This window comes from Phyllopteryx taeniolatus, chromosome 15, assembly GCF_024500385.1.
Source record: "Phyllopteryx taeniolatus isolate TA_2022b chromosome 15, UOR_Ptae_1.2, whole genome shotgun sequence".
NCBI lineage: Eukaryota > Metazoa > Chordata > Actinopteri > Syngnathiformes > Syngnathidae > Phyllopteryx > Phyllopteryx taeniolatus.
In genome coordinates this window covers 21,131,814-21,203,902 of record NC_084516.1, presented here as the reverse complement: position 1 = coordinate 21,203,902, position 72,089 = coordinate 21,131,814, and the positions used below count along the sequence as shown (strand labels likewise).

The 72,089-nt window shown below is 45.4% G+C and overlaps 1 protein-coding gene and 1 long non-coding RNA gene across 6 annotated transcripts; one reads left to right on the top strand and one right to left on the bottom strand.

Moving 5' to 3' along the window:
* Positions 1 to 17,198: 17,198 nt before the first annotated feature.
* On the top strand, positions 17,199 to 31,093 carry LOC133490073 (uncharacterized). The gene is made up of 3 exons (XR_009792103.1): positions 17,199 to 17,323; positions 22,627 to 22,798; positions 26,324 to 31,093. It is a non-coding gene; the product is annotated as an uncharacterized LOC133490073 (long non-coding RNA).
* A 4,156-nt stretch (positions 31,094 to 35,249) lies between these two features.
* mbd2 (methyl-CpG binding domain protein 2) lies at positions 35,250 to 70,617 on the bottom strand. 5 transcript variants are annotated; one of them, XM_061799641.1, is made up of 7 exons: positions 68,799 to 69,252; positions 65,473 to 65,632; positions 59,900 to 60,040; positions 50,083 to 50,173; positions 49,832 to 50,009; positions 45,171 to 45,334; positions 35,250 to 35,759 (listed from the first exon to the last, which is right to left on the bottom strand). In XM_061799641.1, the coding sequence occupies exons 1-6, from the start codon at positions 68,906 to 68,908 to the stop codon at positions 45,217 to 45,219; spliced, it is 798 nt and encodes a 265-aa protein (XP_061655625.1). In that variant the 5' UTR covers positions 68,909 to 69,252; the 3' UTR covers positions 35,250 to 35,759; positions 45,171 to 45,216. The 5 variants fall into 5 exon arrangements, with proteins under 5 accessions (XP_061655625.1, XP_061655624.1, XP_061655626.1 ...); XM_061799640.1 differs by having other exon boundaries at positions 45,200 to 45,334; positions 68,799 to 69,250; XM_061799642.1 differs by lacking the exons at positions 45,171 to 45,334; positions 68,799 to 69,252 and adding an exon at positions 70,410 to 70,617.
* Between the last annotated feature and the right edge of the window lie 1,472 nt (positions 70,618 to 72,089).

Genomic DNA, 72,089 nt, shown 5'->3' with positions numbered 1-72,089 from the left:
GACCTATTTGACCAAACCACCTTTTTCTCGTATTTGGGATGGAATATTGTCTCTATAGTGCTTCAGTCAACGTGAAATATGAATCAACCACGCATTCCTGAGTTCTGAGTTTCATGGCGAGAGGCCTGAAAACACGTCATTCGAATTTCTCGAGCTTGACTACGTCACTCGCGAAGATCTCCGCCCAGCTCTCCTCCCCCGGCCAGCGCTGTCAACATAACAAACACGTACGTGTGCTGAGGGACGGGTCGGCTACACGATCAGAGGAAAGGGGGCGGTCTTAGCCAAATATGGCCAAAGCAGTGCTGTTTCTCTCTTTCGAGAGAGACAAACGACTCTATCCATCGCTCCGCTTTCCGAACCGCTTCTCCTCACACGGGTCGCGGGCGTGCTGGAGCCTATCCCAGCTGACCTAGGGTAAAAGGCGGGGTACACCATGGACTGGTTGCCAGCCAATCGCAGGGCACAAACAAACAAACGACCAGTCGCACTCACATTCACACCGACAAACAATTTAGAGTCCTCAATGAATCTATCATGCATGTTTTGGGAATTTGAGAGGCAGTGTTGGGAAAGTTCATTTTTTACACCAATTAGTTCACCGTTCCCAAAATGAGCTAGTAGTAGTTCATCGTTCATAATTCAAAATTTTGAACTCGGTTCACCATTAAAAAAATGAACTAGTTCCTAGTTCATTTTTTCCCCAATATGTTGCTGATGGGCAATTTCCCTGAAAATACTGGCCCATTTTCTAAATCCGCAACAGTACATTTCAGTTGTATTCAACTTTAAGTCCAATACAATTTGCATTTCATCATTTGGAAATATTTGTCTTTAACTTTTATGTGGAATACATTTACATTGAATTATTATTACTTTTTTGTAATCTCCCATATTTAAGCCCATTGTGAATATTTAAACTGCAAAATATAACAGTGACTTACAGTACATTTATTTTACTCTAGGAAGAAAACCTCTGTCTTGTTTTTGATCAACACTTGGGCCAACTACGCTGCTGTAGTATAATGTTGGTCCTGATGGTGGCGCTGGTACTTGAAAAGCGTTATTTTTTCATGTGGTGGCCTACATGGTGTAAAATGTTTTGAGAACCACCGCTATAACTTATCTAGGTGTGGAGTGGAGCGCAATGTATTCGCAGCATGTCTGCAGTTGAATCAGAATCCGAATCTGAATCAGAATCATGTTTATTTGCCGAGCATGTCCAAAAAAACACACAGGGAATTTGTCTCCGGTCGTCGGAGCCGCTCGAGTACGACAACAGACGGTCGATTGACAGAGAACGCTTTGGAGGCAGAAAGACATTGACCGGGAAAAAAAACAGTCACTGAGCAGTAAAGGGTTAATAGTTATCTGGTAATGCCGGTCGGTACATTTTGTATTTATTTTTTTGGACAATTGTGCCAAAGATGCAGAGTCCCTGTAGCACTTAGAGCAGTTCGAATAGTAGTGCACCCAAAATGTGCAAAATGTACATCAATTGGGAACATTTTGATTGCAGCTGAGCTACAAATGAGGACTTTTGTGTGTGTTACAGTCCAATCGCAGTTGGCAGGCAGCGGGCAGAGTCGAGCATCCTGATAGCATGATGATGATCGTCGAGGACCGGCTCGGCGGCTCGGGTACCCCGGCGAGCCTGATCGGAGGTTACCAAACCAAATTGTACTGTGGCAAATCAAACTAGGGTGTAGCCTACTGCCAATTGGACACATGTTTTATTCCCACAAAAGGACTCATTTATTTTTATCCAACCACACTAGTATGAGTCTAAAGCTCTGGTTCATGGATTTGGACAAACCTGTGGTCTCGCAAGTCCATCAGGTTTGCAAGGGTCCAGATTTACAGCATTTGGTAAAGAAGGCTTACTTTCCAAAAGTGAGGAAAATCGAGTTGAAAGAACATCTATGTGACAAATGGAGTGCAAGTGTGTTGTACAGCCACTTCCCGCAATATTGAATCAGGCTAGTTGAAACACGAAGAGGTCCGAAAAAAAGGGCCACCTTGAAGTTCGGAGCGTGGGGTCAAAAGCTGAGCGAGACCAAGTTGAGAAATTCCATGAGGGAAATGCTGTCAAAATAGCCAACTGAAATGCTTAACATTCTATCTGCTTGCTGATTCTAGAGAACACGTGTTCATAAGCTTGTGTCACTGTATAAAGACATAGTCAAGTCATAAGCATCGCATTCATTTGTCTTGATTAATGAGAAACCATGTTTGAGTACAGAATGTGTCGAGTGGCGCGGCTTAGGCGTTGTAAGGCGACCCGTCCATTTTTCGGGAAAATACGCTAATTGGACAATTGTAATAAGAAAGCACGTGAAAAAAGTTCAACTTCATCAGAATCAACAAGTGATTTCAACAAATTAGATACAATGAAATTACATAACTGTATACTCTTTGAGTGCAATACTCTGTTCTGTAAGTCATGTATTACTATATTATATACTTATATACTTATAACGATTATCGCGTTGTTGTTTCACCTAGCAGCATAATGTCGTTGTTATGTATTGTTAAAGCAGAGTTTGATTTCGACTTCATTCAGTGCGACAGTGAGTTCTAATCAATAAAACTGCACTTCCCACATCCTTGTGCGCTAGTCGTATGGTATCATATCGTTCTCCAGATATCTGGCATGGATTTCATGATAGCAAATTTGTTTAGCTCGTCGTCTCCGGGATGCTTTCTTTGCCAAATTGACATCAGGCAGCTCCGCGTTGGGTTGAAGCTCCACGCGGTTGTAGCACTGTAGACCAAAAAGGTCCTATAGCGCCGATAAACACTGCTCGATAAAATATCATGGCCAAAACTCTGCAGCATACGACAGCAAAAGCATGGAGCTGTTGTGAACAGGCTGCCGGTGAAAGTACACACAACAAGCGCTGAGCCAAAGAAAGCCACGGCCAAAAACACTACCAATTGCACAACAACGCACAACAAACATTAAATGACAAGAAAGGGTGGAAAAGTACGAACATAACCTAACCTAACCTAACATAGCTAATATCTAATGAAGCCAGAATAGGATCACCGTGTTCTGGAAAATAAGCTACAGTAGCTCATTTAAAGAAATAACCTATTGGAGTCATCCAGCCCGGATGTGTTGCTCCAATGAAAATATTCCTCATACACTTCAAAGAAAAGAGAATACAATTGAAATAGGGAAAAACAAACTTCATTTCTCTCTGGTGAATTTGATTTGAATTTACTCTTTGTGTACGTGCAGGATTATTGTCCCACTATATAACAGTTTTATTGCGCTTTTTTTTAAAGTATCTCTTCATGTATTGTTAGCCCACTCCCTACAAATGTAGAACTGGCCCAGTAGTTGTGTTGTTGTGTCAAATATGGGTTATATTTGCTACAATGAATCGTTCAGCCAAACAAACCCACCGCCGATTCCAATGTCGAGTCAAAAAACGACGCAGCTTTGCGTGGTTGTGGTTGGAGAGGAAAGTGGGAATTGTTTCCTAACGTGAGTTTTCAACGTCACTTCACTACATTCAGTTGTCAGTCTGAGGCGAGTCATGCTGAAGAAAAGGCTCAGTGTCTTTTCTCAATGAAAGCCACACGCCTTGAGTATAAACATCACAGGCATGTCTCCATTAACGTCGATTGCCTTCAGTGTTGCAACAGGACTGCTCATTGAGCATGATAAGCAACGTCCACAAGAGCTGCAATATAGCAGACGCGTGGAAGGGAAGGCTGATAGACTGTTAGTTGGGGCATATTAATCACTGGAATGCAGTCAGCAGGCAGAATGATGGAAAGTCAACTTCCCTTCCTCTGTGCGTGCGTGTGTGTGCGTGACCCTGAGGTCAAATCTATAATGGAAGATCCTCTCCTCCATCTCACTGCTTTGCCCTTTACTCTGCTACCAACACACACCTGCCCTTCTTTGTGCGCATCACATATGGTGACGGAGAGCATGAGGAAATCAAGCAGGTTTGCTATGGAACAGGAAATACAGAACAGCAACAACAAGCAACACACTCAAGTACTCGCAATGCTTGGACCAAAAAAAGAAAAAAGAAAGGAAAACTTCTGGTGTGTCCAGTCATGCAAAAAGAAAAACAAACTGTCCACACGCCACTGCATAATATTCACAAGGCACACACCCCCCCTGCGTCTAATGTAATCATTGGAACATTTTGATATACTGAAGCCAAAATCTGAAGAGAACCCTATACAAGTAAATCAAATAATCAAGTGAGATTCAAGATTCAAGAGCTGTGTCAAAAAATGCTCCTTTAGTGTACGGAGTTGAATAAAAGGTGACCAAAATATTGAAGAAATCCTTGCGCAGTTCTGCACCAACCCCAATTCCAATGAAGTTGGGACGTTGTGCTAAACATAAATAAAAACAGAATACAATGATTTGCAAATCACGTTCAACCTATATTTCATTAAATACACTACAAAGACAAGATATTTCATGTTCAAACTGATAAACTTGGTTGTTTTTAGCAAATAATCATGAACTTAGAATTTGATGGCTGCAACACGTTCCCAAAAAGCCGGGACAGGTGGCAAAAAAGGCTGAGAAAGTTAAGGAATGTTCATCAAACACGTGTTTGGAACATCCCACAGGTGAACAGGCTCACTGGGAACAGGTGGGTGCCATGATTGGCTAGAAAGGGAGCTTCCCTTCTTCTTTCACAAGCAAAGATGGGGTGAGGTTCACCTCTTTGTCAACAAGTGCGGGAGAAAATAGTCCAACAGTTTAAGGACAATGTTCCTCAACGTAAAATCGCAAGGAATTTAGGGATTTCATCATCTACGGGCCATAATATCATCAAAAGGTTCAGAGAATCTGGAGAAATCACTGCATGGAAGCGGCAAGGCCGAAAACCAACATTGAATGCCCGTGACCTTCGATCCATCAGGCGGCACCGCATCAAAAACCGACATCAATGTGTCAAGGATATCACCACATGGGGCTCAGGAACACTTCAGAAAACCAATGTCGGCTTCTCTGGGCCCGAGCTCATCTAAGATGGACTGATGCAAAGTGGAAAAGTGTTCTGTCCAAATTTCAAATTGTTTTTGGAAATTGTGGACGTCGTGTCCTCCGAGCCAAAGAGGAAAAGAACCATCCGGACTGTTATGGACGCAAAGTTCAAAAGCCAGCATCTGTGATGCTATGGGGGTGTGTTAGTGCCAATGGCATGGGTAACTTACACATCTGTGAAGGCACCATTAATGCTGACAGGTACATACAGGTTTTGGAGAAACATATGCTGCCATCCAAGCAACGTCTTTTTCATGGACGCCCCTGCTTATTTCAGCAAGACAATGCCAAACCACATTCTGCACGTGTTACAACAGCGTGGCTTCGTCGTAAAAGAGTACGGGTACTAGACTGGCCTGCCTGCACTCCAGACCGGTCTCCCATTGAAAATGTGCGGCGCATTATGAAGCGTAAAATACGACAACGGAGACCCCGGACCGTTGAACGGCTGAAGCTGTACATCAAGCAAGAATGGGAAAGAATTCCACCTACGAAGCTTCAACAATGAGTGTCCTCAGTTCCCAAACGTTTATTGAATGTTGTTCAAAGAAAAGGTGATGGAACACAGTGGTAAACATGACCCTGTCCCAGCTTTTTTGGAACGTGTTGCAGCCATCAAATTTTAAATCTTGATGATTATTTGCTAAAAATAATTTAAAAAATTCATTTTGAACATGAAATATTTTGTCTTTGTAGTGTATTCCATTGAATATAGGTTGAACGTGATTTGCAAATCATTGTATTCTGTTTTTAATTATGTTTAACACAATCTCCTAACAGGCGGCACGGTGGCCGACTGGTTAGAGCGTCAGCCTCACAGTTCTGAGGTGCGGGGTTCAATCCCCGTCCCCGCCTGTGTGGAGTTTGCATGTTCTCCCCGTGCCTGCGTGGCTTTTCTCCGGGCACTCCGCTTTCCTCCCACATCCCAAAAACATGCATTCATTGGAGACTCTAAATTGCCCGTAGGCATGGCTGTGAGTACGAATGGTTGTTTGTTCCTATGTGCCCTGCGATTGGCTGGCAACCAGTTGAGGGTGTACCCCGCCTCCTGCCCGATGACAGCTGGGATAGGCTCCAGCACGCCCGCGACCCGCGTGAGGAGAAGCGGCTCAGATAATGGATGGATGGATGGACAATCTCCTAACGTCATTGAAATTGGGGTTGTACAACTACAATGATACAAAATGTATGTTAAATCAATCTTAATCATTGGTAAGGCATACTTTTAGATCCAGTTCTTATACATACAATTTGACATGCCTGCCTAACAAAGGATCCAGGGAGTGTAAAGCACTCATTCAATTAGAAGGAAATGTTGCAATACACATTAAATAAAAAATTCTCTTGTCTGATCAATAATCAATGTGATGGTTTCATTGGCTTTGCTTTACACATAAGGCATTGATGTGGAAGCTATGGACATCAGTATTAATGTACAAACCTTGTTTCATATCCAAATCCAGAAAGCCTTGGGTTTGTGCCTACACAGTTAAGAAACATCAATGGTAAGAAAGTCCTACCTGTGAGTGTGTTATGATGCCAAAGGAATGTTTTCAAATTTTCAAGAAAGAATCATATCTTTTGAAGCTGCTAGAACTGAAGACTGGAGTTACACTGGACTCTTTACTCCTAACTGAGACACCCCCACTATACCACTCACATGGAACAAACAAAGTTTTATCTGTATCAATTAGTGGAACCCTCAATAACCTCATGTGTTTGGCAAAGCGTACAGGCAATATGGAAATGATGCACAGAGTAAAAATATTTTATACAGTATATAATTTGGGTTGTTCAATCCCTCGGCAAAATCCCCGGCCCCGCCTGTGTGGAGTTCGCATGTTCTCCCCGTGCCTGCGTGGCTTTTCTCCGGGCAGTCCGCTTTCCTCCCACATCCCAAAAACATGCATTCATCGGAGACTCTAAATTGCCCGTAGGCGTGACTGTGAGTACGAATGGTTGTTTGTCTGTATGTGCCCTGCGATTGGCTGGCAACCAGGTCAGGGTGTACCCCGCCTCCTGCCCGATGACAGTTGGGATAGGCTCCGGCACGCCTGCGACCCGCGCGAGGAGAAGCGGCTCAGAAAATGGATGGATGGATAATTTGTGTTGCCCTTTTAACTAGTCTCTCACCTCTATTTTCACAGACGGCGAATATGCGGCCGTGCACAGATCCTGGAATATCCTGATTTTTTTTCCACAATTTCGCCAATTTGGTAGACCAGTCTATGCCAAACTGGCCGTCATGGCGAAGCGAAGGTGTGTCCTTTAACATGCGCCAGACGGAGTGACAATTTGGTGATGGAAAGTCAGTCTAAACTTAGGCTTGCTGAGACCACATCTAAATCTCGGCGCAGCTGGTCTAATAAATATGTGAACCCTAGACATCAAACCCTCTGAATCATTGTCGAAATCAATTCATTGAATGTATTATTATTATAATTATTATTAATAACAATAATAATAATAATAATAATAATAATAATAATAGCCGGCACCTGCTATTTGGGGGGGACACGAACGGATAGATACATGAGGTCTGCGGACATCGCCAGGGTTTATCATTCTGCTCATTCTGTATTTAATAAGGGTACCCGCACACGGGGGCGGCGTAGCAACATATTAAATGCCCAGTTGTCCAGTTTACTCTTCCAGGTTCGCCGCAGCCAAATGGCGGCATTGTCAATACACACAGTCCACGTCCACGGTAATGAAATTTTGCACCCTCTAATCCACCTTTACCCTTGACAACATTACTCGCTCCTTTCGATCAGTGCTGATAGTGAAAATTCTCTTCTCTTCATCCTTGGACATGGTCAAAGAAACCAAGGTCAATATCTCATCTCCTCCGCCTTCTGCACGTATGCCTGTTATTCACAGTAACTACAAAAGCAATGTACTGTATCTACATTGTCGCTTGAACTTTGTGCCATTCCAAGATTCAGTTCAGGATAAATTTATGGTCACGGGCAAAGGCATTTTTAGACCCTTTTATCGGTCCTTGCTATTTTTATTATTTTCCAACACTGCCTTCTAATCAATCTTAGAAAAGCCTGAAAAGTAATCTTTTGTATTTATTATTAATCTTCTGGCATGCCATTGAGACAGGACCAAAGTGAGCGTGCAGAAGGCTAGGTGCTTGGCAACATATCCAAAACTGCTGCTAATACGTTCACAGGAAGTGGAGAGAAAAAAGCACACACACTCACAAGCAACGTTGCAATTACTATGTTTATGTTCGCGGATGCTCTCCAGCTTCGTAGTTTTGTTGCATATCACAAATGAGTTCTTTCTTTTCTTCTCTTTAGCATACTGGCTGGCACAGCTTCAAACTTCATGCAGTGGCACGATCATGCTCTAACGCCTATATCCCACACAGGTGAGACATCCCTGCTATCATCATGCATCCATTTTCGGAGCCGCTTCTCCTCACGCGGGTCGCGGGCGTGCTGGAGCCTATCCCAGCTGTCATCGGGCAGGAGGCAGGGTCCACCCTGAACCGGTTGCCAGCCGATCGCAGGGCACATACAAACAAACAACCATTAGCACTCACAGTCACACCTATGGGCAATTTAGAGTCTTCAATGAACCTACCACGCATGTTCTGGGGATGCGGGAGAAAAGCGGAGTGCCCGGAGAAAAGCCACGCAGGCACGGGGAGAACATGCAAACTCCACACAGAACCCCGGTCCCCGGAATTGAACCCCGGTCCTCAGAACTGTGAGGCAGACGCTCTAACCAGTCGCCCACCGTGTCGCGTGTGTGTGTACATTAATGAGGGAAAAAAATGAACTTAAATGATTGTAGCAAATGTCTGCAATATAACAAAAATGTAACAAAAATGTAAGGGGGTCTGAATACTTTTCGTACCCACTGTATATATATATATATATATATATATAAGGTTTATATTATATTATATATTTAACATTTAAATATATTTAACAGAGTTGAGATTTGGGTGTAACATTTAACATTTGGATTGAACTTTTATATGGTCACAAGGTTTGGATTGGGAGCCAACCCGTTCTACCACGTCAGCCATGCCGCCCCAAATGTGTTACGCTCCCAAGTTCATATGGGGGTGTGTGATTATTCTTTCCTCTCGAAATGCATTTTGTGCATGTGTTGCTGGACAAATCCAGTGAGGCAGAAAGCACAGTCTGCTTCTCCCTTAATGCCCCAGTAACCTGGATAATATGCAGCATACTCAAAGAAATGTATGACCGTGTTGACCTTTTGATTGTCCTCCTCCTTTGATTTTGTTGTTTTCATTTGCTTGATGCGATACTGCCCATCACGGTGACTCTCATTGTTGAATGTATACTGTAAAGAGCATGTGGAAATGAGAATCATCTAAATTTCCGCACAAATTGATCATAAAATGCAATTTGATCGTCATCTAGGTCACAAGCATAGACAAACGCTTTGTAAGAAACATCTCTTGGATTCACTGCGACGGGGGTCATTGGTTGTTTATGGTGCGGCAACATCGGACACTCTCGCCCAGGTGACCCAGCCTGGGGCGATCAGGCCCCAACTTGCGTCCCAGTAGTAACCCAGCCCTGCTGTTCCAGTTGTTTTGTGGTACTGATGACAAACATCAAAGACAAACGGAGGCTCATTTACCTCAAAAAAGAAGAATGCTTTGTTGTCAGGAAGAGCACACTAGCATTTTATATAGTTGGTCAAATGCCAGATAACGTGTTAACGTGTTACAATAATCTATTGTAGCAGGAATCAGTTGTTTTCTCATTTCCGACTGTGTGTGAGATTGGTGATTGGATGAGTGAGTCGGGGGGTGGGGCCAGTGGAAGGCGAAAGAGGATTGCGAGCATGTTTCTGCTGCTCTCTGCGGAATAAGGCGGATAGTTGAGAGGAACGCTCGTTCAATGTTTTCTCTGTCGACATTAAGCATTCATTTTTCCAAGAAAGAGATGTTTAATTGACAACTCCAGTTTCAGTGCAGCATCTTTGGTGAATTTGCCGGCGGCTTATTTAAGACTGCTCATCCGCTAAAGCTAGCTTTAGCGGATGCCATTTAGGATGCCATTCGTGCATCCCACTCGTGCTTTTCTTATCTTTGAGGACAGACTTGCATATTTTTCAAGTGACCATGCTACCGCTGTCATTTTTAGCCAAATATTGCCACAGGCGTGAAGCACTGCCGCTCGTTTGCTGCACCTGTTGATTTCAGAAAGGCCTCCCGGTTGTTGCCAAAACACGTGACCGATAATTGACCTCGAGCTATTACCGTCTTTGCGGACTGGTAAAGTTGATGCCTTGATTAGTCCACACCTACTGGAATCTGTAACAACATACAATAGGTCTTAGCAGTATTGGAGGGTCCCCTTTGATCTTTGAATGTATTGAATCATGGCCAGTGGTTAAAACGGAATGATGATGTACTAAAGATTTGTTATTGTCAAGATCATGTTTTCCATCAATGTATGCACTGGTAACAAGTTCAGGGGGAGAAGCAGTTGTGTCGGTGAAGCTTCATCATTTGGTGAAGCTTCATCTAATCCCGTGTGATCTCGGTTCATCTGCGGATCGATGTGGATTCGCCATCACGTATGGCTAGATTAGCTCTCGGTGTCATCTTTAAGAACGCCTGCCTTCGCATCACAGATGCAGCAGATCTTCCGATCGACTGTCATATATCAAACCAGGTCAATGAACGCTTAAGAAAGGAATGTGCTGTTTTCCTACAGTCTTAGACCACTCTGCCTCTCGCTAATGTACAAAAATTGATGGAGGTCCTGGAGCTGCATGTTGTTAAGTGTAAAGCGCACAAAAGAAACACACAAAGTTAAATGATAGTAGAATGACGGAAACTAAATAAACAGCAGCAGGAGACACGGTGTAAGACATCTCATATACTGTAGCTCAAGAAATAGCATGCGAATAGCATTTATCATGTTGGCAACATCAACTGAGGGAACCTGACTTCTTGGCTTTTGAAGGCATTGAACCTTTAATCCAAAAAGCTTCTCCTGTTGGGAGATGCGGTCCCCAAATGCATGTCTCCTGGGGTCGTCGCGACCGGTAATTCCAGACATCCCAAGTGCGGACCATTTTGAAACTGCCTGTAAAAGCCAACATGTTTCCATTCATTTTTGTTTCGCATAAACACCGCCGGCAGGGAATGGGGTACCAAAGCTATCCTGGGATTTTTTTCACCTCCTTGGATAATAGGGTTATCCGCACACCGCCTGTGTGCAAAGATATTTTGCATGTCCCCACGACGGGGTGCAAAGTTAACATTAGTCAACCCCTGACATTGACATTTGTGTTGAAATCGGTTGTCCCAAGTCATTCATGCACTGCATTGCTTGATGCCATGGCCCCGTGTAAAAACACATACAGTTACAGCGATATACTGCTCCCCTGTATAATGTAATGTAGAAAAGGCGCAGACAGATAAATGCCTAATCTGCTGTTACAGGAGAATTTTCCCTTTTGGCTTTGATGCTCCCATTTTGTTTAAACCTGTGTGAAAGAGGCTGACAATATTTGTTGACATTTGAAATGCAATGTAAAGGATGCGTAATCTCAACCATATCAAACTTTATTAGGAGGCAGGGAATACCTTTAAAAGAAAACATTTTTAACATTAAATGTCTTGTCTGCTAAAATTCACATTCTAACAGCCTTTGAATACATAGATTACAATAAACCTTTCTTTTTACAGCAAAAAAGGGGAAAGTAGTAAAATAAACAAAGAACCCAATCTGAACGACGTCACATTCGAGTCTAAAATACGTTGTATGTGCCCCCACTAGTCTAAGCACAGTATTCTGACCAACATCGCTTGGGATAAGAATGAAACAGATGAATTCGGCAATTGTCAGCCATCTCAGGGGGCCGCCATATTGAGCAACATCACCCTCTGCTGGCAACCGAAACGAACGACACAACTGCTCTTGCGTTGGCGGCGCAAACATCATGTGACCAAACCCAGAAAACAAGTAGAGGGCTCCCCGTCCGTCTATGCTCTGATAACAAGCACAACAATGGGTTGATTACATGATTTTTTTTGAATACAATTTTTGCAAGTTTGGATTCAAAGCATCACATCATCATTGTCGTTATAATCAGGTCCTTGAAGGAGGCTCCGCCCGTGCCCATTAACCCATGCGGATGCGAAAACAAAAACACACAAAGACAGAAAACAGGAACAGAACAGAGTGTGCCCTAAAACTGCCAAGGCAGCAATATGTCTCACCTAAATGATGATCCTAATGGTAGAACCTCATTATAGGGCTAAAAATACCACTGATTACCTCATCCACTTGATTAGAAAAAATGTGGAAATGGACTTTTAATGGTGGACTTCTCTTTGGATCTACTGATTAATCCGGGATCATTACATGAAAGAAGTTTATTGTTCGAACCAACGAGCAATACGACGTCACGAGGGAATTATTGCTCATTCAGTTGATGCCACGCTCGGGCCGGCTGTCGGACTCTGCACTTCCCCTCGAGAGAGTTGCAGATTTCTCTGGTAGCATCTTGGAGAAATGTGCACGTGTCTACTATTAGATGAACATTGAATAACCGTGACATTCGTGAGCATCTGCTCTCAAAACAGAACAAATCTATCCTTTTCAACTTTGCCAGAGTACTTGGACAAGGCAGAGGCCTTTTGGAAGTCCTTTGTCTGCGCAGACGAGTCAAAATAGAATGATTTCGTCACAATCCAAACCAAAATGTTTCGAGAAAAGCCAGCACTGCATAGGAAGTAAAGAGCCTCCTCCCAAAGATGAAGCACGCTGACGGAAAGGCGCAAGTCTCCACGCTGCTTTGCACTTCCGGATCTGGCCGTGAATTTCCAGGCGTGTGAAGAAATTCTTGAGCAGAATCTCCTGCCATCATTCAGGCTGTTGAAGCTGGAATGGAAATTCATTGAACAACAACACAATGAAAAGTACAAAGGAATGGCACCAGAGAACGAGGATTTGTATTGTGAATTGGCACTGTCAAAGTCTGGGCCTTCATCCAATTGAAATGTTGCACCGAGACCTGAATAAATTGATGCATACCAGATGTCACTCCAAGCGCTCTCAACTTTGCAAGAACTAGTGGGCAAAAAAAAAGAGGCGAGAGACTGCTTAGCGGTGACAGTTCATGTCTGCTCGAAGTCAGAGTTGCGAAAGGAGGTGCCGCAAGTTACTAATAGGAGGGGTCACATCACATACATTTGCACACATACAATCATCAGCTTTTGTGGGGGGAAAAAACGAAAAGCAAATAGCAGGCGCATCCCCCGGAACATCGACACACGCTGAAGACGGAAAGCAGAATGAAGGCTAGGGACGGCCGACCTGCAAGTCCTGCAGGCCAGTGACGCGGGAAACCCTCGAGAGCTGAAAATGGCCAAACTCCCGCGAAGGCGCTGAAATCAAGCATCCAGTGCATGAAGCAGGCCCGTTGGTTTCTAAATGTACCCCTGTGCTATATGCTGAACTCTGAGCTGCTCCTGATTGCGACACCATCGGTGTGTTCATGAGTTATTAAGTTCCTGTAATGGCAACATATGCCGCTAATGGTGAAATGAAGGTGACATTGTAAAAGTGCTACAGAGACCATTTGCCATTTTATGGTAAAAGGCAAAATTGATATTACCTGACAGTTCAAGTATACATACACAAATTATGATATTTACTGATGAAAGACCTTGAACAAAGCATGATAAAAAAGAGTACTTTTTTTAAAGAGTTTTTTTGGGAAGGCTCGCTTGCATTCAGTCATTTCCTTTTCAAGATATGTACAGTCAATAGATTTAAAGGAAAAAAAACCTACAAGATTAATGACTGGCCATCAGTTTTTCCTTTGGCGGTTTATTGTTTCCTCACATATATCTGGTGAATATGACATCTGTCCCATATGTCCCAACCCTTTATAGAACCAGTTTATTTCGATGCGGTCTCCTTTTTCATGTCTTTATACAATGCAGTGCCCTTTTTCATAACACAACAAGTAGCGGTGCTTTGGAACAGACAATTCAAGACATTTCAATGGGGAAATTTGATTTGACATCAGTAAAATGAGTCACGGAGCAAATTCAACTAGCACCACTGTTATTGGTTCTTTTGGGGACTTTGGTTTCAGTACCTTTTGTTTGCCTTCTCGCAAATATATTTGGCTTGCTTGCATGGCCTGCCCCCCTGCACTCGGGTCCGCCTGCCTTTCTGCCCGCACTCCACCACAACGAATCGTAGTTGCGGTCGCGTCGGTAGCAGTAATATACAATAACATGTAAAAGGGAACAAGACGTCAGCGGGACCGTGGCTAATAATAGTTTGATTGCTCTGTGTGGTTAGCAGTTGGTCTCCGGCGCTCTGGAAGCAGGAGAAGCATCTTCGGGGGGGGGGGGGGGGGGAGGGAGAAAGATTTGTGCGAGATGCATTGAGCATGTGAAGCGGGAGAACCCGAGCTTGGGAAAACAGCGACTTTGCCAGCTCTTGGGATCTTCTGTTCAGCTAGAAAAGGTTTGTTCGCATTCGGAGTGAGTTCTCTGTTTAGTTTCAGTCCTTGAGAGAGTTTATTTTTGTGTCTAATTGCCACTGTTAACTTACTTTCACATTATCAATCGGAAAGGCGAATGTGCTTGGCAAAAATGCTGCCTTTTCTTCATCTCTGTGTAGCGTCTCAGTCGTTCAGGTCATGTTAACCCACCGAGGTTGAATGTCGGCGACTGGACTGTGCTTGTTGGTGTAATTTGTCATGCAACAAGAATACAAGAAATGACTTTGTCGACACAACAGGTGGGAATTAAAGGGTATACAAAGCTTTGATCTCAAACGGATGTCCTGCGATCATGCCGTAACACATATCCAAACCAGTAAGAAGAATGTGCTCGCTCCAGGGGTAGATAACTAATACATGAAAGGAATTTCGATGAAGCATTCCAGGACCAAATGAGGTTGTGTGTCAAAGCGACAAATGAAAGTGTGATAGTGTTGTTGATCTTGCAAGTAAGGGGAGTCTGAAATCCTCCCTGGAGTGTAAACACCGGTGTCATTGGGAGCAATCTGTCTTTCACGCGTGGTCGATCATCCGTGTTGTGTGCATACGTGTGTGTGTGTGTCCTGAATTGCGGATGAGCTTCACAGCCCCACGATAGAATGACTCTGCAGACCCGCCTCAGTTGGAGACCGCACCGGCTTCTCGGCAAATTGGAGGTATAACAGGCGAGTTGGAACGTGGCAGAAGCGTGCCAATACGGACGGCTCCGTACCATTGAGGTAATTGCATGCTCAATGACAATAGCTTTCAACAAAAAAAAAGGGGCGTGAGCAGTGGGTCTCTGTGTTTCTTTATACTCGCGAACGCGCTGACGTCAGCGCGCGCAGTTTGCCTTTATAGTCGAGCGCAACCCACAGGTGCCGTTTTGAAAACGTACTGCAGTTCTCCTCCGTCGCCACGGCCGGTATTGCCTAGGATGCCACAACATTATACAATTGTGTCCGACAAGTAAAACATGCGCCGTCTATTTGAAATCAAAATCCTAAATCTGACGATGCGAAAAGCTTCCACCTTTGCCACTTCCAATTTACACCAACAATTTACAGGCAATTGGTGACGAGGGTCCATTACTTCGGTCATCCACTCGAATCGCGACTTTTCATCTGTTGCGATACAATAAGCAACTGCATTTGGGATATCATATCAGTGTCTGTTTGATGTTTAGCATAAGGCGCGGCGCTGGCCAAAGCAAAGTCTTGCAGGTGGCACTGCTTCAGGTGGTTGTGGTATTCCCTGTCTCTGTAGGAACATACACTTGACAGCATATGCAGCGCACACTACTCTGTTGCCTGTCAAATGACAAAACAACTCAACTGTAGGCCAAACTCACAACCCTTTGTTGTAATGGAGAAGCGCAAAGATAATCCCACTTGTCATAACTTTGTCTTAATAAACCAAGGCATCGCTATATAATGAAAATAAACCATTGTAAGAAAAAGACAATTCGAAGGCCTCCCCTGCGTACCCCAAAAGTCAACCAGGAAGTTGAAATGAAAAGAAAACTGACAATGCCAACACTAAAAGCACTGTCTGCATGTCTGTCTGTATGTGTTATGAGAGAACTACAGCATATTGTAGTGTAGAGGTGCGGAGTTGTTTGAAGATGTTGTTTTGGAAGATAAAGTCTTACTAGTCTGTGTAAATGCAGTGTGTTTGGAAGATTTTTTGTTTTTCTGCCAAGTTTCATTCGTAGCGAAACTCAGCTGGAGGAGGCTTAAGCTCCCCCGTAGAAATGGTATCAAAAAAAAGCTTGGACGGAAAGTGCAAAGAATCTCACAAAATGAGGACACTCCTCACATTTTTGTAAATATTTGATTTGATCTTTTCATGGGACGACACTGCAGAAATGATGTAAAGTAGTCAGTCTACATACAGCTTTGTTCAACAGTATACATTTACTGATCCCTCAAAATAACGACATATAATAATTTATATGCATGCTGGTAGTGAAATCAAGTCACTTCACAATAAGCGGCAGTTTGGCAAATAGTGAACAATTCTTCAAGAATGAGGCTAAAAGGTGTTTAATGCCACCCTCGGTTTACCGTTTACCGTTAACCTAAACACAAAAAATGGAAATGTTGGTAACGAGTGCCACTGATCATTGCCGTTTTATAACGTAACAAGTAACGAGTCCCTGTCAGTGAAAATATGAATTTGCCACACCGTAAGTGTTGTTAACAAGCCTGCCAAATATGAATGAATGAAAAAAAGTATCTGAAATCAGGCTTCAAATTTGACGCTGTGGGCGTGTTTGCTGAATGCGCTGAAAACACGCCCGCTAAACTTTCCACTGTCACTCAAAATTTGTTTTACTCCAAGTCCCACCGAAACAAATACTTAGCAAGTACCGCTATCATGACCATCACTAAAATACATGAGTGTGGTGTGCTTTAATAAGGCAAAAACGCGACGGGGCTTTTTGTTCCTAAAAGGTATGTTGAATGTTATTGTAAGCTGTTGCAACATTATACACTTTGAATATTTGTGTCTTCAAATCAACGTGTGATTCAACCTCAATAATAGAAACATGGCACCAGGATTAAAGACTGAAGTGGATTCATCCACATGCACGTAGGTTTGAAGAAATCTCACTTTGTCTTGATTCGATTGGGGTTTTTTTTGTTTTTTAAATTAGAATATGGAAAGCAAGATCCAGCGGTTTTCGACCACAAATAGAATACACGTCAGCCTCTGATCAATGCTGCAGAAGCCACAACTCAGCTGATGTAGCGCTCAGCGACAGTTGCCATGGAGGGACAGGTGAGATGATGTCATTGCTCTACAGAGGGCATGTAAGACGCATGTAAGGGGGGGAGGATAGGATGTGTGCTTCATCAGCAGCCAGCGAAGCATTTGCTCATGAAATATTGAAGTTGGTCGGCGATTCAAACGCTTCAAAGAAAGGACGACGAGGAAGAGATGAGAAGTCAAGAAAGATAGAATTCAGCTGGAAAAGGGTCATTTTTCAGGGTTCACGTGCATGTTTTGGGGATGTGGGAGGAAAGCGGAGCGCCCGGAGAAAAGCCACGCCGGCACGGGGAGAACATGCAAACTCCACACGGGCGGGGCCGGGGATCGAACCCCGCTCCTCAGAACTGTGAGGCAGACGCTCTAACCGGTCGCCCACCGTGCCGCCTGTTTTTATTTTTTTTTCTTCCTCCCATCATCGCAGGTGTGGCACTAAACTGACAGACCTACGGCCTCAATACACCGCTTTAAAATTCTGACAAGTGTACAAATATTTGATAATAAGTGACAATGTGTACGTTTCATTCGCTGATTTGAATGGAGTCCACTTTCATGGCACCTAACCTCTGGTGTTCTTTTCAGGCCCTCCTGAAACTCCAGTTTGCAGTTCCTTGCATGGGTTTTCCCTGGATATTCCAGCTTCCTATCCCATATTCCTAAAACGTGCATGTTCGGTTAATTGTAGACTCTAAATTCATAGGTTGGAGAGTTCATGCTTTGTATTATGTAACTGCGATTGACTGGCGACCAAGCCAGAGTGCCCCCCGCCCCTCGCACAAAATCAGCTGAGATAGCCACAGCTCACCCGAATGAGGACAAGCAGTATCGAAGATAAATGGACGGAGGGTCCAGTGGAATAGATTTCAGAGTGGCTTAAAAACCAATCAGTCATAAAGGTTTTCTTGGGAGTTCTCCAACTGATGAAACAAAAAAAAAGAGGCATTCCTCAAATCCTGCCAATAAAGTTGCAGACAAACCATTCTTCGTTCGTAGATATCTCTGACAGTTTTCCTCCTCCCACTCAGACCGTCTCTATGTGTCTAGCTCCAAAATGTTGCTGTGGAAATATTGCTTGATTGATTGATTGATTGATTGATTGATTGATTGATGATTACCTTTCCTTTTCCGGGCCCAACAGGGGTGGTGTGCCAGGCGGTTTTAACAGCGTGTGGCAGGTTTTTCTTCTTGTGGTCTTCATTTGCTACCTTTGTTAAGCTCGTGCGCTGACATTTGACGATTCCAGACTATCGACAAGTACGATTGTTATTATGGTTGCTTTTAATGCCATCCGATAATAACCCTCTCATTGTATTTGTAGACCATCATTCTCTTTCTATTTGAAGTGATTTGAAGCAGAAGTCAGCAGCATGGTAACCCCCACGTGAGTAGACTGTGGGCCTGTTCGAAAAATTGCTCAGCAGTGATGAGAAATTCTGATTTCCTCGGGATTTTGTAGACGTAGTCATTTGACAATGGAAACACTTTTTTAGAAATAAAGTGTTGCATTATGATATTTCATTCCTACCTTGTTAAATCATTGATCATTTGAATATACAATCTTCTTCCTTTTATGCGTCTTGGAATCTTTTGTTTTCTCCTACATTTGATCTCGTGTTGTAATCGTCTGCACTCTCTGAGAGCAGCTCATCACGGTAAGAGGCCATTTACAGTGGAGGAAAAACACACCAAGGAAGAGCAATCATCTGCACTTCAAAATCACAGACATGACTAGCTGAATAATTTCAAGAGGTTCATTGAACGCTATATTGCCAAAAGTATTCGCTCACACATCCAAATAACAGAAATCAGTTGTTCCAATAACTTCCATGGGCAAAGTGTCTAACATCAAGCACCTCGGCATGCAGATTGTTTTTACAAACAGTCGTGAAAGAATGGGTCGCTCCAGCGGATTCCAGCGCGGAACTGTGAAAGGTGGCCACCTGTGCAACAAGTTCAGTCATGAAATTTCCTTCCACCTCCTATTATAAGAGCGTAGAAGCGTTTGGGAACAACCGCAACTCAGCCACGAAGCGGTAGGCCGCGTAAACTGAGCGAGCGGGGTCAGCGGCACCTGAGGCGCATAGTGCTGAGAGGTTGCCAACTTTCTGCCGAGTCAACCGCTACAGACCTCCAAACTTCACGTGGCCTTAAGATCGGCTCAAGAAAAGTGTGCAGAGAGCTTCATGGAATGCGTTTCCATGGCCGAGCAGATGCATTCAAGCCATACCTCACCAAGTGCAACGCAAAGCGTCGGATGCAGTGATGTAAAGCACACCGCCACTGGACTCAGCAGTGGAGTCGCGTTGTGTGGAGTGACAAATCACGCTTCTCCATCTGGCCATCTGATGGACGAGTCTGGGTGTGGCGGTTTCTAGGAGAACGGTACTTGTCTGACTGTATTGTGCCAAGTGTAAAGTTCGGTGGAGGACCCGGGACCATGCTCCCAACTTTGTGGGAACAGTTTGGAGCTGGGCTCTTCCTCTTCCAACATGACTGTGCACCAGTGCACAAAGCAAGGTCCATAAAGACATAGATAACAGAGTGTGGTGTGGATGAACTTGACTGGCCTGCACTGAGTCCTGACCTCAACCCAACAAATCACTTTTGGGATGAATTAGAGCGGAGACTGAGAACCAGGCCTTCCTGTCCAACATCAGTGTGTGACCTCACAATTGCGCTTCCCATAAACACATTCCTAAACCTTGTGGACAGCCTTCCCAGAAAAGTTGGCGCTGTTATAGCTGCAACAGGTGGACCGACATCATAGTGAACCTTATGGATTAGAAATGTGATGTCACTTAAGTTTATATGTGAGTCATTTTTTGGCAATATAGTGCATTTTTAAATGATTGATTTTCTTTGTCAAGGCTGTCATGTTGGAAAAGGGCTTTTCATAGGAAGCATTGTTTTCTACCTCCACTGTGCCATTTAAACAGGGGTTCTTGCTCCCCTACGTAAAAATGTAGTAGACCTGGTTTTATATTTTCACTATGAAGGGAATTTGTTTTTATGCAATCCCAGATCACAAAACTGAAATGAGAACTGACAAGTATTGTCGATCTTGACAGAAATGTTGTAGCAAATGGACAGAAATGTTCAGACATAGGCGGCACGGCAGCACATCCGCCTCACAGTTCTGAGGACCGGGGTTCAATCCCCGGCCCCGCCTGTGTGGAGTTTGCATGTTCTCCCCGTGCCTGCGTGGCTTTTCTCCGGGCGGGCACTCCGCTTTCCCTCCCACATCCCCAAAACATGCGTGCTAGGTTCATTGAAGACTCTAAATTGCCCGTAGGTGTGAATGTGAGTGCCAATGGTTGTTTGTTTATATGAGCCCTGGCAATTGGCTGGCGGCCAGCTTAGGGTGTACCCCGCCTTTTACCCAAGGTCAGCTGGGATGGGCTCCAGCGCGCCCGCGTCCCTTGTGAGGTATGCGGCTCAGAAAATGGATGGACGGATGGACGGATGTTCAGACATAAAAAATAATAAATAAATCAACCAAAACAAGATTGAGCAATGGAGTAATCTTTTTTTTTGTTTTTTAGTCACCTTAATTGCACTATTTCTTCCTAATATCCTGTCAAAACAATTAACAACTTAATAGTTGGTTTGACTGACTTGTGCGCACGCACGTGTCTGTCTGCGTGAATGTCGCTGACCTCGGTTAGCTCAAGCTTCACACTCATGCCGGCAATAATTCTATTTCTAATTTCCCCAGAACTGCTACACACCCTCACACGCGGGTCCCCCTGGGAGCAATGTTCAAGCTGCTAAGCTACTCCGAATCATTTTAACTCTAACTCTTAACTCTACAATAGTTAAGAACCACAATTATAATGCAGAGAAGATTATGTTCTTTATGTTGTTAACACCAGCTCACCTCCTCCAGGGAGGATTAGGGAGCAAGGAGTTGAGCAAGAATAAGTGGTGTACTTTTAAAACTACAAGAAAAAAGAATAATAATACATTAAAAAATGATTTGGGGGGGGGGGGGGGGGGGTCTTACCCACCACAAACAACATTGGGGGGGGGGGGGGGGGGGGGCTAGCGATGCCACTGCTGATAATAGTCACAAAAAAAGCAGACACAAAGTAAAGCTTTTCGTCTGCTCACAAGAGGCACAGTTGAAGAGTGTTGAATATTGTTTGTTATAGTTTAACAGTCATGGAGAAACAAAATATAGATGTATTATTTTCCCTTGATTTGGCATTCAGTAAGGAAGGAAGATATAAAACTTGTTTTGTGTTAAGGTACACCTGCTTGACACACAGATTTGCACAGTCAGCATGTGACAGTTTCATCCATGCATTTTCTATAGCACCGTTTCATTTTCTATTTTAAATTGGGTGACATGTTATCATAGAAATTCAAGTCAATGATTCAAACAATACTATTCATTTTCTTTTGTCGGTGTATGTAAATCAGCAACGGAGGGGGCGCCAATAGTAAAAAAATCTCGCCTTGGGCGCCACGTTGGGGAGCGCTGCCTCAAGTCATCATCGACAAGCAGAAAGAGAAGTTTTTGCCCCCCTCTCTTATGTTGTAGGAGTTATCTTAACTTTAGGGTATGCCAATTCGTAGTGTCGATCATTTTCTCCAATGTTTCAATTACCTGTTGTGAAAAAAAGTATACATTGTTAACGTTTGATTTGAATTGAACAACTTTAGTTCCAGCAAAATACTGCAGGTGGTTTCCATTTTCATCTGAGCTATGACCACCTTTAAGGTTCAGTTCAGTTCAGTTTGTGACAATGCATTTCACATTGGTAAGCCCTGCATGTGATCAAATCTACCCATCGTAATCCATGTTATCATGGAATGGCAATTTTTTTAAACCAAGGCTTTAGAAGGAGATTCCAGATACATTTATGCTAATGTATGTTGACGTGCCTCAGGCGTGCTGCCGCATACCGAGGCGAAGCCTCCCAAACTTCGGTGGATCTCTTGCATTGGGATTCAGCAACGTCTCGCATTCGGCATTGTTTATTCGGTGGAGAGCCTGAGAAAGGTTTTCCCCCACATATGTCACCTTTGCGAGTTATGGAGATTTTCAACATTGTTTTTCAGTAAGTAATAAGTCCATGTAATGGGAAAAAGAAAAAAAAAACTATTTCCATGAGATGAATCTATAAAACTACAATTTGGTTCCAATCCAAATTACGATTGTTCACCCTCGGCTGGACTGACATTTATGCCAATAGAGTTTTAGAAATGTGTCTCGGTTTTAGTGCACAACATCGTTTTCCTTTTGTGCAAACAGTATGTACACGTTTTGCAATCCAATGTCGAAGTCAATAAGAGTCCTGTTTTCTTTCAAGTCTTGTGTCCAGTCAGTGAAACAGCCTTTGAAGACAGGATGGAAAGAGAGCTGCCTACAGATGACAGCTGCCTGTTCAGAACTTGCACCGTGGGCACCGACTGAGCATTTCAGCCCAACCTGCGCGCAATCTCAGCACCGCTGTTTGTCGTCTTTCAATTCAGGCGATTCAGGTGAGAATGCGATCTTACTAGGGTTTCATCATGATCCTATGGAGCTTAATACGAGCAAAACAAACACACAAAACAGAAAGCCAGCGGCCCACGATATGTGGAATCATATACTAATAAACTTGAGCAGTTTAAACTTCAAACTTTTTCCAAAATATTTTCTCGCAAGAATCATTTTCACAGCCATCTTGAAATCAACAAATGGATTTATCATGCAAAAAAAATGTCTGCGTTATTTAGAGGTTGGGCGGCACGATGGACTACTGGTTAGCACATCCGCCTCACAGTTCTGAGGACCGGGGTTCAATGCCCGGCCCCACCTGTGTGGAGTTTCTCCGGGCACTCCGGTTTCCTCCCACATCCCCAGAAGAAAAGAAACATTGCACCGTGGTAGGTTGATTGAAGACTCTAAATTGCCCGTAGGTGCGATTGCTTGTTTGTTTTTATGTGCCCTGCGATTGGCTGGCGACCAGTTCGCCCGCAGTTAGCTGGGATGGCCTCCAGCAAGCCCGCGACCCGCGTGAGGAGAAGCGCTGTGGGAAACGGATGGATGGGTAACCGGGTAAAAGACCCGTTCAAACACGACATCTCTTTTGCAACGGTGACCTGGCCAACAAGGCAGCAAGCCAAATGTCAAGTCCAAGTCACATTCACGTTCACGTTTATTTCAGCTCTTTGTTTTCACCTCCCATCTCAAAAAGATACAAAAAGAAATCCGTTGAGTTGTACAAACTCGAGGTCACATTAATGGTTTGAAAATGATTTATCTTGGTCAAAATTCTTTCACAACACAAAAACCTGGCATTTGAACAGGGGGGGGGGGGGGGGGGGGGGGGGGTGTATCATTTTTATATTGACTGCTGAATTTGCCCTAATTTTTTATTTTACAAAGATTGTATTTCCTATGTTTTAGTGTACGTGATACTGTGATACTGCAATATCTGAATTTGCGCAGCCATGTTTTATTGATGCGTCCGTGCGTTTTCCATAGCGCTTCTCCTCACCAGGGTGGACGCCTATCCCAGCTGCGTCTGGGCGACAGCCGAGTTACCCCTGAAACAGCCAATTTCAATGAACTCTACCAAATCTGTGCAGAAAACTGATCAAATAACCAACCAGACAGAATTACGCCAGAAGTTTATCGATGGCTACAAAAAGCATTTGGTCAAGGTCAAATTTGCAAAAGGACATTTATTCAAATATGAGTGGTTGCGTATGCATATGCAGTATTTGAGCAAACTATTGTAATGTCGACCTATGTGGATTAGACTGCTTTTGTTGTTATTACCATTAAATTCTGAGAAAATGAAAACAAATTCCCAGCTGTTTGGAGAAGCATTGGAAGTAAAGGCCTCTTTATACTCCCGCACTCCGCCTGTGTGGAGTTTGCATGTTCTCTCCGGGCACTCCGCTTTCCTCCCACATCCCAAAAACATGCATGCTAGGTTCATTGACAACTCTGAATTGCCCGTAGGCGTGACTGTGAGTGCGAATGGTTGTTTGTTTCTGTGTGCCCTGCGATTGGCTGGCAACCGGTTCAGGGTTGCCCGATGACAGCTGGGAGAGGCTCCGGCACGCCCGCGACCCGCGTGAGGACAAGCGGCTCAGAAAACGGATGGATGGATGGTATTCGAGTTTGGTAGTCGTTAAGTTCATGCAAAAATGTGTATGTGACGTTCAAACACACAGGCATTCAACGATTCAAGTGTAACAGATTTAGGGCTTCAAAGATTGGTCAACTAGTCACGACTACGTCAACGATCAAAATTGTTGCCAATTAATTTAATAGTTTACGTCATCATTTTTTTCTTTTTTGGTCTTCTCTCAAAAGTGCCTGAATCCTCCATCTCGTTCCCCTGTTGTCTGCCTTAATGCCGTGAGTCGTAGCGGTCATCTGGGTTATGGCATGTGACGTCCCCGGAAAACCGACAGCTAACCGGCGTTAGCAACGGAGCCAGGAAGCTTGAGCATTTCACCAGAAAATACTACATAGGTCAAACCTGCGTGACACAAGGTGCGTTTCACAGCAGCACGACAGTGCATCGAAAAAGGAAGCACGTTGTGGTTGATTCCATTTCTGACGAAGTGGGACAGTCATCTCAGTAGGCTATTTGGCTAGTTAGCTGCTAATATTAGCCTCAATGACAGTGAGCTACTTGCCGAAAGCTGTAAATGTTCAAATTAGCTTAAGCGTGATGATGACGATTTCAGCCTTAGCACGCAGGTCATGTGTTTGACGTAACGTTATGATCACATAAATGAATAGACGATGCGTATGCTGTAGCGGGCCGTCTTAGCGATGCGTAGCGATGCGGCCACATTGGCGGGGGCATTGCTCTCATCGCTGGCAATGCGTGGAAGTACATTTACTTTGAAAGGAAATCGGAACTTACTCATTTCTAAACTGACTTTCATGAGATTTCCATTTTTATCTCAAAGCATGTGTTATTAATCCAAAATTTTTTTTTTTTTTTAAAAAGAGCTCCCCAAAAATCTTGCCTAGGAAAGGTTATTCCCAGTTACCTTGTGATCGCACATTGTTGTGCATAGTTTTTGGTTCCGTTTTCAAGTACACGAAACATTTAGAGCTAAACATGTCAAAAGTATCGCTTTCATTTTTAATTCATACATCCACAGTATACTGTACAACCATGTCAAGAATGCTGGCACAAGCAGCAAAGTTGATTAAAAGTTGAACGTACTGTTACCAGATCAACATTGTAAGTAAGAAACTGTTGCGAATGTTCTACGTGGATAAATAAAGGTTAGCTGGACGCTACTGATGTTTGCATAAGAGCAGCTGCTCGGCGACGCAATAAACTGCAATTTACATGTCGCTGGTGTCGGGCGGAATCCAACGACCTCCAAAACGATCACTTTTCGGGAAAGCAAGAACATGGCATGTACTGCACGTTGAGCCGTTAACAAAGACAGCAAGCCATTTGCGACGCTTGAAAACATCTGGGATTGATTGGAATTGAATTTGGATTGTTCCGAAGTCTGATGGCATGTGGGCAGAAGCTGTTTCTTTTTTCCAAGTCTTGTTCTGTCTGTGATGCTCCAGTTGAAAGAATTGTGAAAACCGGGCGGTGTGGGTAAGCGCCATCTTTGTGGCACGGCTGTCATAAATGTGGCGTATCGGCGCAAAGGCTACGCCACAGATGCGCTGTGCAGTTTTAATGACACGCTAGAGAGCCTTCCTGTCCTGTACGGTTCAGTTCCCATACCGTAGTGTAACGGAGTCTGTCAGGATGCTCGCCACTGTGTATCTGCAGAGGCTGATGAGCGGTTTGAGGGGAATTTGGAGTTTTCTCAGCTTCCTTAAGAAGTACAGTCTTTGTTAAGCCTCCCTTATACAGTAGAATGTGTTTGGAGTCCTTGTGAAGGTTTTCACCGTCTCCACCTGGTGACAATGACGCACGCTTCTCTTTCCTCCGTCTCGGGTCGATAATCGTCATCTTTACAGCATTTACAGAGAGATTATTTTCATAGCACCAGGTTACCAGCTGAGCCACCTCATTCCTATAGGTTGTCATCAGCCAACTTTATGGTGGTGTCATCCTGGCGGGAGATGCATTCACGGCTGAGGAGTGTGCACAGGAGAGGGCTGATCACGCAGCCTTTGGGGTGCCCATGCGCACTGGTCCTGATGGACATGCCGTCTTCATGTACTACTTTCTCAAGGTACTGTATCACAACTGAGGTAAGTGCAGGGGGGCAGTTACCTGTCATTCAGACAGGTAACTGGATGTTTCTTGGGGTGAGGCAGTATGGTGGTGGATTTGAACGAGGGGCAGGTTAAGGATGTCTGCAAACACCCGTGCCAGCTCTCAAGTGCAGACCCTTAGGTCTCCATGGCCTGCTGCTTTCTGGCGGTTAGTCCTCCTGAGAACTTCCCACACTTCAGTCGATGCAGTGAGAAGGGAGCACGGAGCTGCCTCGGTCGGTGTCTCGATGGCGTTCCGCCGTTCGCCGATGAGCAAAATGTCTTCGACGGGTACAAGATAGCCGCGACATCGCAGAATTTGACTCAGCTTATACTGCTGCAGAAAGCACAAAATAAAGACATTCTGAAAACATAAAACAGTCAATGCCGACACGACTGAAAGTGCATTTCTAAAGTCATACAGTGTATTAAGAGCAAATTTAAGCAATTATCAAAACGAAAAGCTGAAACCTAAATGGAATTCATCATGTTGCTGTGGCAACCCATTTCATTCTCCTTCACTCACAGGCACGCACAATCACACATTAGCTAAGTGCTATTTCTTCCTTACAGCCACATGCCCCCCCCCCCCGCTAAAATATCCGGCATACACCAGCAAATGTTGTGTTTTGGTGCAAGAAATACACAATGCTTATTGGTGGATATTTTTAACTGCAATTGTCAGGCAATCGGAGAAGAGGTTCCCTAAGTAGTAGACAAAAACTAATGGCTGAGAAGATATGTTGAGAAATAAAATACAGTTTTGTCTTTGACCACATTTTCTGTAGAAAAACATTCATCAAAAAGGAAATGTTTTTTCTGACACCCCAAAAAATTCTCTCGGACCAATCATCAGATTTTGAAAATGTTCCGGTGGGTAGTACTCAGGCTGAAGTGGCCGTTCCAACCCGACTCCGCATTTTGACCGACTGTAATGTTGATGAAGTCTCGTCACGTCGCTCATTTGGTTCAATCTGACAGAGTCCATCCACGTCTGCAACAGTCAGCCCGAGATGATGACAGTTGTAATGACAATGTCACAACGTTTGTTTGAAAGGCTGAACTCATCAAGCGTGCGGGGGGAACAGACTTCTTGCAGAGCCGCAGTCCTTTAAACACGTGTTTCATATTTTGGAGCATTTTGATTGTGACGTGTGTCATTTTTTAAGCAATAGCAAACATCAACCAGCGGAGAACTATTTAGGACCGCAGAAGGCTGAAAAATCTTACAACGCAGTCGTCAGCTGTCGTATAGGAACCGCATACCTTGGACAGATTGAATTTTTGGTGGAGTCGGAGGCCGTTTAGAACTCTTTCACAAAGAGGGAATCTTTTGTGTTGAAAAAGAAAAAGAAACTGAACAATGAGAAAGCAAAGGAAAGGATTGAGCATCTGTCTGTACGTCCATCTGTCACGTTACAGTCATTTCCTCAGTCATGCGGTCAATTCATGTAAAACTACACGATAGGCATATGCGTAGGTTGACAAAGCTACTTTTTTTTTTTAAAAGCGATACAATTTGTTGTCGTGAGTCAGTGCACTTCTGTCCCGCCTCGACCACATACGCGGAGGTCGCACATACGCTAGATGTGCCTGGAATGCGCCGTTGCCCTCGGGTGCAGGCGTCCGCGACAAGACGCGCTACAATTGCAATCACAACACATTAAAAGCACTACACGGCAACTTTAGGTACACCGGAAGCCAGTGCCGATGACGCCACTGACTGGGTCACCGCTGTTCCGTATAAATACATCTAAAATGCTTCGCTGACGACGCCGAATTTATCCGATTATTGGCAGAGGTCATAACATACCAACGATAACACACAAACGTAACATCGATGTTACAGTGTCCCGTTAATAATTGCATGCTCGATTATACTCATATTGCAACATTGCATGCTGGTCTACTGAAATCCTATGCTGGTCCACCGGCTTGACCAGCATCAGACCAGCACAAACCAGCATTGACCAGCGAAAAAATCAATGCTGGTTGATGCTGGGTTTTTCAGGTTTGTCAGGTTTGTCAGGTTTTGATACCTGCAATGATGATTGTGTTGTGTGACCTGTGTGATTACATCATGAAAATCAGTACCAAGTGCACAATTTCCTGTTTGAGAGGGAGCAGTAACAATAATGTTCATGTTCATGTTCATGTGTGCACCGGTAACTGCTGAAATCTCGATGTCCATTCCGGTTTTCATGATTTATTTGAAATTGATGTTGACTTATTGCCGCTTGAGTCACGTCGTACTTAGCAGCCAGGACAGAGACAGCCTTGCTGCTGCTAGTTCGTGCACAGTTCAATTTCCAGAGCGATGGACGTCATCACCCTTCTTTGGTGGCATCTCAAAAACGCTAAAGAAAAGTTTTGGGAAGAAGACAAACCTAAACACTTGTGCTGCTTTTTACACGGGCACTGAGCTGAAGTCTCACGAAATATGCTGAAGTCCCCAAAGCTTTGCAGTAGTTTAGCATCATACGCCGATTTCTCACGCTCGATTATTATCAAAAGGTTTTTCTCCAAACTGTAGATAAGGCTGGGGGATAATCCAATTTTTATATTTTCCCTCCATGGAAGAGGATGACACAGTGTAACCGTGAACGTCCGCGCCCGCAACCCACAGACTTTACGAACCAATCAGAAGAAGAGCAGGCTCGGTCTACGTCAAAGCAACTTGAGACAATGAAAAAGAACCTTTTTCCACAGCATGCCCCCTTTAACTTTTGCAGTTCCAATTCTTTTCGTTCTTCTCAACTCGAAGTTCTTTTTTGGATTCATTTACCCAAACGATTTTGCAACGTCGTGTTTCAATCCATTTTCGGTACGACTCGTCCTCGTCTGAGTTGCGGTAAGATGGAGCCCGTCCCAGCTGAAGGATGGAGCTGAGATTCAAATCCTAAACCTCAGAACTGCGAAGCACTCCTTCAATACAATTTGAACATTGTTCAAATGTTCTTGGATTGTTTTTTACATTTTTGAACACTCACTGTCTTGTGACTTTACGCCGTGTACCCTGGAGAGATATGGAAATTCCCCTCGGCTTGTATTGCAAATGGGAAAACACAGAGGCTCGATCGGCAAATAGAAGCGCTTAAGCTCCCCCGCCTGAGGTTCACGACACGTATCGTTAGGTCAGGTTGTCCATTACAGTGTGAAAGTTCTGCAGGTGGCCTGTTGACCCTGAAGATTCTGCTGCTTCAGAGATACCAGCCCTGAAATGAACAACCCTTGTCTCCTTCCCCCGACTGCCTCCTCTTCTTCCTCCCCTTGCTCATCGTTTGATCTTTCATAATCACTTCCTTCACTTCCTTCATTTCTTCTTCTTTGAAAATCAAATCTTCATCTTCTTGACCTCCTCTCTTCCTACTTTCATCTTCACTCCAAATCATATATCACAATATGCTAAAGTCCCCTCCTTTGCTTTGTAAAACTTTTATGGTCATCCCCACATTGTTCAAAGTGGGGGGGGGGTGTTGTAATGGCAAAACAACAGACAGGTATGTATACTTTCCTTTTGCCTTTGTGCCACTATATCAAGCAAAAGACCAAAATGTTTAGCCTGAGGCTAAATAATGAAAAATGGAATTCTTTTCAGTCAAATTGAGTCCCTTAGCAACAAAGCGTGGCAACTCACCGGTGCTGCCGTAGCGACTTTGTTGCTATAGTTAGCTACTTGAAAAAAACGTTTCGTGGCGTTATTGAAGACTTCTGAAAAGCTTCGACCGCAAAACAATCTCCAGAGATGACCCCGCCACATCCAGAGTGGAAATCAATCACGCTTGCACAAATCTAATGTGGCGCATATAACCCAACGCAAACGTTGCCAACGTAGCCCAACATTCCAATATTTCCAGCTTATCAGAAGCTGACGCTGGTAACACTGTTGGCTAACGCTATCTGCGCTAAAAGTGCAACTGCGTTCGTCTTTTAGCTTTGACACGATAGTGCTTCTTTGCAGTCCCACGGCCATTGCTTGACAACGGTTGATCTTTGCCAGCCTGGATGAGAAGGTTGGCGTGGGGGCATTTGTTATGTTCATAAGACAAATCGGGAGGACACCATTTTCCAAAATTCGGAATGTCCCGCTCACACGTTTTCAGAAAGAAGCAACAAACAAAAGACGGACTTGGTTGTTTAACGACCTATCAGTCTCTCAGCAAACTCTCGAACACCCGGCTTCGGTTGGGACTCGTGAACAGGCGTGCAAGCGAGCTCAGCTACCGAACGTCGGTCACCGTCCACTTACGGCGTGACTTTTCTGCATTCCGCCGCGGCGGACACCAGCGCCCGCCACCCGGGCTTCCCGCTCACCCACTTTACTCTTATTGTCATCTGATTAGTGGAAACGTCTTTGAGTGTCTTGAGAAGCGCTATATACGTTTGATGTATTATTATTATTATTATTATTATGAAATAAAAAGCTTTAATAATCGCATTAGAGACACAGAGAGAATATGTATGTGTATGTATATACATCCATCCATCCATCCATCCATTTTCTGAGCCGCTTCTCCTCACAAGGGTCGCGGGCGTGCCGGAGCCTATCCCAGCTATCGTCGGGCAGGAGGCGGGGTCCACCCTCAACTGGTTGCCAGCCAATCGGAGGGCACATAGAAACAAATAACCATTTGCACTCACAGTCATTTAGAGTCTCCAATGAATGCATGTCTTTGGGATGTGGGAGGAAAGCGGAGCGCCCGGAGAAAAGCCACGCAGGCACGGGGAGAACATGCAAACTCCACACGGGCAGGGCCGGGGATTTGAACCCGGGTCCTCAGAACTGTGGGGCTGACGCTCTGACCAGTCGTCCACCGTGCCGCTACGTATGTACATTTATGATTTCCATACATTTTAAATCTGTGTGCTTCTTCTGTCTGGGAGAAAACCATCGAATCCGGTGAAAATCTGTTAACGCTATCCCTAAAGACCCTGTTGTCGTGTGCTTTACGTTGATAGGAATGGGGACCATCTTGCTGTCAACCAAGACCTGTATCAAAATAAAACCTTAACCAAGATAATGATCGGTTTTAACTGACACGGTTTTTTTTTACCGTTCATTCTCACCAGGGTCTCGGATGTGCTGGACCGATTGTCAGCCAATCGCAGGGCACATGTGGACAAACATAACACCATTCGTGTTTGTGGTTGTCGTTGGCAGTGGTTTCGAACCTTACCGCGTCATACTATGAAACGTTCCCATTATGCATTGCGCTTATCTCATTTTCCTGCACGAGAGAGTAAGCCAGTGTGCTCAACATTATTACCTTTTTAAAGACAATTTGTCATATTGTTGATGAATACCACATACAAATAAATAGAACTTTATTGTCACTGTTACGTGAGGATAAGCGGTGTCGAAAATGGATGGATGGATGTCACTGTGACAGGAACAACAAAAATCAACACGCCATCGCCTCACAATTAGCACATCGAAGCCGAAAATAAAAGTCAAGGATCAGATCATAATTAGTCCGAGGGGAGACAAAGTTTGGGAGCGTGTCCATATTCTAAGTACGAGTCTACGTTATCGTTGTATATTTATATTTGGGTTTTGTTGTTGATAATATCGCACTTGTGTGTAAAAGGAGAGATGCGGTAATAATGAGATGTCACTGTGGGTTTGAGGGGGGGCACAGCTTCATTTCACAGCGTGATGGTAAAAGCAGTTTTTGAGCCTCACGGTTCGAGACTCGAATGTCCTGTAGCGTCTTCCGCGGGGAAGGCAGGGGTGGGGAGTGAGTGTCTGATATGAGAATGCTCCTTAATTACTGTTTTTGTGGCTTTCCGCAGGAGTCTGCCAGCGGAAATGTCTCCGAGGGGGAGTGGTGTAAATCCAATCACCCACTCTGGTGCTTCCGCCGCCCGCTGCAGGTCCCTCCTGTCCTTCGCGGTTGGATCTATATCAAATTGCTCAACACATCTCTGCCCACGCTGATTTATTGGTTGTAGCGTGTTTGATGAACAAAAGCTGAAGAATGTCCAATTGGGCAGTGCGCCACCCTTGATGGATGAAGTTTAGACATCCCTCCCAATATTCTATTGGCTGTAGTCTTTGTTGATGTTTACTGCTGGTTAATAGTTGCATCAATTTCTGCGATGAGTCAATTTATCAATTCATTGCAATCGGGGGGGAAGTGGCCTGGGAGTCATGGACAGACTGGCCCAGTTCATGCGTGCCGTGGGGAGCGACACAAATGTGATTTTTTTTGTTTTATGAATTTGAGGAACAGCGGAAGACTGCTTAGCACAACATCCGCCTCACAGTTCTGGGGACCCGGGTTCAAATCCGGCCTCACCTGTGTGGAGTTTGCATGTTCTCCCCGTGCCTGTGTGGCTTTTTCCCCAAAACGCGCATGGTAAGTTGACCGAAGACTCGAAATTGCCCGTAGGTGTGAATGTGAGTGATACTTTGTTTGCCTGCGATTGGCTGGCGACCAGTTCAGGGCGTACCCCGCCTCTCGCCCGAAGATAGCTGGGCTAGGCGACCCGCGTGAGGAGAAGCAGAAGGCAAAATGGATGGATGGAGGGAGGGATTTCTATAATGCGAGCGTACGTGGCCATATTCCCGTTTGGATTGGCATTGTCAGGCAAAGGGTTCCATATTTGCAAGCTGATGGGAAACAAGAGATGCCCCAATGTGTTTTTTGTTCCCAGCTGAAAAGATTGGGTGGGATGGTTGCGCTTCGAATGGATTCGGTCACTTCGAGGTTTGAAGTTGTGTTATCTTTGTGAAACGCCATCCAAAAATTGGACATAGCATATTGCTGGTGTTAGCGGGGTGGCCGCGTTCGTCTGGCTTGAATCCAAAATGTTCCCGCATCGTTGCGGCCATTCATGCTGCGTAATTTTCTGTAACCGCAGCCGCCGGCCAGATTTTATACAGCGCCCCCCTCCATCAATGGAGCTTAAATAAGCTTTCCAAAAAGTCCGATACCAATCGTTTTTAACATTGCGCTGAATTTCTAAGACATGGCACACAATTTAACATTTTCTTCATGGTTACTGCCAAACAAATCAGAATCAGAATCAGAATCAGAATCATGCGAGTAACGGCTCTTCCAACAGTTAACAACGACTTGGCCTGTCGTTCTCCCATTTCTTTCCTTCGTCTTTCTTATGTCCTGGACAGTTTTGGTCGTTTTGACATTTGCAGAGTTCTCCGGGGTCACGTCAATAAATTTGCTCCTGCCCCAACAGAGAGCGAGCAGTATACCAATCGGCCACAAGAGGGAGTATTTGCTATTATCATTTGTAAGCATAATCATTGAGCGTTTCTTGACATTTGAATCGATGTTGTCTATGTTTTGTATGTTCAAAGTGAGTTGTCAAGTTGTTGCAACGGAGCGCCGCTTCCCCATTTGACAGCGACTGATTCAGTGACGGAAGATTTCATCCGGATTTTACTCAATGACCAAGAAACATTTTCATTTTGCATTGAGTAGTTTGACAGTTTTCATTATATTCAGGATTTTGAGAAATACGGGAAAATATGCGATTGTGAATAAGAGATGTGACGCAAATGTGTCATTTCTATAACGTCAGATTTACTCATTTCTTTCAATTTCAAATTGGTCGCTTGACACACGGGGGCCCCGGATGTTCTCGTGAGATTTCATTACGGGCATTTTCCAGCCTTTTTCCTCCCTCCCTTCCGTCGAATCCACCTGTTCCCGGCGCGGACCGCCTCAAACGTGTTCCAGTCCAACATTGCGGTCTGCTAAAAGTAGGGATTAGTGCATGTTTGGGTTTATATGAACGAGAGCAGCAGGAGTCCTCAGCGATACGCATTCACCACACGCCCGTTCCGCTCGTCTGACCTTCGCCAAAGTTCGTCTGTAACTCGGTTTGCGTTTTCTCTGTAGAAACCCCTTTTATATGACATTTTCTATCAAATTCACCACTTGCATTGATTGTGTGTGTGTTCGGGTTCGGAACTAACCCTCTGGAAAGTCTAGAACTCCGTTTCGAAAGCGTGGCCACCTTCCGATAAGAGACCGCTTAAAAAGGTGTCGCCGCCATTTCGCCTCACGTTCAACTTGTACAAATTGACGTGGTGCCCCTCATAAATTGCACCGCTGTAACTTAAAATGACAATAACCCCGAAGTGACGCATCGCCGCTTCCAACTCGTTTCCTTCTAAATGAAGCACAATTCGTATTCATACATAATCGCGACACAGTCATGACATGTAATTTGTGTTTTGGGACATTAGATCCGATATTTTGTTCGCAGTCAGAGCCGTGAGAAATGCAACGTTATCAATGTCCTTACAGCATCAACTAGTTCATTTTTGGAACGGTGAACCTAGTTCAAAAATGTTGAACTATGACCTGAAATAGTTCAGTTGATTTTTGAACTTGGGTGAACTGCGTCGCATAGAAAGGCAACTTTCCCGACACCGGACATTGCTTTCATGCCTTCTTCCGTAAACGCGCTGTCATCTGCCATGTGCCATGTGCCATGTTTTATTCTTAGAAAGCTTTGACAGACCGTGAAAACCGATTCAGACTTTAGCCATCCCGACGTGCCGTGTCAGCGGGGAATTTACGGACTGGCGTGTCGCTCAAAACTGAGCAAGGCTCAAACAGAGGAGACAAAATTTGGGGCAAACGTGGCCGCTGGGAAGAAGGTATTAAGATTTATTGTCATTGATTTTTGGAAGCCTTTAGCTTGAAGAATGAAATATGACCAGAACAAATGTCTGGACATTAAATCTACATTGAAACAAGATACAGACGAAACACATTTGCAAATATAATCTTTTATTTCATCTATTCCTAAAAATTGGCATGACTGTTCTGTCAAGGTAACAAAAAAATTTGCATTAAATAAGTTTCCTATTCATGCCAATGCATTATTTGATGAAAACCCCTGATTTTCTCTGAACAAAATTTGGACATCACAAACAATTCATCCAAGAGCACAGGATGAGTTTAAGCAGTTAGCAAAGGCCGTCCAGCAGTTTGCAACCTGATTTCGTTGAATAGGGGGGAAGAGAACAATTTCAAAACGGACACACATTTAAGAGCTTATTCCCAAGTTGGTGGAACGTTTTGATCACTTGACGACTTTCGAGGCTTGCTCTTTTTCAAATTTCTGCTTCCCCATTGTTTTCCTGTTAACGACAGGCTTCCCTAAGGTTGAGATATTTCTGCGCGATGTCCGCCAGGGGAACGACTCGTCCCAAGCGGGAAGTTGCAACACTTTGGTTGGTTGTTTCGGTCCAGATGAAGTCGGTGATAAACCTGAGGAACTCTGTGGAGAGGCACAGAATGGACAAGTTATTGTGACAGCAGGTGTGTATAATCAATCAAGAGTTCAAATTAAATTAGTTCATTTTCGAAAAGGACCCTTTTTAAGACGGGGGGGGGGCTTTGTCGAAGAGTTGCGCGCCAAAAACTGAATCGGTGATGCTTCATGTCACTTAATGACAGAAGAACACAATTCGATGATATAGGTGATATTTTTGTGTCCTCGTGTGCATCAAATGTCAAGTAAAATGACTTCAAATGTTGACGAATATGCTTTTTAGTTCTCAGCGCAACATTTCCGTGGCGTTTTTAGGAGTTTGTGTTGCCGTCAGTGCAAAGTTTTCGGGAAGCGTTGATGTGGCTTTTCTCCATGAACATGAACCGTAACACATTTGCATGACTTTGAAAATGTACTAAAACATTGATTTACATCCTTTTCAGTTGCTTTTTTGCTTTTTTTTTGTCCAAGTGAACTGTAAAACTGGATCCTGGTAGACAACACTGTACAGCAAGACTTAAACAACGCAAGGTTCGAGCGTGGAGAGTGACGACGTTACCAAGTCATCTGCACAACGCATTACATGCCAGCATGTGAAATACAAGTAGCGTCATTAGTTTTGCATCACAATATCGCCCTTTCTGAGATGTAACGTTACTTCGGCAAAACAACTGTCGAATTCTTAAGTATGATGTTTAAGACAATGCAACAAAAGCACAGGTTACATCACCTCCAATTGATCTTTTTTCCCATGACAAGAAATAAACGTGTTTATGACTGTATTTCATACAAAAGGTTATATTCCTTCTATTCAATATCTGAAGCCAAAACCAACAAAGACATTTGCCACACTTAAGTGCTACTTTAAACATGGAAACGGACTTGGCAGGATAATCTTCGTCGATGCACGCAATGATTAACACGTGCGCACAATGTGGAGCATCGGCGGTCCAACTATAATGACCGGCATGCCGTATATTCGGTTCAGCGATGCACGAAAAGTCAGCGAGCTCCAGACAATGGCGGCGCACGCAGCGTGACGTGATGGACGGCGGGAAACGCAGAGTGTATCGGAAGCTCACATGGATTTTGAAATCCTAGCAAGATGCTTTTGAGGTTCAAATGCATTGTGAAGTGGGAAGTTTCTACGGCGTTCCCAAAATGCCATTAGTATCTGTACCCTTAAACGACAATCACTGTACTACTGTTACTTTTCAAACATTTTTCTCCTTATACTGGTTCAAGAAATTCCGTCCGTCCTTCCTCTATAGCATATATGTCAAACTCGGGCCCGGGGGCCAATTTTGGCCACCGATGTAATTATATTTGGCCCGCAAGACCATATTAAATGTGTGTTCGAGCCCACGCGCCACTAATATTACCGCGCCCCTTCCCGTTCTGTTGCAGTCGTTAGCAACTACGCTGCCGGTCTCCTCGAGCAAATTGACACTTCCCCTTCCCAAAAGTGGCCAAACGAAAGCTGGGAAAAGGGTTCCCGTCCAAGACAGGTGGGGGGCGGATCGTGTGTTCGGGCCCGTTTGTCGGGCGCGGAGCAACGCGGCCGGAACAAAGACGAGAACAATCGAATTTGTGTTTATTTGAATGCCCTTAATCAACTCCTAGGCACGGACTGTTAATAGTTTGAAGCGCACACTTTCTTTTTGGGGCAAAAAGAAAGGTAGTTGGAGATAGATAAATAGAAGATGGAGAGAGACATGTTATCTCAACAAATACCACTGATGTCTTTTATCGCAAATTCGATTTCTCGTGTTTATAATATGAAAGTTATTTCTGCAGAAAAGGGAAAGATACACGTCCAGTTTTGATTTTGAGTTCGACACCCCTGCGTCTATAGCGTTGATTCAGCACAGGGTGTCGCAGGGCTCTGGAACCAATCCGGCCGACTCCGCGCGAAAGCCGTGTGGCAGTGCAGAACCCGCACCGGACAAACTAACCTCAACTAATGACTCAAGGTTGAAAATCGTCGCGTGTGTCCTGCATCTGAATGTGAACAACACGGAAGCAGGGTGACGAGCGGCGTAAACTTGCGCGTCACCTAGCAAAGACTCCAATTCCAATTCAACTCTGTGCTCCGTTTTCCCCGCAACTCCGCAGGTTCCAAAGAAGAGCACACTTGCGCCATTCAGCCCGCCACATCCGCACAGACGACGGTTCAACCACTGCAGCAAAATCAAGTGTGCTACTAAATAATCAAATCTCTTATCTATTCATCTTCCATTAACATTCACATCAAAATTAGACTTGGGAAATAACCCTTCTACTTTTACCACTCCACTCAAGGCAAAATGACGCCTTCCGATTCTTAAAACACTCAGCACGGAGCGTCTGGAGCCCTATTCCGAAACAATAGCTTCTGGGCGCAAAATGGGAAAAGCAATCTAGAGCGCCTGCACGCCTTTAAGCATTAGCTTCCCCGACACCTCCTCCCTGGGAGTGCATTAACAAAGGGGGGATGGGCTAGAATTCAAACTTCTTATGCCAAATCTTCACGTTTGAAAAGCCCATTCAAGTTCGAACGCGTCATCTTAACTTTGAATTCCCGTCGCACTCGCCTTTTCTATTCGAACATTTCAAACTCGTTCACTGCATGTTGACCTGACGAGTGTTTCATTTGTAATTTCTAGTTTGTGCTGACCATTTTGTTTTCAGTGTGCCGAAGCACTCGCCAAACGGGCGTCATGGTAACCGTTATAATGCTTCATTGTTTTACTTTTGTTGTGTGTCATTATCTTGCGGCGCAGTAAATCCTTTCAAATTTAAGAGGAACAATCCCCAGCTCTCGTCTTAATTACTTCCTAATAATTGCAAAAGCGTGCTAATCTGCTGCTCAATCGAGCCAATTCAGATGACTGACAGCAGACGCGCGCTCGGTGGTTATCAGCCTTACGAAAGGCGTTCGAAGGAGATAATTCTTCTTCTCAACATCCTTTAATTACTCAGGGCTGAGAAATGCTGCAGGAGTCTGAATCAGCTTCTTTTGGAAATGACAAGAGAGACAGCGAATAATCTCCCTCTCACACAAACGCGAATATTCGACACCGTTTCCCTATCAAAGCGTCTCGGTCTTTTCCCAGTCAGGAGCGGGCATCTGAGTCTCCATCAGATAAAAAGCCGGCCTGCACATTCAAAAGGAATGCCGAGCATCGAGTGAATGAAAACCTGCTCAATCCATTTTCTCCTGAGTGAAAAGAAAAGATGAAATAGCTGTATTCTCCTTTGCGTGCCACTATTTCATGAAAACCCCCAGCAACGAATGAATGTTAAGCGTATGCTGACCCCAGAGTTCAAATAATAGCCTCATTAGCTTTATTGGCATTTGTGTCCCACTATTTCATGGAAAACCCCTTGAATAAATGTTAAGTGTAATAAGCTAAGCACAGATAATAAACACCCAAAAAAGGATGACATGAACAGATGATGGAAATTTCAATTCCAATTGACAACCTCGATAATAAAATCATGCTTAACAGTCATTTACATGAGAACAATCGCGATCTGTTGTGCGTTTTTGGGGGGAAGTTCTGCAGACAGACAACAGCACTTTCAAAACGGTCCTCATTTGCCACTTAAAGAGCAAACATACTGCGTCACCTCCGAGTGGCTGTACTAACACTAACGGCTTGTCCTTCCAGCACTCATTCGTACTTAACATAAAACTCAAGACTACTACTCCGATATGAACTCAAAATTAAGATTTAAACATGAAGAGCACAATGATTCCTGAGTGATTTTGATAAGAGTGCTAAAATAGCTTCTATTCACATTTTACTCGATAAAAAAGGAGTATAGTATAGTTTTGACTTTTGTTGATATTAGTCCAGAACCGAACTAATTGGTTGCTATTTTATAGATCTATAGGAACAATTTCTACAGTGACACTGGACATTTTTCTTCTTGTTATTTATGCACCATTGGCGCAATTCGGGGATTGCCATTGCCGCCTACTGGCTCCTTTTTCCAAGATCCCGTCATAATAAATCCCAAGAGACGGGACGGACGGTTAAGAACCAACAGAACGTTAAAACCACCATAAATACTGCCAATGAGCAGGAGGAACAAGCAAGACTTTGCGCGATGACTGCCCAGATTTCAAAGTCTTGCGACACATTTGCCGGCCACTGCCCACTCTGCGATCCAGCTCTAAAGGCCATTAGTAATCACTCCTCGACTCTCAGCGGCTCTTTTGCCCATTCCCATTCCAACCGGCCGATCTGCATCAATCTGCATCAATCGACTATTTTCCCTACACAGAAAACAAATATGCTTTAAAAACATCTTATCTGTGGGCTTTTGGAGTAAATAAGGGTACACACACACACACACCTTTCATCTAACGACACACAGCTTCTGTCTATAGCAACTGTATCACACCAGATGTGCCACCACATCATCACATTTTAATGATATCTATTTAGGGGGGGGGAAACATACAATAACCTAGTCACATAAATAAGCACACCCTCCAACTAATTCTTTTTTGCAGCAATGTTCACGTGCTTTAAATACCACTAGCAGGCAGGCAAAGTCAATGTTACGTAGCTGGCTAGTTAGCAAGCTAGTGTTAGCATTGACGTTTGTACGTAAACACACGATTCATCTTCTTTCTCTTCGCCGTGATGCGCGTCAATAAATGTGGACAACGGCGACCAAGAGGGGCGAGGCGCCGTTCCAAGACGCAAACCCATTGGTCGCCGTCAAGCTCAAACATGCTTGACTTTTCATTTTGGCATCGTAGGACTATTATTATTATTATTATTATTGACGATTATGTCACACTACAAGGAGTTTTGTCATTCCCCAAAAAATGTATTCAGCCCGATCGGAAAAATCGCCCGCAAAAGCAAATCGGGCCTATAATGGGGTTAAGATCTTGTAGTTTGATGGGAAAGGTTAGCTGAAGGTTTTGAATTGCCATGGGGGTGAGCGTGAGTATAAATGGTTGTTTTGTGCCCTGTAATGGACTGGCTATCAGTCCAGTGTGTACCCCGCCTCTCGCTAAAAAGTCAGCTGACTCACTCGGGACTCAAAACTGGGTAAGCGGTGTAAAGTGGACAAATGGATGGAAGACTTGAGCGTTTAGCAGAGATAACCTTTATTTGTCCCCCCGTGGTAATCAAACTGCAGTTACCATAAGGCGCACCGAATTAAAAGGCACAGTCTTTTTCTGTATTTAACACATACATAAGGCGCACTGTATTATTGGGCGCAGGCATGGTAAAACATACGCTAGCTTAAAACATACGCTAGCATGCATGCACGCTAAAACAATGTTTTTAAAAAGGCAGCTGGAGCAAAACTGAGTTCGGTTGTACTTTATTGAAGGATTTAACACTGTACTCATCATTTTTTTGATCAATCCTCATCCGCAAATCCATCAAAATCCTCATGTTCTGTATCCGAAATGAACAGCTGGGCAAGTTCTCCATCAAACACCCCAGGTTCCCTCCCGTCATTGTCAGAGTCAGTCTCGTTGCCGTGCGGCTCCTCAGAAATGATGGCGGCTTTTACGAAAGCTCGAACAACAGTGCAAGCAGGCACGTTAGCCCAAGCATCCGCAATCCTTTCAGAAATTGTGGCGTAACTTTGCCCGCAGTAGTAACACCGCCCTTCCCTCAGCCGACGTTGACGTTCCTCAGGGGAGAAACGGAACCTGCCCAGTTGCATGGGTTCATCCGTGGTGACGCTAGCCAGTGGATTGAGACCGGAATCAGCGGACCTGCCTCGGTTTGGCTGGTCACCGAGGCTCGTCCTCCAAGTGCGCGGTGACGCAGCCCTCTGCCGAACTCCGTCCAGCTCGCGATCCAAAAGCCTCGTCGATCTTTACGGCGAGAGCGATGAGTGTCCAAGTTGGTCGGCCGGTCTAGCGGGACCAAATGATCCTTGACGGCGGGGAATAGTCCTTCAAAAAAATGCATCGAGCGGTGCCCTATTATTCCACGGACTCTCAGCTGCTAGAATGCGAAACTCAAAACTGAAAAATTTGCTCCATAGTCTTTACGAAAAAAGCCCACAAATGACACGCGGCGGAATTGCGGCTCCATCAGCAGTAGCCCACGCCTCCGCAGGACCAGTCAGGAGGGAAATGACGAAAGCGATATTTGCCCGCTCGGTGGGGAAGGCAGCTGCCTGCAGCTCAAAGTGGAGTTCGCACTGCGTGATGAACGGCTTAATGTTCCCAGAATTTCCAGAGAACCTCTCCGGTCGAGAGAGCTGTGGGCAGACAGCAGCGGAGGTGGCAGTTGGCTGCGTGGTGACCGTTTCACCTGGAAATGGTGGTACAGTGGCGGCTTCGGGTGCTGTGCCAGCTGGTTCCTTCTTCTGAAGCATATTCATTAGCACGTCAAACTGTGAGGCCACCTGTCTCATCATATTGTCCTGATACTCTGACAGTCCCTCTAGATGAAGGTGGAGGGCAGCAAGCTGCTCATCCTGCTTCGAGAGGCGTTGACCCTGCGCTTGAAGGGCTTTGCGCACTGGGTCTGAGTCTGCTGGGTCCATGTTATGGCCGGTTCGTTCGTTCGGTCATGAACGGAACAGAGAACAGGACCCAAAAATGCACGACTCCAAAACAAATGGATAGTTTCAAAAAGAGAGGTTTAATATACGGGCAGAGGTGGGTACACAGGCAGGCAATCCAAAAAAGGCAACAGTATCCAAAAACGTGAGGCAAAATGGCGAGGTCGATAATCGGAAAAGGGTCTAGTCTTACTATGAGTCTGCGACGTGGAAACAAGGAATGCTGGAACGCGACGACAAGGTACAACGAACTGGCGACGAGGGGGAACGAGACACGAGCTAATATACAAGGGGCAATTAGGGTGAACGAGGCACAGGTGGTGGGTGAAGATGCTCTCAGGAGCAGGTGTGTGTGTGAAACAGGGGGAAGACAAAAACCGGAACACACACCCATGACAGTCGGCAGGAAATGCTGCCAGTCAAGCGGAGCGCTCATCACAGAACAACAGTTATAGATGGAACTCGGTGCACACATAAGGCATTATAAGGCGCCCGTCCATTTTGGAGAAAATGTAAGACTTTTAAGTGCGCCTTATGATTGTCAAAATACGGTAGTTCATCTGAAGCTGCTGGGCACACAATGAAATGTTCAATAAGTATTTAATAGTTTGTTACTGTTAAATCAGTTGTTAAAGGTTACACATTGTATTTTATTTCAATAGCTTTATAGTAATTGATTTAGTAGACCTAATAGTAAAAATATTTCTGTAAGCACAGGTTTTTAGATAAGTGTTTAGCAATTCTGTGGTGCATTTCATTGCTTTTTTTTTTTTGCCACCTCCCCAGCCAACCCCCACCCCCACCGCACACACCCTGGAAACCCCCCCAGGAGATCAAGACGCCTCCCCACACCCCCGCCCCCCACCGACCCGCAGGCCCGCAACACAACCAGTCCCTGCCCAGCCCGAGGGCGGGAGAGTGTCCCTTGTTTGTTGGAAAGGAGGGCGGATAGGGGCACCCGACAAGGGAATGATAAGGAAGTGGGGGAACCAAGGAGCAGCCGCGGGCCATGAGAGGTCAGTGAGAGGTCAGCCCCAACACCAAACAGTCATCCAGCCTGGGGGCCCGGCCTCAGGAGCACCGTCATGCAAGTAAGTGAGACCCACCTCCCCCCGTTATTATGACTGCCAGGTCCCCGACTGGCAGTCATTGGCCCTACCCCGTGTATCAGTGCCCCCCCGGGTGGTGTGGTGCATTCAAATTAAAAGGAGGAAGCAGGCCCGAGGAGCGATAGGGGGGCCCCACCGCCCCCAGCAGCAGCCAGAGCGGGGGACCCAGGCGGGTCACCATCACACCTCCACTACTCTCCAGGAGGTCGGCCCAGTGGTTCCCCCCGCCCCCGAGATCAGGAAGGAGTGAAAAAAAGTCCCGCCCCCACAGATCCCGGAACAGCAAACACAGGGACAAGACCCCCACAGCATGCAGGCGTCTTTTCACCATGCAAACCAATCTAAAATGTGTGGAAATAAAAGAGAAAAAAGAAAAAGAAATGAATAGAATAATACTAAAACGACAACAAATGATCTAGAATTTCATTGTTGACTTTCACACTTGTGAAAATAGTCTTGCTATTGTCAAATGTCGGATGGCACCCTAATCAGGTCTAGATTTAGCATGTTGAGGAAAGGTGACCAGCTATCTACGTATATGTGTCATTGATTTTTTTCTCACGCAATATATTCTATGATGAGATTTAGCCACTGATGGATGTTAATAGCTTGTTTGTTTATCCACTTTCATAGAATTGTTTTCTTAGCGGTAGCTAACGCTACAAGTAATGATTGTGAATATTTATTAGGGAGGTCCATTAAGCCTAAGTCGCCAAGTATGCACAATCTTGGAGAAAGTGGAATCCTGCAGTTTAAAACATACGAGAGTTTTTGTATAACCGAATTGCTGTGCATTCCCACGTAGCGTGAAAATAGGTGTCTGGGGTATTTTTGGTGCATTGCGCGCATACATTAGATGGAGAGAAGCCCATTTTATGCACAGTGTACTGAGTAAAGTGTGTTCTATGGAGCACTTTATATTGTATTGTCATTCTAAACGTATTGTTACAAATCCGTACCCAGTAGCTACGGTCAGCAGACATAGAGAGGTCTTCTTGCCATTTGGTGATTGGCAAGTGCGTTGATTTAGTACATGAAATGAATTGATAAACTTTTGAGATTTCTTTTGACTTTGCGGGAGAAGCTTCACTCCGGCAGTTCGAGGGTGCTCTGGAGTGTTGGTATTCTTTTTTTTATTGCTGGTTTGAATTTATTCTGTTGAAGAAAGTTATTTGGAATTCTTGGAACAGTTCATCACGTGTCCTAAAAACATTATCGTTCAATAGTTGTTGTAGGTGGTCAATTCCATGTTGTTCCCATGTACTAAAATGAAGGGGTATATTATGAATTTTCAACATCTGGATTAAGCTAATTGAGATCCTGTCCATTCTAAACTTTGCCACCAAGCCGTTAAGGTGGATGCGATTATTGGATTCTTGAAACATTGATGGCGTTTAAGACTAGTAGAAGAGAGTTTGCTGTTGTTGCAGTCTATCTGTTCCAATTGTAGCCAAGAATGATGCTCCTCATTGTGGTGCATCCATTTGATGAGGTCATGTCATTGGTTAGCGAAATCACAGTGTTCACAAAGTTGGGAGCATTAAGGCCTCATTCATACAAGCCTTCCTGAGGCATCTGAATTGGTCTGAGCAGAAGTGTGTACGTGCGTGTGTGTATGCACGTATTTACGAATTACTTTGAGCACGAAGTTCGTGGTCAATGTGGAATAGACGGCAGAAGAACCGAGAAAAGGAAAAGGGGAAACCGAGGCTTAAAGAATGAACATGAAACAGCGCGGCCGTATCTTTTTATACTGTTAATACTCATGTACATGAGTAAATATGTTTTCCCGTCTCCTACTTTCTTCTTCTTTGTCTTTAAGCCGCCTTCCCTTCTGACACCTCTCTGCTGTTCTCAGCCGCCCGTGCCAAGCTGTGAGCCATCAGTGCCTCCTCCAGACTCCGCCTTGCTTGGTGCACCTTCAGCTCCTGCTCCCTACATTTGAAACATAAACAGCCTATAAGAACTCACGTCTCCTCCTTTTGCAGAAGATGAAGCAGCAAACACAACGAGTTGAAAATGATAACTGGAGGAGCCTTATATGACCTTTGACCCCAGCTAGGGGCAGCATCCTGTGAAATCATCACTTGGGCTCTTCTTTGAAGTCATTAAAAATCTGAAAATAATAATAATAATAATAATAATAATATTGGAAGTTTGGTTGGTTCCAAGCAGAATAAATGTTATGTTCCTATTTCTCTGTGTGTGTGTATTTGTATTGTATTTCCACAGTCTCCTTGGTGAGCGTTGGTGTGCAAAGCCTCTTGTGTCGATCAGCGGGGTTTCGAGGTGGAGCGGAAGACGGCCGGAAGACGCCGGATTACCGCATTGCTTACCATCATCCGCTATCATCTCCACGTACGGTGCCTTAAAAAAACGCATTCATAGGTTTTGAACATCCTTCCGATCCCAAACTTGAATGTGTTTAGTTGAGATGTTATGTGATAGAACATCACCAAGTGCACGTAATTCTATACTTTGTGCTCATGGAAAATCTCAATCAAAAAACATTTCAGTTTGTGGATGCAATAAATAAGGCAAAATGGGAGAAAGTTCAAGGGGTATGAATACCTTTTCAGGCCACTGTAGTTCTTGATCATCACTTGTTTCTTGCTTGTAATTCATGTGGTGTCCGCTAGTCATGTTTGCTGTTTGTTAAGTCTTTTGTCACATTTGGGATCTTTTGGGATCTTTTCCGTTTTGCTGACAAAAAGTACATTTTTGATTGGTCTTTTTTAACCAACCAAACATTTATTACATTCCTGATTTTTTTTAATCATTATTCAGGCCTTATGGAGAACGTTATTAGTCACCACTTTAAATTAATCTCTTGTAACTGAGGATAGGACAAGTCCTGGAGAATATCCTGAGGCTCTAAAGGGTGAAAAACAAATGGAGTTCAAACTTAACCATCCCCTGGACAATTTGGACTAAACAATTTGACCGAGTATCTGTCCACGGGAAGACTAAGAGGAGCGTTGCAGCGGGAGAGAAAAGGAATGAGAGCGATTTAGGATGACAAGCACATTCAGAGGGAGAGAGAGTGGGGGGGGGGGGAGAATTGGAAATTAATGGGGGAAAGAGATAAGAAAGGGGGAGCACAGGAGGCATAAATGCTGGAGGGAGGGAGTAGATATCAGAGCAGACTGAGGGAGGAGGGGTTGAAAATAGGAAAGGAGTGATGGAGATGGAAACAAAGACAGGTTGAAGACAAACTCAATATTCCAAATATGTGCGACTGAAAGGATAAGTGGGGAAATAAATAGCGGTCAAGATAAAGGGTGCTGGAAACAAAACAAGGAACTGAAAGAAAATGTGCAAAATAACGCGCTATTCGAAAAAAAGGAAAGACGGGGCAGAAGGCATGAAACGGCGAGGAAGCGATCGAGGGAAGGAAACGAGGGAAAAGTTGAGTGGAGGCAGACATATTCCAATGAGTCTGCTGTAATGGCTTCGGCCAGCTGTTCCCTCCGCTCCGTTGGTCCACCGGACACAAAGATACACACTTGCGGACCGCGTCGCTTACAATGTGTCTCCACAGTGCCCCCTGCCGTCATGCATGCATATTTCAAGCTGCGACGCCACTCGACTTCATCTTTCCTTTCCAGTATCCAACTCATCGCCATTCTTGTTATGCATGCAAAACATACTGCACAAATTGCCCGATGGATGTGTTTTTTATGTCATGTAGAAATTACTTCGAGTACATCACGCATGCGCTAATTTCCGTTCAAACGGGTTAAGAACTAACAATGGCTTAAAATCAAATGTCTACGAAACCTAAACTCCTTATTAGAAGGAAGATGAGGCCGAACGGTGACGGGCTGCCGCAGATTTATCAACAACTCCAATTAGCTGCACTTTGCTGCTTGAATTTGAGCGCGCGCCACATAATTAGGAACCACAACAGGCAGTCAAAGGCTCTCGAGCCACACTTCAACTGCTCAACACCAAAGCGACTTGGCATTAACAGTCAGTAAGTGAAACGGGAGCAAAAGAAGAGCGCCGAAGCCCAGGATGCTCTCGCTCATACACCGCTCGTTACATTGATTTGGCATTCATGTGTTTTGATGACGTGACAATCACAAAGCCAGCTGTTGGACTCATTTTCACTTGAAGCTGCAGGGTTACATACTGTAAAGCTATTCCCAACCTGACATTATTTTAGAAAGTGAGGGTTAAAGAAGAAATGCTTTTATGTAGCAGAACACAATGAAGTGAGGTCTGATAGCGTTCTGGTAAGATAGTTAAGAGATGACGGAGAGCAAACAAAAAGCGGACCGCATAATGGAGCTTAATGCGCGCAGGCGTGAATTGCCTCGCAAACAAGATGAAAGATTTAGCAGGTGTTACTGTCTATTGAACTGACTGTGGATCTCCCAGGGTAACTGCTTTTCTTCAAAATCCTGCACTTCCTCCTCCCTCATCACTCACATCTGGCGTCATCTGAGGCCTCTCAGTTTACCGATTGCCTCGGTTGTCCGGCATGCGGCAATCTCCACACATCTCATCTGTCTATGGCCGAGAGATAGAAGACGCTTTTACCCAATTTCTAGGTTATTTGCTTTCTGTCGGTTATCTTTAATGAATATCTTTGATGTCCATCTTTTTTTCCCAAGCGAGCGTTTGCTCACACTTGAAATGCATAGTAAGGATATTCCAACAAATCCTTTCACAGATGGAAACGGTCAGTCTCAACTAGTTTGGGGTCCAAGGCAACATGGTGTCAGCTATGGGAAGTTGTCATGTCGAGCTACTTTAGTGGCACCACACATTATTCTGGTTACAACGATGTTCTGCTGTTCAGAGAGAAATTGTTTTGTCCACCCATGTAGCCACTAGGCTGGTCGCAAGTCATATGGACAAACAACTACTCAACATTGACGCCGATGGACAATTTAGAGTTTACAATTTATTTCATATATGTTTTTGGAATGACGACGAAAGACAGAGTACTGGAGAAAAGCCACGCAAGCACGGGGAAAACGTGCAAACCCCAAGACCATCAGACTTTTCAGTGCTCTTCATTTAGGAAGTGCATCTCTTTTTGGGTCACTCGCAACTGTTTACAAGCTTTCCACAGAAAAGCATTCCACACCCATAACTCATTGTACTCCGAACATGCTGATCAAGCCCATTCTATGACAATCGTTAAACAAGAACGTTAAACAATAATTGGAAATAATGCATCCAATTTGATGGACTCTAGGGAAAAACATACAGTAAGTAAACAAAAGTTATGTGAATATCAACCTCTCGTTAAAATGGTGGTCCCTTCATTATTCGACATGTTAAATCATGACTCATTGTAGATTCAACTTAGTAAGTCTGATTGATCCTACATGTATCGGTATATTTGTTCTCAAAGTCTATGAGATGAGATTTTTAGAAATGTTCCCCTTTGTAAAAAAAAAAAAAAAACTGGTTAGAGCGTCTGCCTCACAGTTCTGAGGACCGGGGTTCAATCCCCGGCCTCGCCTGTGTGGAGTTTTTCATGTTCTCCCCGTGCCTGCGTGGCTTTTCTCTCACATCCCAAAAACATGCATGCTAGGTTCATTGAAGACTCTAAATTGCCCATAGGTGCGAATGGTTGTTTGTTTGTATGTGCCCTGCGATTGGCTGGCAACCAGTTGACGGTGTACCCCGCCTCCTGCCCGACGACGGCTGGGATAGGCTCCGGCACGCCCGCGACCCTTGTGAGGAGAAGCGCGACAGAAAATGGATGGACGGATGACTCTCACCCAAAGTTACCCGTGGACCGAATGAGAAAATGGATGGGTGGAAGTTATTCACAGTGGCGGTTCTTGGGGTGGGAGGCGAGTGCCCCCCTAACAATGTGCTTGCCCACCCCCAGTGGCCCCACACTATGAATGGATGTAGCTGTACCAACAAAGTTGTCATGTGACTGAAAGTGACTGGCAGCCCCCGCACCTGCCGAATTGGTTTTGGATGAAACTTTTCTGTCATCAGCATCACCACCCCACCCCCGTTGACAACTGTAGTCCGGCCGTCCTTGGCCCCAGTCTGGCCACCCCATTAATATTGGTCTAGAACTGCCACTGGCTATACAATTCAATTTGTGAAGTCAACCAAAGTCTAATGGGGAATATTGGAAGAATACCCACCCGACGTGGAAAGTCCAGGTTTACACACTGCAAAGCTATTCCCAACCAGTGCACCCTAGCACATTTGTAAAGAATAAGATAGCACGTGTCACAATGTCATGTTCTTCCACTAGATGGCAGAAAGTACATCATTCACCTGTGTGTGCACCTTTTCTTGATTTTGAGTAAACAAATAAATACCGTGTGTGCCTTTGCTCCATAAAGGTTGGGAAATACCACTGTAAAGCTCATATCGTAGTCAACCCGCACATAAAAAGCCTGCAATCCAGTAATAGCAACATTTCCTTAGCAAGAAGCAGCCTCTCACCGGATTTGTTCGTCAGTCACGGTAAAGGCCTTACAGAGCGGTTGGGATGTGTTCAGCCAGATCGCTGGGTTCTTCTCAGCGGCCACCGATGTCTGTCCCGTGATCGGAGCGGAGCTCATGTGCAGAGCACTGGCGATGGCGGACAGCAGAGTGTCATCATTGGAGTTTAGACCAACACCTGCAAGAGACAGAACAGTCCGAGGTCAGAGGCTAAAATTGCTGCATTTGGGCTTCGGTTTATGTGAACTTACTCCGGAGGCCTTTAGGTAGCTCCATTGTACGTAGAACTTCCTCTGAGACATCCGATGATCGCAAACCTTTCAACCTTCTCTCCCAAAAGAGCTGCAAAGACAAAGAGCGAGTTGAGTGCTGGTGAAAAATAGACGGCAAACCGCAAGAGATTGCACAATACCGCATTGTACTTCGCGAGGCTTTTCGAGCCAGCTTCTACAAGGGAAGAAGTAAACAAAATCCTTCATTTTCAACTGTTTGTCCTCGTTAAGGTCGCGGTGAGCTGGAGCCTATCACAGCTGACTTCCTGCAGAGTGGACCACGGACCGGTCCCCATCCAATTGCAGAGCTATCTTCCGCAATACTGTATATCTTTTTTTCAATTTGATCACAGTTGTGAAGAATAGTATGATTTGCAATTTGACAACCCAAACTATCTTGCATAAAAATGCTTTTCTTTTAACACTGTGCAACTGCAGGTGTCGATGCAGGATATTGTACTTGATCTTGCTTATATGCGCTTCCAAGTTTAATCTACTGTACTCATTAACTAAGTTTTCAAAGTGTAGACTTCAGATGGAAGACACACACAATATGATTGCCAATTTTTTTTATGACAAAAATTGTGAATTGCACACATTCGAATTTAAACAAACGTTGGTTATACATGACAAAGGATAAATGGCGGAAGCAGGGACCAGCACAGATCTAAATAGACTGTGATGGGGAAATGTATATATTTAATGCGATGGTGAACTGAAGCTCATTCATCTTATGAGGTTTGAAAATCTTCATTCAAGGCATTTGTTGTTGAATGTGAACCAATCGGTAGGTGCTGTTGGTTATCCAGCATTTGTGTGACGGACAGAGCTTCACTCGGCAGGTGATGCCGCAGACTCCCATCCTGACTTCAGGCAGCCTCTATTTAGCAGTCAACGGTCAGTCGTTAAAAGTCAAAGCATTTGGTCCCCAGGATAGTGAACATTTTCTCAACAACTTTTAAATTGTGCCTCTCTCTGCTTGACAGCTCTGCCAGATAAGTCAATTGTGCTGCATTCTACCTCCTAGCTGTTCACATCTCAATATTGCACCAAACTCTATTCAACGGCCTTACTGCACTATATACAGTGGGTACGGAAAGTATTCATTTTTCTCTCTTATGTTATATTGCAGCCATTTGCGAAAATCATTTGGTCATTTTTTCCTCATTAATGTACACACCGCACCCCATATTGATTTATTACAAAAGAAAAACTGAAATATCACACAGCCCAAAGTATTCAGAGCCTTTGCTGTAACTCGGGTGCTGTCCCTTTCTTCTGATCATCCGAGAGATGGTTCTACACCTTCACCTACAGTCCAGCTGTGTTTGATTATATTAATTGGACTTGATTAGGAAAGCCACACCCCTGTCTATAGAAGACCTTACAGCTCACAGTGCATGTCAGAGAAAATGACCATCATGAGGTCAAAGGAACTGCCTGAAGAGCTCAGGGACAGAATTGTGGCAAGTCACAGATCTAGCCAAGGTTACCAAAAGAAATCTGCTGCACTTCAGGTCCCTAAGAGGACACTGGCCTCCATAATCCTTAAATGGCGAGAGGGGTCAATAAGAATCCAAAGATCACTGCGGCTGAGCTGCAAAGAGATGCAGTTGGGAGATGGGAGAAAGTTCTAGAAAGTCAACCATCACTGCAGCCCTCCACCAGTTGGGGCTTTATGGCAGAGCGGCCCGACGGAAGCCTCTCCTCAGTGCATGGCTTCTTGTGGGACAGGCATGTTAATCATTGATATAGCATATGATGGCAGCAGCAAAATCAACTCAGAAGTCAACAGAAAAAGTTTTGACTGCCAATTTAAAGAAAAATACAATACAATGAGATAATGATCCAAAACAACAAAGGGTTAAGGGTTTAGGGTTAAGACGTGGAAGATTTTAGATTGACCAGACTTAAAACCCTACAGAGCATGCATTTTACTGCACATGCTAAAAAGAGGAGATTGGAAAGAGGCTGACGTGAAAGCCTGAAAAAAAATCAAAGAAGAATGTAAAGGTTTGGTGATGTCAATGGCTTGATGTAGGTATTGCAATCTAAACTAAATACTTAAGTGTTGTTGACTTTATTTAATGAACTGCATATCTGTTCCAATACTTTTGCTCACCTAAAATGTGCTTTTTGGTTACAAATAATGCAGTCATTCATTTGCCAAAGACACACCTCCAACATGGGTTTGTTGCAGAAAGTGGGTTATGTGATTTATCTTGGATTTTATCTTTTATTTTCAATTGGATTTTCTTTGGATTGATGCAAATGATGTTGCAAAACTTTTTAAGAAAGCTAAGGCTAAGAGTCCTGGATGTGGTAATCTGTGGCAAAAACCTGTGCGAATCAGCTGAGCAGCGTTTTCCATTGTATTTTTGTCATTGTAAAGTAGCCCAGCTCTGAAAACATTCTATTATTGTTCCAATCGCTAAGCGTGGCTGCCCCAAAGCACTCAAAGATGTCCTTGGTGATACAAACTTTGGAAAAGATCATCAAAAGTGAAATTTTACTGCATGTTGACCAGCACCTTCATCTACTTCCGTTTGCTGGCAGGGCTGGCAGAGGTGTCGAGGATGGAGTAGTCACTACAATTTTTGTTCAGGCATGTTGAGGGGCAGAAGCACGCATGCCAGACTCTTTGTCGTTGACTTTTCCTGAGCATTCAATACGATCCAAGCCTCCTTGCTTGCTGAGAGACTCCTCCGTCACATCCAACTCGATCTGACCTTGATTAATTGGATGACTCATTTTTTAACTAACAGGTCACACACAGTGTGTGAGAGTTAATGGTGTTTTTTCCAATGTGCTCTCCTCAAGGTTGCTGCTCATCACCCCTCGTCTTCATTTTGCACACTTAAGAGTGCTGCAGCAGCTTTAGGAACAGACACATTTAAAAGTTATTGTTAGTCTTCTACAGGGGGGTAAGCAGGACCATGGGCCTGTTGCTGATTCAATTTTAGATTGTTGCGATTAGTCATCTCCAGTTGAACAAGAATCTAAGACATGATCACTGACTGTAGGAAGTCTACCTCATCTCCACCAACAACTGTGCTGATGTTGAGATGGTGGAGATTATTATTATTTTTCTTCCGAGACAAACTGTTTTGAACATCATGTTGATTTGACCAAAGTTCATCAAAGATTGTACTTCCTGAGGAAAATGAGAACCTTCTATGTTTATTCTGAGATGATGGCTCTCTTTTACAGAAGTTTTATTGAATCTGTTTTATTCTTTTGTATTGTTGCATAATTTGGAAACGTGAACTTGTCTGAAAAGAATCTTGTCTTGCGGCAAAGATCTCACAAAGTCACCAGGCTGGGCTCGTGTCTGTCTATAACAGACAGGTCCTGAGGAAAGCAAATGTCATTATGTACTGTCCTAATCATCCACTCCATAATGAGTTCGAGCTTTTGGCGTCAGGCCGTCGGCTTAGGGCCCCTAGGAGGAGGATAAAAAGACACCATGTTTCATTTATCCATCCATCCATCCATCCATCCATCTTCTTTACCACTTATCCTCACTAGGGCTGCTGGAGCCTATCCCAGCTATCTTCGGGCGAGAGGCGGGGTGCTCCCTGAACTGGTCACCAGCCAAGGGTGTGGAGTTGGTCCACTGTTCCACGGCCAGGACGAAAACCACACTGCTCTTCCTGAATCTGAGATTCGACTTCCCGACGGACCCTCCACTCCAGCACCCCTGAATAGACCTTACCAGGGAGGCTGAGGAGTGTGATCCCCCTGTAGTTGGAACACACCCTCTGGTCCCTCTTTTTAAAAAGGGGACCACCACCCCAGTCTGCCAATCCAGAGGCACTGTCCCCGATGTCCACACGATGTTGCAGAGGCGCGTCAACCAGGACAGCCCTACAACATCCAGAGCCTTGAGGAACTCCGGGCGAATCTCATCCGCCCCCGGGGCCATCCCACCAAGGAGCTTTTTAACCACCTCGCTGACCTCAACCCCAGAGATAGGAGAGCCCGCCTCAGAGAACCCAGACCCCCATGGGAAGGCGTGTTGGTGGAATTGAGGAGGTCTTCGAAGTATTCTCCCTACTGGCTCACAACGTCCCGAGTCGAGGTCAGCAGCGCCCCTTCTCCACTATACACAGTGTTGATGGTGCACTGCTTCCCCCTCCTGAGACGCCGGATGGTGGACCAGAATTTCCTCGAAGCCGTCCGGAAGTCTTTCTCCATGGCCTCACCGAACTCCTCCCAAGCCCAAGTTTTTGCTTCAGCGACCACCAACGCTGCATTCCGCTTGGCCAGCCGGTACCCATCAGCTGCCTCAGGAGTCTCACATGCCAAACAGGCCCGATAGGACTCCTTCTTCAGCTTGACGGCATCCCTCAGCGTTGGTGTCCACCAACGGGTTCGGGGATTGCCGCCACGACAGGCACCAACCACCTTACGGCCACAGCTCCGGTCGGCCGCCTCAGCAATGGAGGCGCGGTCCCCCGCCACCCCCGGAACATGAGCAAAGTTCTGTCGGATGTGGGAGTTGAAACTCCTTCTGACAGGGGATTTCGCCAGACGTTCCCAGCAGACCCTCCCAATACGTTTGGACCTGCCACGTCGGACCGGCATCTTCCTCCACCATCGGAGCCAACTCACCACCAGGTGGTGATCAGTTGACAGCTCCGCCCTTCTCTTTACCCGAGTGTCCAAGACATGCGGCCGCAAGTCCGATGACACGACCACAAAGTCGATCATCGAACTGCGACCTAGGGTGTCCTGGTGCCAATTGCACGTGTGGACACCCTTATGCTTGAACATGGTGTTCGTTATGGACAATCCGTGACGAGCACAGAAGTCCAATAACAGAACACCGCTCGGGTTCTGATCGGGGGGCCATTCCTCCCAATCATGCCCTTCCAGGTCTCACTGTCATTGCCCACGTGAGCATTGAAGTCCCCCAGCAGAACGATGGAGTCCCCAGCGGGAGCGCTCTCCAGCACCCCCTCCAAGGACTCCAAAAAGGGTGGGTACTCTGAACTGCTGTTTGGTGCATAGGCACAAACAACAGTCAGGACCCGTCCCCCCACCCGAAGGCGGAGGAAGGCTACCCTCTCGTCCACCGGGGTGAACCCCAATGTACAGGTGCCGAGCCGGGGAGCAATAAGTATACCCCCACCTGCTCGGCGCATCTCACCGTGGGCAACTCCAGAGTGGAAGAGAGTCCAACCCCTCTCGAGAGGACTGGTACTAGAGCCCAAGCTGTGCGTGGAGGCGAGTCCGACTATATCTAGTCGGAACTTCTCGACCTCACACACCAGCTCGGGCTCCTTCCCTGCCAGAGAGGTGACATTCCACATCCCTAGAGCCAGCTTCTGTAGCCGGGGATCGGATCGCCAAGGTCCCCGCCTTCGGCCACCACCCAGCTCGCACTGCACCCAACCCCTATGGCCCCTCCCACAGGTGGTGAGCCCATGGGAAGGGGGACCCACTTTACCCTTTCGGCCCCTCCCACAGGTGGTGAGCCCATGGGAAGGGGGACCCACTTTACCCTTTCAGGCTGTGCCCGGCCGGGCCCCATGGGCGCTCGCCTTCGAGCACCACCTCCGAGCCTGGCTCCAGAGGGGGGCCCCGGTGACCCGCGTCCGGGCAAGGAAACCCGAATCCATTTATTGTACTCGTCATAGGGGTTTTTGGAGCCGTGCTTTCACCTAGGACCTGTTTGCCATGGGTGACCCTGCCAGGGGAATAAAGCCCCAGACGACTTAGCTCCTAGGATCATTGGGACACACAAACCCCTCCACCACGATAAGGTGACGGCTCAAGGAGGGGTTCTTCGATTGTGTTTTTTTTTTGTTTTTTTTTATTGTGTCTCGACTTTTTGACTGTATTGAGCCTTATTCTCAATGCCTATATTATTATTTTGTACCTTACCCTCTTTGTACTCCGGCTCTTTAAGGGACGATAGATTCTGATCCTGATGTGAAAACTGAGTGTTTATATCATCTGACAGGATCAAGTATCAATTAATGAAATATTTTAACTCAACTTTTGAGGGTGATTTTCAAAGAGGGGGAAAACACTGATGGTCCAATGCTTAAGTTTATAAGGAGATAATACAGAAGCACTGGCTGGCCTCCATTTTGGGAATCCAGTCAGATCATCATTTCAGACAAAGATACTTCACACAGATAAAGAACATCAGATAAATGTACTTCACATGCAGAGCGGGAGAACGCGACAGAGCAAGAGAGACAGACAGACACAGAGAGAAGCAGACACCCAGTGAGTGAGAGAGAGAGAGAGAGAGAGAGAGAGTTAGAGGGAGAGAGAGAGAGCGAGACAGAGAAGAGAAGAGACGAGCGTAGGGCTGCACAATATTTTGTTCGAGTATCATCACTGCAATGTATATGTGCAATCTGTAATATACAGTCACTCAACTGTGATATTGAAAGTGACCAGCAGAGGGACCTTTTTGGACATCTTAATAGGATTAGCACCCACGTTGTGGTAGGTTGATTGAAGACTATTGCCCGTAGGTGTGAATGTGAGTGCAAATGGTTGTTTTGTTTATTATATGTGCCCTGCGATTGGCTGGGGACCGGTTCAGGGTGTACCCCGCCTCTCGTCCGAAGATAGCTGGGATAGGCTCCGGCAGGCCCGCGACCCTAGTGAGGATAAGCCGCACGGAAAATGGATGGATGGATGGACTTTTTCATTATGGCTCATGAAAGCGAACTGCCTGACTTGCCACTCGTCACTACAACAACAACAAGCACACCAGCATGGTAAGTTTGGATAAAACATTTTTCAAGCTTTTTTTATATTTGTTCACTATAACTTTGTACTGTACTGCATATTTTGCGGCACAAAAAAAAGTACAACACAATTAATTTCGTACTGTATAGTAATATTGATGCATATGGCCACCAAAAAACGACCCACTGGCCATATTAGTCCGAGGTTCCACTGTGAAAAAAAAGCAATGATGATTATGATCTCATAGATGAACACAAAAACTGTTATTTTGTGGTATGAATGTCAACAGGTAGAAGCATAAGTTAATTGTACCTTCTGCCATCAAGTGGAAGAGCATTCAATTGTTCTGCTTGTCAGAGATAACTGACCAAAGACGCTTTATTTGTTGTAAATAAAATGTCTTTTTTCTTGATCCTTTCATTCAGCACAATTGATAATCTCTCAGTGCTTAAATGTACTCTGTTCAATTCTCTTTTTGTTTCATGTCTTTCAGTTTTACAGTCAACACCACCTGGGAGTAAATAAACGCTGTGCCTCTCAATTGGAGGACCGTTCGCTACCCACCTACCGGACAGCGCGTAGCACGTTCAGGGAGGGCAGAATATGTCGTTGTCCATTGTAAAAAGGATTAGAATCAAATGTAGGGTCAATTTTGTAATGTGACAGAAAGATTATTAGGGTTCCCACACAGAACACAGTGTAACATTTATTCTTCCAGCAGTACTTAAACGGCCTCTCCCTGGCTCTTCAGAGGAGTCAAAGCAATAGCAAATGCCATTATGAATGTTTTCATAGCATAATATACGAAACACTCCTTGCGATTATACATTTATGTGGTTTCACCTCTGTAACCGACCAGAACCATAAAGTGGCCGGCAATGAAAACAAGTTCAATACCCGTCCTACACCCTGCGACTTTTCCATTTCTCATTCCAAACAACCTCTGCTAAATACAAACACACCCACCTGTGCCACTGCCTTCAAGTGTGTTGCATTTGAATCAGTTACAGCTGCTTATTGTTTTCTTCTCAGATATATTTTTTAAGACGCACGCACACAGAAGACACACATTAAGCGATAAATGAATTTAGATTATCATTTAGCTCATAAAGACTGGAGGGGGGACAGCCAAAATCATGGCTGGAGGTTTGGACTGACTGCTGCAGAAATGCCACTGTTCTGCCTGAGTAGAGGAGCAAGGCACCAAACACCCAAACTGCTAATGATGCAACACACAGGTTCACGGCTCATTAACTCCGTCGCTCTCCGTTGAGTGTGTGGGTGCCCATGACTTGGATTGAAATTTGACAGACCGGATCGAGTATCCATTATTGAAATATTTGAACTCAAACCTTTTGGGGGGTTTCAGGTTGGTTAAAACACTGATGGTCCGATGCTGACGTTTGTAATGAGCTACGAGCCCAAATTCCAATGAATTTGGGACGTTGTGTTAAACCTAAATAAAAACAGAATACAATGATTTGGAAATCACGTTCAACCTATATTTAATGGAATACACTACAAAGACATATATATTGAATGTTCAAACTGATAAACTTGATTGTTTTTAGCAAATAATCATTACTTTAGAATTTTATGGCTGCAACACGTTGGCAAAAAAGAGTGAGAAAGTTGAGGAATGCTCATCAAACACGTGTTTGGAACATCCCGCAGGTGAACAGGCCAATTGGGAACAGGTGGGCGCCGTGATTGGCTAGAAAAGGAGCTTCCCTGAATTGCTCGGTCATTCACAAGCAAACATGGGGCACACTTGTTCACCGCTTTGTGAACACGTGCGTGAGAAAATAGTCCCAACAGTTGAAGGACAATGTTCCTCAAGGTACAATTGCAAGGAATTGAGGGATTTCATCATCTACGGTGCATAAAATCATCAAAAGCTTCAGAGGCTCTGGAGAAATCACTGCATGCAAGCGGCAAGGCCGTAAACCAACATTGAATGCCCGTGACCTTCGATCCCTCAGGCGGCACCGCATCAAAAAGCGACATCAGTGTGTCAAGGATATCAGCGCATGGGCTCAGGAACACTTCAGTCCTGTTTGGACATCTTAATATGATGAGCACCCATGTTGTGGTAATAATGCTTCAAACGACACACTGAATAGCCCAAAGTGTTGTATACTTATCTCCTTGTATGATAATTATGCAAGAGGACACAGGAAACCATGTACACCTGCTGCATTTCCTATTTCGCTCCTCAGAATTAACATACTGACTGAAGGCATGCACGCCACAGCTGAATGAGTGCTCGAGGTGCATTCAGGGAGACTGCGTAAATGGGAGGGAATGTGTTCCTTGATTCTTTTGTCATACAAACCGTAATTGTACAAATGGATTACTAGGAAAATTATTTTATTAGAACGCTGAACTTAAAACACTAAGACACTGTGATGATATTGAATTGATTTTGTTTTTCGTAATATAAGAGTAGATAAGATAATACAGTTTGTTAATATAGTCAGCCAGAGCTGCTGGGAATGCAACGTTATCAATATGTCATTTCATCGTCGTTCCTGTCGTACTGTGTTGTGTGTTTTTGTTTGCACATTAAGGACTACAGACCTGTTTTTGTTTTAATTCCTCAAAAAAAAAAAAAACACACACACCATTCAAGCAACACAATTTTCCTGTTTTCGAGATTGTAGGGTGCTAGCTGCAGCTAGCTGCTACTAGTGTGGACTGAATGGGTGGCAACAACAGGGAAATTAAATGCCAGTATTTTGTGGGTAATAGCCCCTCAGCAACATAGAGCATTGAAAGAAAGAAAAACTATCAACGAGTTCATTTGTGCGCCAGTAAACTTAGTTCAAAATTTTGAATCATGAACTATGAATTGAACTTGTTCATCTTTGGAATGGTGAACTAAACTTTGAACTAGCTGACGTAGAAATGTAACTTTCCCAACACTGATCCTGTATTATTTCACATTGCAATATATATCGCCGTTTTAAAAATATATTTAAAAAAAAACATTTCCAATATCGTGCAGCCCGAGAGGAGAGTGAGAGAGAGAGAGAGAGAGAGAGAGAGAGAGAGAGAGAGAGAGAGAGAGAGAGAGATTTACCTGTCTGGGTTGCTCAGTCGCTCTCTGCAGGTCTGTCTTTACCTTGTTTCCCGGGTGACTTGTAACCTTGGTAACAGGCTGTTTAAAGATGGATGCTGTCTGTCTGATGGGCAGAGTCGTGTTCAGGTCAGGCTTACCACCCTGGAGAGAAAGAGGCAATGTTGGTGTGTTAGAAAAGGTTTGTCATTCCGCATTTCCTTTTTTTCTTAATTGCGGAAAGACAAACTTTTCCGCATTTACGTTTTTTAAGAGAGGGGCGGAGTGGTGGTGAGTTGGCTCCGTTGGTGGGGGAAGATGCCGGTCCGACGTGGCAGGCCCAAACGTATTGTGAGGTTCTGCTGGGAACGTCAGAAGGAGTTTCAACTCCCACCTCCGACAGAGCTTTGCTCATGTTCCGGGGGAGGCGGGGGACATCGAGTCCGAGTGGACCGTGTTCCGCCCCTCCATTGCTGAGGCGGCCGACCGGAGCTGTGGCCGTAAGGTGGTCGGTGCCTGTCGTGGCGGCAATCCCCGCAGCCGTAGGTGGACACCAACGGTGAGGGATGCCGTCAAGCTGAAGAAGGAGTCCTATCGGGCCTTTTTGGCCTGTGGGACTCCTGAGGCAGCTGACGGGTACCGGCTGGCCAAGCGGAGTGCAGCTTTGGTGGTCGCTGAAGCAAAAACTCGGGCGTGGGAGGAGTTCGGTGAGGCAATGGAGAAAGACTTCCGGACGGCTTCGAGGAAATTCTGGTCCACCATCCGGCGTCTCAGGAGGGGGAAGCAGTGCACCATCAACACTGTGTATAGTGGGGATGGGGTGCCGCTGACCTCGACTCGGGACGTTGTTAGACGGTGGGGAGAATACTTCGAAGATTCCTCAATTCCACTGACACACCATCCCATGAGGAAGCAGAGTCTGGGTTCTCTGAGGCGGGCTCTCCTATCTCTGGGGTTGAGGTCGCCGAGGTGGTTAAAAAGCTCCTCGGTGGCAAGGCCCCAGGGGTGGATGAGATTCGCCCAGAGTCCCGTACGGCTCTGGATGTTGTGGGGCTGTCCTGGTTGACACGCCTCTGCAACATCGTGTGGACATCGGTGACAGTGCCTCTGGATTGGCAGACTGGGGTGGTGGTCCCCCTTTTTAAGAAGGGGGACCGGAGGGTGTGTTCCTACTACAGGGGGATCACACTCCTCAGCTTCCCTGGCAAGGTCTATTCAGGGTCTGTCGGGAAGTCGAATCTCAGATTCAGGAGGAGCACTGTGGTTTTCGTCCTGGCCGTGGAACAGTGGACCAGCTCTACACCCTCGGCAGGATCCTCGAGGGTGCATGGGAGTTCGCCCAGCCAGTCTACATGTGTTTTGTGGACTTGGAGAAGGCATTCAACAGTGTCCCTCTGGGGTTCCTGTGGGGGGTGCTTCGGGAGTATGGGGTGCCAAACCCCCCGATACGGGCTGTTCGGTCCCTGTACGACCGGAGTCAGAGTTTGGTCCGCTTATCCGGTAGTAAGTCGGACTCGTTCCCGGTGAGGGTTGGACTCCGCCAAGGCTGCCCTTTGTCACTGATTCTATTCATAACTTTGATGGACAGAATTTCAAGGCGCAGCCGAGGCGTAGAGGGAGTCCGGTTTGGTGGCCTCAGTTTGCATCTCTGCTTTTTGTAGATGATGTGGTTCTGTTGGCTTCATCAGTTCGCGGCCGAGTGTGAAGCGGCTGGAATGAGAATCGGCACCTCCAAATCTTGAGACCATGGTCCTCAGTCGGAAAAAGGGTGGCGTGCCCTCTCCAGGTCGGGGATGAGATCCTGCCCCAAGTGGAGGAGTTCAAGTATCTTGGGGTCTTGTTCACGAGTGAGGGAAGAATGGAACGCGAGGTCGACAGGCGGATCGGTGCAGCATCTGCAGTGATGCGGACTTTGTATCGGTCCGTTGTGGTCAAGAAGGAGCTAAGCCGATAGGCGAGGCTCTCGATTTACATTCCTACCCTCACCTATGGTCACGAGCTGTGGGTCGTGACCTTAAGAACAAGATCCGGGATACAAGCGGTCGAAATGAGTTTCCTCCGCAGGGTGTCCGGGTTCTCCCTTAGAGATAGGGTGAGAAGCTCTGTGATCCGGGAGGGGCTCAGAGTAGAGCCGCTGCTCCTCCACATCGGGAGGAGCCAGATGAGGTGGCTGGGGCATCTGATTCGGATGTCTCCCGGACGCCTCCCCGGTGAGGTGTTCCCGGCACGTCCCACCGGGAGGAGACCCCGGGGACCACCCGGGACACACTGGAGACACTACGTCTTTCGGCTGGCCTGGGAACGCCTCGGGATCCCCCCGGAAGAGCTGGATGAAGTGGCTGGGGAGAGGAAAGTCTGTGCGTCCCTGCTAAAGCTACTGCCCCCGCGACACGACCTCGGATAAGCGGTAGAAGATGGATGGATGGATGTTTGGTTCTATCATCCATACAAAGTCCGCATCACAGATCTTCCCGTTCCATTCTTCCCTCACTCGTGAACAAGACTCCAAGATAGGAAAAAAAGAAACTCCAAAACATTTTTTTTCCCTGTTTTTTATGTTGTTGCAACCACTGTCGACAGGATAGCCTTTTAATTGTTGAAATGCTAATCAAATTCCACCATTGGGAGAAACTGCTCAACTAAGCACTAATAAATGGGTGTCAGAAACACACTTATTTCCTCTTTTTAGTCTTCCATTCCTTTTTTCTTGTTTTGTTCTTGTGTGTGCATGTACAGAATGTGTGCGCACAAACATACACACTGTTGCATGTGGTGAAGACAAAAAACAACAACACACACACCAGAGGCGTACGTGTTTAAAAGCATGTCAGCACACATGCCTGACATCAGAGGTGGAGCTGGAACAAAGTGACAGGAAATCCTGCTTTCCGATTGGCTGTCCTTTAACCTCATAAAATCCTGTGTAATAACAACTCAAGCATGTACAATAACCCCCAATAAATATTTTACTATACAGGTTTGGAACCGGCGGAACAGTGGACGACTGGTTAGCACATCAGCCTCGCAGTTCTGAGGACCCGGGTTCAATTCCCGGCCTCGCCTGTGTGGAGTTTGCATGTTCTCCCCGTGCCTGCGTGGCTTTTCTCCGGCCACTCCGCTTTCCTCCCACATTTCCCAAAAACATGCATGGTAGGTTCATTGAAGACTCTAAATTGCCCGTAGGTGTGAATGTGAGTGCAAGTGGTTGTTTGTTTCTATGTGCCCTGCGATTGGCTGGCGACCAGTTCAGGGTGTAGCCCGCCTCCCGCCCGAAGATAGCTGGGACAGGCTCCAGCACGCCCACGACCCGCGTGAGGAGAAGCGGCTCAGAAATTGGATGGATGGATGGATGGTTTGGAACCTATGGGGTCAAACAATCCAATCCAGGACAATTTATTTGGATTGGTCAACTGCATTGGGCATTTGCTTTGTTTTTTCAATAAAATAAAATGTTAACATATGTACTATTTATTTATTTATTTCACTATTTACACTGCTATACAGTGCAATAAGTAGTTAGCCTGAGTTTATTGTTACCAAACTGAAGCAAACGCCATATATCAACAGTACCCAGAAACGCTGCTGGCTTCTCCGGCCCCGAGATCATCTGAGTTGGCACGGACACAAAGTGAGAAAGTGTGCTGTGGTCCACATTTCAGATTGTTTTTGGAAATCATGGACGTCATGTCCTCCGGTCCAAAGAGGAAAAACGACCACCCGGATTGTTATCAGCGCAAAGGTCATAAGTCAGCTGATGGTATGGGGGGGTGTGTTAGTGCCCATGGCATGGATAACTGCACATGTGTGAAGACACCATTAATGCTGAAAGGTACATCCAGGTTTTGGAGCAACAGATGCTGCCATCCAAGCAATGTCTTTTCAGGGACGTCCCTGCTTGTTTCAGCAAGACAATGCCAAGCCCCATTCTGCATGTGTTACAACAGCGTGGCTTCATAATAGGAGAGTGTGAGTACAAGACTGGCGTGCCAGCAGTCTAGACCTGTCTCCCCAGTGTGACGCATTATGAAGCGAAAACAAAATAACACAACGAAGAGCAACCGAAGTTGTACATCAAGCAAGAACGGGAAAAATGTCCACTGACAAAGCTTCAACAATTTGTGTCCTCAGTTCCCAAACGCTTATCAAGTGTTGTTAAAAGGTGATGTAACACAAGAGGTAAACATGCTTATTTGGAACCTGTTGTAGGTATCAAATTCAAAACGAGTGAATATTTCCCCCAAGAAAACGTATCTGTTTGAACGTTAAATAGTCGAAAACATTTGCCTTCATCATGTATTCAATTAAATATATTTGCAAATCATTGTATTCTGTTTTTATTTACATTATACGCAATGTGGCGGCACGGTGCGCGACTGGTTAGCACATCTGCCTCACAGTTCTGAGGACAGGGGTTCAAATCCCAGCCCCGCCTGTGTGGCGTATGCATGTGCTCCCCGTGCCTGCGTGGGTTTTCTCCGGGTGTGGTAGGTTGATTGAAGACTCTAAATTGCCCGGAGGTGTGAATGGTTGTTTGTTTGTATGTGCCCTGCGATTGGCTGGCGACCAGTTCAGGGTGTACCCCCCCTCTCGCCCCAAGATAGTTGGGACAGGCTCCAGCACGCCCGCAACCCGAGCGAGGAGAAGCGGCTCAGAAAATGGATGGATGGATGGATGGATGGATATACACAATGACCCAACTTCATTGTAATTGGGGTTTGTACATTAACATTGGAAGAAAACACTTATACCTTTAAAGTCCCACAACAACACTTATTTACACATGTATGACAGTTTAGTTTAAATGTTAATGCATCTGTACCGTCAATAAACGTTTTATGATTTAGACAATTTGAGTATGGCACAGATTATTACAAAATCTCAAAATTAAAAACAAAATTTGGTGTCACTGCACTTGAGAAAATATAATCCACTGAAGGGGAAGGATAACTGACCCAACCAGTTGGTTTGGCGAGTCACATCTTTTGGATTCACTTGATGTGGGTTCACTTGCCAACTACTCTTTATATCCTCTGCTGTATATCATCAAAATCCAAGTCAAGTCTTAATCAATACTCATGGAACAAGACCTGATCAAAAGTCCCACATAAAATCAAGTCACCACAGACTTATTACTCCGATTACAATTCCGCAAGGGCAAATTCAACCCGCCTACTGTATATTTGTGTTGTACCGCACACAGAGTACCAGATCGCACACACGCAGGCATGCGAGTGGAGATGACAGATAAAAGGGGTGCAAAAACACTGCTGCCACTCAAGCGCACCTGGACGCTAGTCAAGAAACTGACGAGCCTCCCTTCCGACATGTCGCTGCCTCTTTTTGTCTGCGGTGGGACTGAAAAGGCCATGACGCCATGACACCCTGGTCGCGGAGCCCAACTGTTTACAGATGAGCTACTACTGCTCGAATGCGGCACACGAGTACCAGTAAAAAAAATGGAGGCTGATCACGCCAACATAAATGAATGTCAAGTGCTTGTCATCTGACCTGACAACCTGTCGAGCTGCCGCACGGCGAGATGTGTTGGTCGGATAATCTGTTAAACCACCCACACGCAGGAGCTTGATCCGCATTACCTTTGCCAGAATGAGTTGGTCATGTCGGAGTCTCTGTTTGTTCTTCTGAAGTTTGCCAGGCATCATCTTTCCCGTCCGGAAGTCGAAACATGCCAAATCCACTGAGTTTCCAAGATAACGGGACAACTGAGGTTTACTCCTGAACTTTTTCCCTGTAGGACTAAATGCAGAAAGAGATTTGCCTGAATTAGCTTTTTAATCTGGTCAACAGTTTAAACGCAATCGTTCACATCGTCGATTCGACCGAAAAGGTTTGTTGATTTTCTCCCCCTACCTCTCCGCTCCCGAGCCAGCGCTGTCAACATAACAAACACCTGTGCTCTCACAATTGGGTCTTCTACACGGAGACTACCAATCAGCGGAAAGGGGGCGGTCTTAGCCAAATATGGACAAAGCGGATACAAAACTGGGTCAAACAGAGGTAGCTGTCAGAGGACACAAGGTCCTTTTCTGGACACTCGTATGACAAAACCGAGTTGTTGTTTTTTAAATGAAATTGAAGTCCATGTTAATAAGAGAGGCACTCTATGGAGGTTTGAATAGCCCAAACACAGAACCTTCAACATGGCAAAAGTTTGTAAATGAAGTACGTGTTGTATTGAAATAAATGTTTGTCATTCATTCATTCATTTATTCTCCGTACCGCTCCTCCTCACTAGGGTCGCGGGCGTGCTGGAACCTGTCCCAGCTGACTCTGGGCGAGAGGCAAGGTGTATACACCCTGAACTGGTCGCCAGCCAATCGCAGGCCACGCAAACACTCGTTCACACCTACGGGCAATTTAGAGTCTTCGATGAAGCTACCATGCAAGTTTGGGGGATGTGGGAGGAAACCGGAGTACCTGAAGAAAACCCACGCAGCCGACGGGGAGAACATACAAACTCCACACAGGCGAGGCCGGATTTGAACCCGGGTCCTCAGAACTGTGAGGCGGGTGTGCTAACCAGTCGTCGACTGTGCCACCAATGTTTGTAATTTATTTATGGAAGTTCATGTTGGAGAGTCACTATCGGGGTCTAATACAGGACCAAACAAAATATTTCGGATTTCTGTGGTCCTCTCCTCCATGAAAGCAGACTTGCTTATCTTTGCGCTTCATCAAAATAAGGCATTTGCAAACATATGCTTTGACTTTTGAAAACAATGATCAAGATTTGTGCACATTTTCGCTCACGTTACAGACCAACCGGTAGCTGAATCATTATCGATTGATGGAAAAAGTTAACAGTCATAGTTTCATCTATGACAAAAATAACCCGTATTTTCAGCCGTAGTAGTGGTGTAGTTGAACTTGAATCAGCCTCACACGAGTAGCCCTTCGGATTCATCAGTACCCAAGAAGTAGCTCCGTTTCAAAAAGCTCGCGGAGTACATCGCTCCCTCTCGTGTAATATTGCTTGATTGGTTCGATTTGCTTTTGTTGAACCGTAAAGCAAGTCAACGAGATTTGGATGATCAAGTTTCATGCAAAATAACTTTTCATTTAATACATGGAATAATCGCTAGAATCATCGATTCGAAAAATATTTGATAGCAGTAGGGCCTAATTATTTCTTTTTTTTAATCATCCATCTAACTAATTAACTTAATGGACCTCCACTGCTGTCAACATTGACATTTATTCCATATTTCTGGACTTATTTAAAAGGATGTCTGCAGAAAAAAAACACGCCCCCGAAAATCGACTAATTGGTCATTTGAGGCTTGTTTTCTGATGACCTAAAATTAGATTTGGACCCGTTCAAATAAAAGTAAACAAAAAAGCCGACACGTCTGCCTGTGACGGCAGCAGCGCAAGATGAGGACATTCCCTCATTAAACTATGATGAGCTCTGCGGTGTAATGTTGCCTAAATTGAAAGTCCGGATGTTCGGTTACACAATAACGAGTGCAAATAGTGAGGTTAGATCCATTTGAGTCGACTTGTTTTGTTCAAATGGATCGCAGGCAAGGAGCTTTAAGTACGTGCGCATTCTTTTTCCACCTATATACATACACGGCCTTCGTCACCTCAATGTTGTATTTAATGCGCTTACTTTTGAAAAAAATGTTTGGAAGGCGTTTGCCTTGAAATGCTTTTTTGGCACGGGGGGGGGGCGTTGTGTGATAGTATTGGAAATGACTGCCAGTTGATTGATTTGTTTTTTAGCAAAAGAAAATGTGTTTGTGAAATATGCAGAAGGCCTCCTGTGGCAACGGACAGGCATGCAAACGGTGCCTCCTGTCTTCCATGTAAAAGGTTCCCTCAGTGCAAGTGATCATGTTTTTTTTTTGTTTGAGGTGGATTGACGACTCTTAAATTGCCCGTAGGTGCGAATGAATGCGTTTGTTTTGTGTGCGACCTGCGATCGGCTGGCGACCGGTTCGGGGCGTACCCCCGCCCCGCGCCCCAAGACAGCTGGGATAGGCGAGCGAAGATAAGCGGTACAGAAAACGGGTGGATGTTTGTCAATTGGCCAAATAGCCAATAGTCGGGGTAATCTTGACACGATGTGACGCCGACGCGAAGAGAACATCTGCTGACTTCACGAGCTGCGCTGCTCTTCCAGTAAGTCGGCCTGCTGACTGCTTGCCTGACTGGAACCGATGAGTCATACGACAAAGCAAAGCGAAAGTAAAGCCAAGTCGCGGCTCCTGATGTACTTGACGTTGCAGAGCGAGAGGGAGTGACGGAGAACAGATGTTGGTGACACCGAGTCAGTGTGAGCAACAGGAAGTGACTGCAGCCGTTGCCGGCGGCTTTTTCACTTGCATTCGATTGTGTCGTCGTCGTTTGCGTTTGCACCAATAGTGAGGAAACTTTTGGGGTTTGTTTTGGTTTGGGTTTTTTAACCACCTGCCTTAAAAAGCTTCAGGATCAATTCGAAAAGAAAGATCTGACGCTAACTACCTGGCTTTGTGCTCCAAGTTGTTGTTACTCGAACGTAAACAACGGCTGTCTTCAAATTCCCAGCACTCCATACGTGATACTGAGTCATGTTAAACAGAAAACTTACTGATTGCGTTTTAGGGACACTGCGGGCAAGCAACAACTTGGCAACGGGTCGACAGCAGGCCAGAGTGTGTGACACCAAACCCCGAGGTCGTCGTTCAGGACACTTTACTCTACTGACGCAGTCATTTCTTTCGTGTACAGCGACACGACACGTGCTGGGATTTACACAATACGTTTGACGAGTTGCACACAGCTGATCGCTAAGTCTGACTCGAGAGCGATTGATGGCGATGGCGGAGAGCGGTTGACCTCCAAGTTAGCGCGGGTCATCCGGATCCGAGACTTCCATTCGCCCGCGGCTGATCCCTGACCAATCGATACCCGAATGTACCTGTAGTAATAAACGTCGCTCTTGCCGGCGCTCAAGCCAGACTTCCTGATCACTTCTTCCTTCTTCCAGCCGGGTGGCAGCGCCGGACAGTCCGACCTCCTCTTCTCCATCCGAACACACTTATCGATCCCAGGATTCCGGTCCGTTCAAGTCAACTGATCTCTCCGCGGCCCTCCAGCCGAACCCGGCGGCGTCACAGACGCTCGCTCGCTCGCTCGCTCGCCCCGCCCCGCCTCCGACCCTCCCCGGCTGCTTGCTTCGCGTGGAATGAAAGGGTCCTCCTCCACAGCTACTGGCTTCGGTTGACCCCCCCGAAGTCCACCAGAGCGTCGAGGTCCGTGGGGGTCCGTGGAGGTCCGTGGAGGTCCGAGCTGGCTAACGGCGGGCTGCGAGCCTGTGACGTCGCTCTGGACCCGTCGCGCTCCCCGAGATCTTCTATTCGGACAGACCGATCACTCGAGTGAAAGGAAAGCGCTCAGCCGGGAGTTCTCTCTCTCTCTCTCTCGCCCGCTCTTTTTCTTTTTCTTTTTCTTTTTTCTTTTCTTTTCTTTTTTTTGCTCCAGTACTTACCGTGCCTTGCACCTTCACAGGCGAAGGGCAGCGCCGCGAAGCCAAGTAACAAAACCAAAGGTTACAAACCGTTTATAACGTTCCCACTATTCAGGACTTTTGTCTTTATCCAGTTCACTCATTGCAAGATCGACCAAAGGGAGCGCACCACCAGCCGCTCAACTTCAATCGCATTATGGGTGACACATCTCAAACCCATCAAGAGCCCTGAACTTTGTGTACACATATTAATACTTTGTTAAGACAAATGTTTCTGTGACCGCAGTGGCATAACATTACGTACATTTACTTGATTTTCCTGAGGTCAATGTTGTGATTGACAACAGCAACGGAGACAAGAGTGACCACAGCATTCACCGTTTCCACATCTCGGCTTCAAACCGGTGACCCCCCCGAGAGAGTTTAAAGGGGCCTCGGCGGGACTGTCCCGTCCCGTCTCTGGGAAATCCCGTCCGAGTGTACTCGGCCGACACGAATGAAGGGAAGACATCGATCCGATCCTCCAGACCTCCGCCAGCCAGATGCAAAAACCATTTCATTCACAAACATCTTAACGCTCTTAACTCAACGTCCATCATCTTGTCAGGCAGCGGTTCGCCAACGTTTGACTCGGACGAACGCCCCAAACATATTTAGCTCTCCGAAGTACCGCCGTCCCCATCAGGCTTAAAACACAGTAGCGTAGTGAGCCCAAGTGTCCATCAAAAACCAGGCACGTTTTATTCCCTAAAAAAATGATTTCATATTATTGTAAGGAAATGAAGACGATTATGCAGTTTGTACAGTAACATTACACGCAAACAGTGCTTCTCCAAGTTTTTCTACGAATCGAAAACTGTACTTAATGATTTCAGTCAAATGTATATGACACTTGGCTCATTTGAGTTGAGTTGTTATGGATGTGCAACGTCCACCTTGCTTCTGTGCTTTGTTGAGTTTGGTTTTGGTTTTTTTGGACCCTTTCTCGCACAGAGAGCTGGGTGGTCAGAAAAGGAGAAAAGCTTCAAAGGTCAACGTGTTCCCCGATTGCGTGGGGCTTACCGGCTCTGGCGATCAGGCGGCCGCCACGATACGAAGCCTCCTGTGTTTGGGCTACGCTTGTACCACAGCATGGCACAATCTTGGAGACGCTGTTTCCGGTGTTGTCCTTAAATGGCAGTAGCCTCGCGTTTTGACTGTTTCCAGGATCCCAAAAAAAAAACGAGAATATATTGCTACAGTGACAGAGAAATAACGACACGCAACCTGCCTCGTCCGACGGCGTGCAAGAAATAAGCACTTTATTACAAAGCAACAAAGGTCAAAGCATCAAATGAACACTGTTTATGTAACAAACATGCACGCAATTTGAGCGCAATCGGCTAGATGCGAATTGTTACATAGGATTGAACAAAGCCAAACTCGACCACGAACTCCCTAAATACAAGCAGCACATCGACTGTCCTACCAGGGAAAAGAATACTTTAGACCACTGCTACACCACGGTAAAAAAACGCATAGCGCGCTATTCCTCGTGCAGCCTTGGGCTCGTCTCATCACTGCTTAATTCACTTCATACCGACGTACAGGCAAGAACTTCAATGCGCCAAGCCTACAGAGAAAAAATGGACCCATGAAGCCGAGATGGAACTTCAAAGCTGTCAAGACCGCACAGACTGGAGTGTCTTTGGAAATTCAGCTGGCAGCCTGGATGAATATACGGACACTGTCACATCCTGTATCAGTTTCTGTGAACAGGTCTGTGTACCAACAAAATCTTTTCGCACATTCAACAACAACAAGCCGTGGTTCGCTTCGCCAACCTAAGGAGGACGCATATCAGAGCGGGGACAGGGCCCGGTATAATCCAGCTAGAAACCAGCTTGACTAAAGAAATGAACATTGCAAAAAGAAACTATGCAGCAAAGTTGGAAAAACAGTTTAGCGCAAACGACTCTAAATCAGTCTGGCATGCATTCCAATCGCTGACCAATTACGAGCGACGATCCCCCCAAGCTGAGAACAATAGCACACTAGCCAACGACTTGAATAACTTCTACTGCAGATTTGAAAAGGACACTTTCACACCCCACACCCACCCGGGCGCACCCGCGACCACAATCACACCTCTGACCTCTGCGTTAACCATCCATGAACAGGATGTGAGACGCATCTTCAAACAACAAAAGATGAACAAAGCGGCAGGCCCGGACCACGTGTCCCCATCCTGCCTCAAAGTCTGCGCGGACCAGCTCGCTCCAATCTTCACTCAGATCTTCAATAGATCTCTGGAACTGTGCGAAGTTCCATCCTGTTTCAAACGCTCCACCATCATCCCAGTCCCCAAGAAACCTGCAATCTCGGGTCTGAATGACTACAGGCCTGTCGCTTTGACATCCGTGGTCATGAAGTCCTTTGAACGTCTCGTGCCGGACCACCTCAAGAGTGTCACAGGTCCCCTGCTGGACCCCCTGCCTTTTGCCTACCAAGCGAACAGGTCGGCGGATGATGCAGTCGACATGGGACTGCACTTCATCCTAGAACACCTCGACAGTGCAGGGACCTACGCGAGGATCCTGTTCGTGGACTTCAGCTCAGCGTTCAACACCATCATCCCTGAACTCCTTTCCTCCAAGCTTCTCCAGTTCAGAGTCTCGTCTGCCATCTGCCAGTGGATTTACAGCTTCCTGACGGGCAGGTGAGGCTGGGGGAGGCCACCTCATCCACACGCAGCATCAGCAC

Coding starts and splice junctions, on each gene's coding strand:
- mbd2 (XM_061799639.1), bottom strand. CDS start 68,908: ATGGAGAAGAGGAGGTCGGACTGTCCGGCGCTGCCACCCGGCTGGAAG. Junction 65,633..68,798: donor AGCGACGTTTATTACTACAG/GTACATTCGGGT, acceptor TTCTGCATTTAG/TCCTACAGGGAAAAAGTTCA. Junction 60,041..65,472: donor ACCAACTCATTCTGGCAAAG/GTAATGCGGATC, acceptor CTTTCTCTCCAG/GGTGGTAAGCCTGACCTGAA.